The sequence below is a fragment of the Saccopteryx leptura genome, chromosome 4 (genome assembly GCF_036850995.1).
Source record: "Saccopteryx leptura isolate mSacLep1 chromosome 4, mSacLep1_pri_phased_curated, whole genome shotgun sequence".
NCBI lineage: Eukaryota > Metazoa > Chordata > Mammalia > Chiroptera > Emballonuridae > Saccopteryx > Saccopteryx leptura.
In genome coordinates, this window is record NC_089506.1 from 133,615,110 (window position 1) to 133,687,198 (window position 72,089).

The following is a 72,089-nucleotide window of genomic DNA, read 5'->3' on the forward strand; positions in this document are numbered from 1 at the left end:
GAATTATTATGGGATTAGTTTGTAAACGGGTGAGTGGAAATTAACGTGAGAAGGACTAAAGGTAAGGATGTACCTATGTGACCCTGTTAGAGTAGGGGAAGGGAAAGGGAAGGTACGAGTGCAATAAAGCTTGTCTGTTTGAGAGAAAAACTGAAAAGGAAGACAAATGGGACCATTCCTGGATGAAAGAGGACAGGGTAGTGAGTGAGTGAGGATGCCAGTGTGTGTTCATCTGAGTGTGCAGGTACAGATTGTCCTCCCACTGACATATCAGTTTAGTCCCCCAAGTCACTAACAGTTGCTCCAGGGTGACCCTGGTGGAAAGTTATTCTGAGTTCCTTGCCCTGTCCTTGAGGCCCCTTTTTATGTTTTTCTCTGCAGAAGCTTTAGTACTAGTCCTTCTGTCCAGTATCCTTTCCTGTGAGTGGAAGGGGACGGTGACATCAGTAGACACTGGGCTGAGCAGCTCAGTGGCATCGCTTGTTTAAGCTCAGATCCCACCTGTATGTGTTTCTTACCATCTCCATTAGAACGGGGATGCTTGGATGGAGAGTAGTCCTGTGTTAAATATTCTGAGAATAGAAAGTTGTCTCCTTCTATCTCACTAGATGCTTGGATCTCCACAATTTATTCAGTTATGGGGAATAGAGTAAAAAGAAACTGATAAAATGAGACATTTTCTGGGTCAGTGCCAATTAAAAAATATATATATATATTATATATATTTATATATAAATATATAGATAATAAAATTTATATATAAAAATATATAATAAAATATATATATAAATTTTATATATATAAAATATATATATATATATAATGTCACCAACCATATATATATTATATGTCAGTTGTCAATACCCCGCATGACAATTGCTGTCATAACTGTTAAGGTGACATTCTCATATGAAATTTTATATGAAAGTTACTCTACTCCAAAATATAAATTAATACATAAAATTTTATGTTTGATGGAAGTCGGTGGGATTACTCATCTCTTATTTCCTATTTCAGGAGGGCAATAGAGATATAAGAACTTTAGAATTCCGCCTGAAAGGTAGTTGGCCAGTACTCAAAAGTTTGGTCTAGAACAGGATATCTTGTTCACTACCTCAAGTTCTGTGTGTAAGACCTACCATGCTGAGCCTTTCTTAAGTCCTTTGTCCTTTCACATCTTCCTAGTAATGTAACATGTCCTTTTTTGTCTCAGTATCATAATATTCTATGTATCTCTCAGAAAACTCTCATCCCCTTAGCCCCTGTCCATTATTTCCCCTGATCTCCTTGGCCATTTTCAGTCCTGTAAGTGGTTACACCAGAGTTAGTGCTTTCACTGCTGATCACAAGAAAGAAGATGCAGAAGCCTTCCTAGTTTTTTTTTTTTTTTTTGTCTTGGGCAGCCTTGTACTAACTGAAGGGCAGAATCACTCAGCTCAACTCTGTGTTCTGTTTTGATCGCATGCACCTCCCTTCTCATCCTATTTAGTAGTTACTCCTTACCAGCATCTATCATGGTATCTTGAGCAGAAATAGGAATTGTGTCATCTGAAATGCGAGAAACCACCCAAATATCCTCTCTAAGAAAAGTGGCCAATGCCTTGTAACTGAGCTGCAGATCATCTTCTTGCAAATTCAACTCTGCTGAGATATTAAATAACAATAGTATGGAAACAATCCATGGTTGTTATTTGTTAAATTATCAGTGCATAAGACAAACAATAACAGTCTGCTGTGTGACATGTTGAGTGAACCCACATGGCTAGCATATTCATGAATAAAGTATATGGTTCCCAGAGAACTTTTAAATGTACAGGGGTATTTATTGTGTCAATGAATATCACTGGTGCCTGGGATTACATTAAAATGCTTCTTTGTAAATGGAAAATAGACTAATATTTTTTTTCTACCTAAAGATATAACTATATCATTTTCTCAGCTATCCTCAGAGGTAGTTCTTACCACATGATTGCATTTCTAAAATGGAAAGTGAATGAAAATGACGTGAGTCACTTCTAGCATCACTATAAAACCTCCATGGAACCGCTGTGTAATCTAGACATTTAAGGTTGAAGGGAATACAAGAATCTCTGGGATTTAAATTGATTAACCATTCTGATGTAATGCTTGCATTTCTAGGAAATAAAATCTCAAACAGAAGAAGAAATGGAATATGTGCGATATCTCTTTTGTAGTAATGAAAGCCACACCATGTACGAGCATGGGCAGTGACAGTTCATCTGTATGTGATATATCACAAATTTGTGTGTGATACAATTTGAGTAGTTTACCTTGTACTACTATGCGGAATGAGCATGTACATTATTTATATGTTCTCATAGAGTTCTGTGTCTGTTCTAGGAAATAACTAGTGAGCACTTTCATGGTAGGAAGAGTGATGGTGAATGAGTGTGTGCATGTGTGTTATGTGGTGTGACAGCACAAGGGAACAGTGCAGGAGTGAAACCTGTTAGCATAGTGAGATGGTAAGACTTAGCGTGGAGAGGATGGTGTGTATCTCTCTGAATGAACATCTGTATGAAGGTCTGAGGCTCTGAGGCTCTGTTACTGAAGGGACATATGGATTAGATAAACATTCAAGGAAAGGTCAGTTCCCTCACGGCTTGTGAGATTTCTACAGTAGCCTCAGGAAGCAATGTAAAATAGGGTTTCTGACTGACAAATGCAAAATATTCTTGCAGTATTTGTGTAAATGGGTGACTGTGAAAACGTTTGGAGAAAATGAATGTAAGGGTTTACGTTTGTGATGCTACTAGAGTAGAGGAAAGTTACGGGAAGTGTGTGGAGCAATAAAGGTTTGTGTAACTGAGGAGATAAGTGAAAAGAAAGAGAAATGGGGCCAATCCTGGTTGAAAGAGGACAGGAGAGTGAGTGTGAGGATGTGACTGTCTGTTCATCAGAGCATGCACATTCGATTGTACTCCCACTGACATATCAGTGCAGTCGCCAAAGTCACTAACAGTTGCTCCAGGGTTACCCTGGTGGAAAGTTATTCTGAGTTCCTTGCCCTGTCCTTGCGGCCCCTCCCTATGTGTTCCTCTGCAGAAGCTTTAGTACTAGTCCTTCTCTCCAGTAGCCCTTCCCTGTGAGTGGAAGGGGAACACTGACATCAGAGGACACTGGCCTGGGCAGCTCAGCAGCATCATTTGTTTAAGCTCAGATCTCACCTGTGTGTGTTTCTTACCATCTTCATTAGGACTGGGACGTTTGGATGGAGAGTAGTCCTTTGTTAAATATTCTGAGAGTAAAATGTTGCCTCCTTCTGTCTCACTAGATGCTTGGATCTCCACCACTGATTCAGTCAATAGGAATGAAGTAAAAAAAATGTTAAATTGAGACATTTTCTGGGTCTGTACCAAAAATAAATTTACATATTGATGATGATATAATACATGAGTCTTCAGTACCTGGCATGACTCTTGCTATCATAGAAGTTAAGGTGACTGTTCCATATGACATTTTATATGAAACTCCCTCTACTCCAAAATACAAATTAACAGTTATAAAAATATTCTGTTTGATGGAATCAGTAGGGTTACTCATCTGACATTTAATATTTCGGGACGTCCATAGATATATCGGAACCTTAGAATCACACCTGAAAGGGAGATTGCTGCCAATACAAGTTGGGTCTATGACAGGATATGTTCTGCAATACCTCTAGTTGTGTGCGTAGGACCTACCATGCTGCGCCTTTCTTAAATCCTTTGTCCTTTCACATATTCCCGGTAATGTAACTTGTCCTTGTTTGACTCAGTACCATAGTCTTCCATGTTTCTCTCATACAACTCTCATCCCCTTAGTCCCTGTCCATTATTTCCACACACATAACACTGTTCTGCTCTGATCTCCCTTGGCCTTTCCCAGTCCTGTAAGTGGTTACCCCAGAGTTAGTGTTTTCACTGCTGATCACAAGAAAGAAGATGCTGAAGAATTCAGAGCATCTTTTTCTTGGGCAGCCTTGTGCTGAGTTCTGGGCTGAACTATGCAGCTCATATCTGTGCTCTGTCTAGGTGCCACCTCCTCTTGCATGCTATTCAGTAGTTCCAACTTACCAGCACCTATCAGGTCATCCTGAGCAGAAAGGAAAATTGTGTCATCTGAAGGAGGAGAGACCTCCCAAACATTCTTGGTTTGAAGCGTTGCCACTGCCTTGTACTGGTGCTTCAGGAAATTATTTTGTAAATTCAAGCCTGCAGAGAAATTAAATAGCAATAATTAGGGAGTGGTCCCTGATTGTTATTTGTGTATTTATCGGCTCATGGGACAAACAGTAGCAGTCTGCTCTGTAACAAGTTCTGTGAACTCATATGTGTCTTGTCTTCAAGGTTAGTAAGTATGTTTTCTAGGGAAATTTTAAATGCAGAAGGGTATTTATTGTGTTGGTGAAAACCATTGGTGCTTGGGTTTGCATTATGATGCTTCTTTGTAAATGTAATATAGACTGATGTTTTCTCTCTACCGAAAGATACAACTATACACTTTTCTACAGCTTTCCTTATAAGTATTTCTAAACAAGTGATGGTTTTTCTACAATGGCAAGTGAATGGAAACCATGTTAGTGACTTCTAGCATAGCCATATAAAATCAAGGAGCCCCCTTTGTGTTCTAGACATTTCTGGTTGAAGGGGATACAGGAATCTCTGGGATTTTAATTAATGAAACATTTTGATATAACTTCCATTTCGAGGAAATCAAATCTCAAACAGAAGTAGAAATGGAATATGTGCATTTCCTCTTTAGTAGTAATGAAAGCCATGCCATGTAGGAGCATGTGGAGTGACAGTACTTCTGTATGTGGTACTTCACAAGTCTGTCTTGATATATATTATTTAAGTGGTTTACGTAGTATATCTGTGGGAATGAGCATGCAGCATTGTATGTATGTTCTGGTGAAGCAATATGTACATTCTAAAATGACTCGTGAGCTCTATCATGGCAGTAAGAGGTGATGGTGAATGAGTGTGTGCATGTGTGTTATGTGGTGTGAGAGCACATGGGAACAGTGCAGGAGTGAGACCAGTAATTATAGTGAGATGGTAAGACTTAGCTTGGAGAGGACAGTGTGTAGTTCTCTGAATGAACATCTGTATGAAAGCCTGAGGCTCTGTTGCTGAAGGGACATGTGGATTAGATATATAACCAATAGTAGGTCAGTTCCATCATGGCTTGTGAGGTTTTCAGAGAAGCCTCAGAAAGCGATATATATCACGGTTTCTGACTGAAGAAATGTGAAATATTTTTGGAATTATTGTTTACATGGGTGACTGTGAAAATCTTTAGAGGGAATGAATGTAAGTGTTTACCTTTGTGATGCTACTAGAGTAGGGGAAAGTTATGGGAAGGGTGTGGAGGAATGAAGGCTTGTGTGATTGAGAGGATAAGTGGAAAGAAAGCGAAATTCGGCCATTCCTGGTTGAAAAAGGACAGGGTAGTGAGTGTGTGAGGATGTCAGTGTGTGTTCATCTGAGCGTGCAGGTTCGTACTGTCCTCCCACTGACATGTCAGTTTAGTCCCCCAAGTCACTAACAGTTGCTCCAGGGTTTCCCTGGTGGAAAGTTATTCTGAGTTCCCTGCCCCTTCCTTGAGGCACCTCCTTATGTGTTCCTCTGCAGAAGCTTTCGTACTAACTAGTCCTTCTGTCCAGTATCCTTTCCTGAGAGAGGAAGGGGACAGTGACATCCGTAGACACTGGGCTGAGCAGCTCAGCAGCCTCGCTTGTTTAAGCTCAGATCCCACCTGTGTGTGTTTCTTACCATCTTCATTAGGATGGGGACGCTTGGATGGAGAGTAGTCCTGTGTTAAATATTCTGAGAGTAAACTCTTGCCTCCTTCTCTCTCACCAGATGCTTCGATCTCCACCACTGATTCATTCATAGGAAATGGAGTAAAAAAAAAAGTTAAGTTGGACATTTTCCGAGTCTGTACCAAAAAGAAATAAACATATTGATGGTGATATTATACATGAGTCTTCAGTACCGCACATGAATCTTGCTATCATAGAAGTTAAGGTGTCTTTCCCGTATGACATTTTATATGAAAGTCTCTCTACTCCAAAATACATATTAACACATATTAAAATATTGTGTTTGATGGGATTCAGTGTGATTACTCATCTAACATATAATATTTTGGGAGGTCTATAGAAATATCAGAACCTTAGAATCACACCTGAAAGGTAGTTTGCTGCAACTACAAGTTGGGTGTACGACTGGATATGTTGTACACACCTAAGTCTATGCGTAGGACCTACCATGCTGCGCCTCTCATAAGTCCTGTCTCTTTTCACATAATCCTGGTAAAGAAACTAGTCCTTGTTTGACTCAGTACCATAGTCTCCCACGTTTCTCTCATAAAACTCTCATCCCCTCAGTCCCCGTCCATTATTTTCACACACATAACACTGTTCTTTTGTGTTCTCCTTGTCCGTTTCCAGTCCTGTAAGTGGTTACCCCATAGTTAGTGCTTTCAGTGCTGATCACAAGAAAGAAGATGCAGAAGCTTTCAGAGCATCTTTTTTCTTGGGCAGCCTTGTGCTGAGTTCTGGGCTGAACTATGCAGCTCATATCTGTGCTCTGTCTAGGCGCCACGTCCTCTTGCATGCTATTCAGTAGTTCCTCCTTACCAGCACCTATCAGGTCATCCGGAGTAGCAATGAATATTGTGTCATCTGAAGGAGGCGAGACCTCCCGAACATGCTCGGATTGAAGCGCTGCCAGGGCCTTGTAATGCTGCTTCAGGGAATCATCTTGTAAATTCAAGTCTGCAGAGAAATTAAGTAGCAATAATAAGGGAATGGTGCTTGATTGTTATTTGTGTATTTATCGGTCCATGGGACAAACAGTAGCACTCTGCTCTGTGACAAGTTGACTGAACCCACATGGGTCGATCTTCATGGATAGTGAATATGTTTTCTAGGGAACTTTTAAATGCAGAAGGGTATTTATTGTGTCAGTGAGTACCATTGGTGCTTGGGTTTGCATTATGATGCTTCTTTGTAAATGGAATATAGACTGATGTTTTCTTTCTACCAAATGATATAACAACACACTTTTCTTCAGCTTTCCTTACAGGAATTTCTAACCAAGTGATTGTGTTTCTACAATGTAACTAAAATGGAAACCATATTAGTCACTTCTAGCATTGCCATATAAAGTCCAAGGAGCCCCATTTGTGCTCTAGACATTTCTGGTTGAATGGGATATAGGAATCTGTGAGATTTTTTTGTGTGTATTTTTCTGAAGTTGGAAACGGGGAGGCAGTCAGACAGGCTCCCGCATGCACCCGACCAGACTGGGGTCACCCAGCATGCCCAGAAGGGGGCGAGGCTCTGCCCAAGTGGGGCGTTGCTCTGTTGAGACCAGAGCCATTCTAGCGCCTGAGGCAGAGGCCATGGAGGTATATGCAGCGCCTGGGCCAACTTTGCTCCAATGGAGCCTTGGCTGCGGGAGGGGAAGAGAGAGACAGAGAGGAAGGGGAGGGGGAGGGTTGGAGAAGCAGATGGGCGCCTCTCCTGTGTGCCCTGGCCGGGTATTGAACCCGGGACTCCTGCCCGTCAGGCCGACGCTCTACCCCTGAGCCAAGCGGCCGGGTGCCTGGGATTTTAATTAATGAAACATTTTGATGTAATGCTTGCGTTTCGATGAAATAAAATTCAAACAGGAGAATAAATGGAATATGTGCGTTTTCTCTTTAGTAATAATGAACGGCATGTCATGTAGGAGCATGTGGAGTGACAGTACTTCTGTATGTGCTTTTTCACCAGTGTGTCTGTGATATATGTGATTGGACTGGTTTCTGTGGTAGAACTCTGCAGGAATGAGCATGTAGCATTGTATGCATGTTCTGCGAGAGCAGTGTGTATATATTAAAAAATAACTCGTGAGCTCTTTGGTGGTCATAAGAGGTGATGGTGAATGAGTGTGTGCATGTGTGTTATGTGGTGTGACAGCACATGGGAACAGTGCAGGAGTGAGACCGGTTAGCATAGTGAGAAGGTAAGACTTAACGTAGAGAGGACGGTGTGTATCTCTCGGAATGAACAGCTGTATGAAGGTCTGAGGCTCTGTTGCTGAACGGACTTATAGATTACATATACAACCAATAGTAGGTCAGTTCCATCATGGCTTGTGAGGTTTTTAGGGAAGGCTCAGAAAGCGATGTAAATCAGGGTTTCTGACTGAAGAAATGTGAAATATTTTTGGAATTATTGTTTACATGGGTGACTGTGAAAATCTTTAGAGGGAATGAATGTAAGTGTTTACCTTTGTGATGCTACTAGAGTAGGGGAAAGTTACGGGAAGGGTGTGGAGGAATAAAGGCTTGTGTTTGACAGGATAAGTGAAAAGAAAGTGAAATTTGGTCATTGATGGTTAAAAAAGGACAGGGTAGTGAGTGTGTGAGGATGTCAGTGTGTGTTCATCTGAGCGTGCAGGTTCATATTGTCCTTCCACTGACATATCAGTTTAGTCCCCCAAGTCACTAACAGTTGCTCCAGGGTGACCCTGGTAGAAAGTTATTCTGAGTACCTTGCTCCTTCCTTGAAGCCCCTCCTTATGTGTTCCTCCTCAGAAGCATTAGTAGTAGTCCTTCTGTCTTGTATCCTTTCCTGAGAGTGGAAGGGGACACTGACATCAGTAGACACTGGGCTGAGCAGCTCAGCAGCCTCACTTGTTTAAGCTCAGATCCCACCTGTGTGTGTTTCTTACCATCTTCATTAGGACGGGAACACTTGGATGGAGAGTAGTCCTGTGTTAAATATTCTGAGAGTAAACTCTTGCCTCCTTCTCTCTCACTAGATTCTTCGATCTCCACCACTGATTCATTCATAGGAAATGGAGTAAAAAAAATAATTAAGTTGGACATTTTCCGAGTCTGTACCAAAAAGAAATAAACATATTGATGGTGATATTATACATGAGTCTTCAATACCGCGCATGACTCTTGCTGTCATAGAAGTTAAGGTGACTTTCCCATAAGACATTTTATATGAAAGTCTCTCTACTCCAAAATATATATTAACACATATAAAAATATTGTGTTTGATGGAATTCAGTGTGATTACTCATCTAACATATAATATTTTGGGAGGTCCATTGAGATATCAGAACCTTAGAATCACACCTGAAAGGTAGTTTGCTGCAACTACAAGTTGGGTGTACGACTGGATATGTTGTACACACCTAAGTCTATGTCTAGGACCTACCATGCTGCGCCTCTCATAAGTCCTGTCTCTTTTCACATATTCCTGGTAAAGTAACTTGTCCTTGTTTGACTCAGTACCATAGTCTCCCATGTTTCTCTCATACAACTCTCATCCCCTTAGTCCCTGTCCATTATTTTCACACACATAACACTGTTCTTTTCTGTTCTTCTTGTCCGTTTCCAGTCCTGTAAGTGGTTACCCCAGAGTTAGTGCTTTCAGTGCTGATCACAAGAAAGAAGATGCAGAAGCATTCAGAGCATCTTTTTTCTTGGGCAGCCTTGTGCCGAGTTCTGGGCTGAACTATGGAGCTCATATCTGTGCTCAGTCTAGGCTCCACCTGCTCTTGCATGCTATTCAGTAGTTCCTCCTTACCAGCACCTATCTGGTCATCCTGAGCAGAAAGCAAAATTGTGTCATCTGAAGGAGGAGAGACCTCCTGAACATGCTCGGTTTGAAGCGTTGCCACTGCCTTGTAATGGTGCTTCAGGGAATCATCTTGTAAATTCAAGTCTGCAGAGAAATTAAGTAGCAATAATAAGGGAGTGGTCCCTGAATGTTATTTGTGTATTTATTGGTCCATGGGACAAACAGTAGCAGTCTGCTCTGTGACAAGTTGAGTGAAACTTCATGGGTCGATCTTCATGGTTAGTGAATATGTTTTCTAGGGACTTTTAAATTCAGAAGGGTATATATTGTGTCAGTGAGTACCATTGGTGCTTGGGTTTTGCTTATGATGCTTCTCTGTAAATGGGATAGAGACTGGTGTTTTCTCTCTTCCGAATCATCGAATGATATAACTACACACTTTCCTTCAGCTCTGCTCACAGGAGTTTCTAACACAGTGATTGTTTTTCTACAATGTAAGTAAAATGGAAAGCATATTACTTCTTCTAGCATAGAAAGACCTAGGAGCCCCCTTTGTGCTCTAGACATTTCCGGTGGAATGGGATACAGGAATCTCTGGGATTATTATTATTATTATTATTATGTTTTGAAGTTGGAAACGGGGAGGCAGTCAGACAGGCTCCCGCATGTGCCCGACCCGACCGGGGTCACTCAGCATGCCCAGCAGGGGGCGAGGCTCTGCCCAAGTGGGGCATTGCTCTGTTGAGACCAGAGCCATTCTAGCGCCTGAGGCAGAGGCCATGGAGCCATAGTCAGCGCCCGGGCCAACTTTGCTCCAATGGAGCCTTGGCTGCGGGAGGGGAAGAGAGAGACAGAGAGGAAGGGGACGGGGAGGGTTGGAGAAGCAGATGGGCGCCTCTCCTGTGTGCCCTGGCCGGGTATTGAACCCGGGACTCCTGCACGTCAGGCCGACGCTCTACCACTGAGCCAAGCGGCCAGGTGCCTGGGATTTTAATTAATGAAACATTTGGATGTACTGCTTGCGTTTCGATGAAATAAAATTCAAAGGGGAGAATAAATGGAATATGTGCGTTTTCTCTTTAGTAATAATGAACGCCATGTCATATAGGAGCATGTGAAGTGACAGTACTTCTGTATGTGCTTTTTCACCAGTGTGTCTGTGATATATGTGATTGGACTGGTTTCTGTGGTAGAACTCTGCAGGAATGAGCATGTAGCATTGTATGTATGTTCTGCGAGAGCAGAGTGTATATATTAAAAAATAACTCGTGAGCTCTTTGGTGGTCATAAGAGGTGATGGTGAATGAGTGTGTGCATGTGTGTTATATGGTGTGACAGCACATGGGAACAGTGCAGGAGTGAGACCGGTTAGCATAGTGAGAAGGTAAGACTTAGTGTAGAGAGGACGGTGTGTATCTCTCGGAATGAACACCTGTATGAAGGTCTGAGGCTCTGTTGCTGAACGGACTTATAGATTACATATACAACCAATAGTAGGTCAGTTCCATCATGGCTTGTGAGGTTTTTAGAGACGCCTCAGAAAGCGATGTAAATCAGGGTTTCTGACTGAAGAAATGTGAAATATTTTTGCAATTACTGTTTACATGGGTGACTGTGAAAATCTTTAGAGGGAATGAATGTGAGTGTTTACCTTTGTGATGCTACTAGAATAGGGGAAAGTTACCGGAAGGGTGTGGAGGAATGAAGGCTTGTGTGATTGAGAGGATAAGTGGAAAGAAAGCGAAATTCGGCCATTCCTGGTTGAAAAAGGACAGGGTAGTGAATGTGTGAGGATGTCAGTGTGTGTTCATCTGAGCGTGCAGGTTCGTACTGTCCTCCCACTGACATGTCAGTTTAGTCCCCCAAGTCACTAACAGTTGCTCCAGGGTTTCCCTGGTGGAAAGTTATTCTGAGTTCCCTGCCCCTTCCTTGAGGCCACTCCTTATGTGTTCCTCTGCAGAAGCTTTCGTACTAACTAGTCCTTCTGTCCAGTATCCTTTCCTGAGAGAGGAAGCAGACAGTGACATCAGTAGACACTGGGTTGAGCAGCTCAGCAGCCTCGCTTGTTTGAGCTCAGATCCCACCTTGTGTGTTTCTTACCATCTTCATTAGGATGGGGACGCTTGGATGGAGAGTAGTCCTGTGTTAAATATTCTGAGAGTAAACTCTTGCCTCCTTCTCTCTCACTAGATGCTTCGATCTCCACCACTCATTCAGTCATAGGAAATGGAGTAAAAAAAAAGTTAACTTGGACATTTTCCAGGTCAGAACCAAAAAAAAATATGCATATTGATGGTGATATTATACATGAGTCTTCAGTACCATGCACAAGTCTTGCTGTCATAGAAGTTAAGGTGACTTTCCCATATGACATTTTATATGAAAGCCTCTTTACTCCAAAATACATATTAACACATATTAAAATATTGTGTTTGATGGAATTCAGTGTGATTACTCATCTAACATATAATATTTTGGGAGGTCCATTGAGATATCAGAACCTTAGAATCACACCTGAAAGGTAGTTTGCTGCAACTACAAGTTGGGTGTACGACTGGATATGTTGTACACATCTAAGTCTATGTCTAGGACCTACCATGCTGCGCCTCTCATAAGTCCTGTCTCTTTTCACATATTCCTGATAAAGTAACTTGTCCTTGTTTGACTCAGTACCATAGTCTCCCATGTTTCTCTCATACAACTCTCATCCCCTTAGTCCCTGTCCATTATTTTCACACACATAACACTGTTCTTTTCTGTTCTCCTTGTCCGTTTCCAGTCCTGTAAGTGGTTACCCCAGAGTTAGTGCTTTCAGTGCTGATCACAAGAAAGAAGATGCAGAAGCATTCAGAACATCTTTTTTCTTGGGCAGCCTTGTGCCGAGTTCTGGGCTGAACTATGGAGCTCATATCTGTGCTCAGTCTAGGCTCCACCTGCTCTTGCATGCTATTCAGTAGTTCCTCCTTACCATCACCTATCTGGTCATCCTGAGCAGAAAGCAAAATTGTGTCATCTGAAGGAGGAGAGACCTCCTGAACATGCTCGGTTTGAAGCGTTGCCACTGCCATCTAATGGTGCTTCAAGGAATCATCTTGTAAATTCAAGTCTGCAGAGAAATTAAGTAGCAATAATAAGGGAGTGGTCCCTGAATGTTACTTGTATATTTATCGGTCCATGGGACAAACAGTAGCAGTCTGCTCTGTGACAAGTTGAGTGAAACTTCATGGGTCGATCTTCATGGTTAGTGAATATGTTTTCTAGGGACTTTTAAATTCAGAAGGGTATATATTGTGTCAGTGAGTACCATTGGTGCTTGGGTTTTGCTTATGATGCTTCTGTGTAAATGGGATAGAGACTGGTGTTTTCTCTCTTCCGAATCATCGAATGATATAACTACACACTTTCCTTCAGCTCTGCTCACAGGAGTTTCTAACACAGTGATTGTTTTTCTACAATGTAAGTAAAATGGAAAGCATATTACTTCTTCTAGCATAGAAAGACCTAGGAGCCCCCTTTGTGCTCTAGACATTTCCGGTGGAATGGGATACAGGAATCTCTGGGATTATTATTATTATTATTATTATTATTATTTCCTGAAGTTGGAAACGGGGAGGCAGTCAGACAGGCTCCCGCATGTGCCCGACCCGACCGGGGTCACTCAGCATGCCCAGCAGGGGGCGAGGCTCTGCCCAAGTGGGGCATTGCTCTGTGGAGACCAGAGCCATTCTAGCGCCTGAGGCAGAGGCCATGGAGCCATAGTCAGCGCCCGGGCCAACTTTGCTCCAATGGAGCCTTGGCTGCGGGAGGGGAAGAGAGAGACAGAGAGGAAGGGGACGGGGAGGGTTGGAGAAGCAGATGGGCGCCTCTCCTGTGTGCCCTGGCCGGGTATTGAACCCGGGACTCCTGCACGTCAGGCCGACGCTCTACCACTGAGCCAAGCGGCCAGGTGCCTGGGATTTTAATTAATGAAACATTTGGATGTACTGCTTGCGTTTCGATGAAATAAAATTCAAAGGGGAGAATAAATGGAATATGTGCGTTTTCTCTTTAGTAATAATGAACGCCATGTCATATAGGAGCATGTGAAGTGACAGTACTTGTGTATGTGCTTTTTCACCAGTGTGTCTGTGATATATGTGATTGGACTGGTTTCTGTGGTAGAACTCTGCAGGAATGAGCATGTAGCATTGTATGTATGTTCTGCGAGAGCAGTGTGTATATATTAAAAAATAACTCGTGAGCTCTTTGGTGGTCATAAGAGGTGATGGTGAATGAGTGTGTGCCTGTGTGTTATGTGGTGTGACAGCACATGCGAACAGTGCAGGAGTGAGACCGGTTAGCATAGTGAGAAGGTAAGACTTAGTGTAGAGAGGACGGTGTGTATCTCTCGGAATGAACAGCTGTATGAAGGTCTGCGGCTCTGTTGCTGAACGGACTTATAGATTACATATACAACCAATAGTAGGTGAGTTCCATCATGGCTTGTGAGGTTTTTAGAGACGCCACAGAAAGCGATGTAAATCAGGGTTTCTGACTGAAGAAATGTGAAATATATTTGCAATTATTGTTTACATGGGTGACTGGGAAAATCTTTAGAGGGAATGAATGTGAGTGTTTACCTTTGTGATGCTACTAGAGTAGGGGCAAGTTACCGGAAGGGTGTGGAGGAATGAAGGCTTGCGTGATTGAGAGGATAAGTGGAAAGAAAGCGAAATTCGGCCATTCCTGGTTGAAAAAGGACAGGGTAGTGAGTGTGTGAGGATGTCAGTGTGTGTTCATCTGAGCGTGCAGGTTCGTACTGTCCTCCCACTGACATGTCAGTTTAATCCCCCAAGTCACTAACAGTTGCTCCAGGGTTTCCCTGGTGGAAAGTTATTCTGAGTTCCCTGCCCCTTCCTTGAGGCCACTCCTTATGTGTTCCTCTGCAGAAGCTTTCGTACTAACTAGTCCTTCTGTCCAGTATCCTTTCCTGAGAGAGGAAGCAGACAGTGACATCCGTAGACACTGGGCTGAGCAGCTCAGCAGCCTCGCTTATTTAAGCTCAGATCCCACCTGTGTGTGTTTCTTACCGTCTTCATTAGGACGGGGACGCTTGGATGGAGAGTAGTCCTGTGTTAAATATTCTGAGAGTGAAATGTTGCCTTCTTCAATCTCACTAGATGCTTGGATCTCCACCTCTGATTCAGTTATTGGGAATGGAGCAAAAAAAAAATAAAAAATAAAAAAAAAGTGAAGTTGAGACATTTTTTGGGTCTGTACCAAAAAGAAGTTTACATATTGATGTTGATATTGTACATTAGTCGTCAGTACCCCGCATGACTCTTGCTGTCATAGAAGTTAAAGTTAAGCTCTGATCCCCCGTGTATGTTTCTTACCATCTTCATTAGGATGGGGATGCTTTGATGGAGAGTAGTCCTGTGTTAAATCTTCTGAGAATAAATAGTTTTCTTCTGACTCACTAGATGCTTGAATCTCTATAACTGTTTAGTTATGGGGAATTGAGTAAAAAAGAATAGTAAGATAAGACATTTTCTCCATCTGTGCCAGTAAAATCTACATATATATTGATTTGGACATTATTTGTCAGTCAGCAGAAGCAAGCGTGACTCTTTGTTTTAGAAATTAAGGTGACTTTCTCATTTGAAATTCCATATGAAAATTTCTTTATTCAAATATATAAGTTGACACTTATTAAGATTTTTTGTTTTATGGGAGTCAGTGAGATTATTTATCTCAGATGATAATTTGGGAGATCAAATGAGATTATCAGAACCTTAAGATCATGCCTGAAATGTAGTTCACTGGCACTAACAGTTGGGTCTATGACAGGATATTTTGTATACACTTCAAGTGTTGTACTTCAGGACCCTACCAGACTGTGCGTTTTTAAGTCATTATTACTTTCACATCTTCCTGGAAATGTAACTTGTCCTTGTTTGATTCAGTACTATAATCTTCTATGCTTCTCTAATAAAACTGTCATCCCCTTAGTCCTTTCTATTATTTCCACACAGATAACACTGTTCTCTGATCTACTTGGGCCTTCTCGATTCCTGTGTTTTCCCCTTGAAATTATTGCTTCCACTGCTGATCACATGGAAGAAGATACAGAAACATTCTGAGCTTTTTTGTGTGCTGGGGCGCCTTTCACCAGCTAATGGACATAATCAGTCAGCTCATCTTTGCTCTCTGTCTAGATCCGATGTCCCTTTTTATTCTATTCAGTCAGTAGTTCCTCCTTACCAGCACCTATCAGGTCATCTGGAGTAGAAATGGAAATTATGTCATATGAAGGAAGAAAGACCTTGCAAATACCCTCGTTTTGAAACGCGGTAACTGCCTTGTTATGGTGCTGCAGTGAATCTTCTTGTAAATTTAACTCTACTGAGAAATTAAATAACAATAATATGGGAGTCGTCCATGGTTGTTATTTGTGGATTTATCTACCCACGGACAACAAATAGTAGTTTTGACATGTTGTATGAACACCCAAGGCCTTCATATTTATAGATAGTGTTTATTGGTTTTATGGAACTTTTTAATACACGCAGATATTTATTGTGTCAGTGAATATTTTTCATGAATGGGTTTGCATTTACATTTTTTTTCTTAAATGAAACAGAGACTGCTGTCTCATTTCTTTCTATGTAAATAACTATATTTTATTTCTTTTGTATCATATGATAATTTTTACCATATGATTGTGTTTCTAGAGTGGAAGTAGAATGGAAATGATGTGAGTCACTTCTAGCATTGCCATAGAAATTTTCTATTTGATCCTTCTTTCTCTTGTGTTTTGTAGTTGACAGTAATTCTAATACATGAAACATTTTATGTCATCTAGGATTTCTAGGAAAGTAAATTTCAAATAGAAGAAATGTAGAATATGTGTGTGACATCTTACGTGGCATGAGGAGTGTAAGTCCATCTCTATGTGATACTTCAGAAGTCTGTGTGTCATACACATTATTTGAGTTGTTTACATGCTACAACTCTGTTACAATAAGGATGTAGCATTATGTGTATGTTCTAGTGGAGTTGTGTGTATGCTCTAGTCAGAGTGGGATTAAGGTCGGTTGAGGCCCTGGGTGCAGAAGAAAATATCAGACCCTTTAAAAAAAGAGAGACAGGGAAAATAAAATACATGTTAACCATATTTTTAAATAAATAAAAATGTTACGTGCTATTAAAGTTAGAATTGCACATATGAAACCAAACTTGTTGTCATTAGAAAAAAGTGTAAAGTTGGGGTTTTGCGGGGCCCTTCTTAAGTCGGTGCCCAGAGCATACGCTTAGTGAGCCCACTGTTAAATCCGCCTCTGGCTCTAGGACATGACTGGTAAGGTTTTTTATCTTGGTAATGGAGGATGATGATGAGTGTGTGCATTATTTTTAGTGGCGTGACATCACATGTGAGCAGTGGAGGTATGGGACCTGTTCACAGAGTGCAGTGGTAAGACTTCGAGTGCAGAGGATGGTATGTATCTCTCAGAATGAGCAACTCTATGAATGTTGACACTTTGTGACTGAAGGGGTAAATGGATTTGTCAGATAATGGATGAAACTTATTTCCATCAGGGCATGGGATTTTTTTTTTTACTGTGCTCTATAATAAGGGGTCATGTTATCTGTTGAGAGTTTGTGAATTATTCATGGAATTAGTTGTGAATGGTTGCTTCTGAAAGTAGCATTTAAAGAAACATAGTAAAGGGTGTACCTATGTGATGCTACAAGGGAAGTAAAAAGATAGATGAAGAATAAAGGCTGTGTACTTGGTGGAAAAACTGAAAAAAGGGAGGACAAATGTGTGAGCTCTGTGAGTTTGTGCTCCTCTAAGAGGGCACGTTCTGATTCCACTCCCACTCACATATCAGCTCCCTCTCAGCTGTCCCAGTGATGCTATGTTGTAGATCTGTGCTGAGGTACCTTGCCTTGTCCTTGAAGTCACAAACCCTATGTGTGTCTCTGCAGAAGCCTTTGTATTGGTCTGTCATCCCTGTAACCCTTGTCCTGTGTCTGAGGGGACAGTGAGATCAGTAGTGACTGGGCTGAGCAGCTCAGCTGCACCTCTTCTCCAAGCTCAGATCCCACCTGTGTGTGTTCCTTACCGTCCACATCAGGACGGGGATGCTTGGATGCAGAGTGGTGCCCTGATAAATCTTCTGAGGATGAAGAGTTTTCTTGCTCTGTCTCACTGTATTTGTGGATATTATATGTGATGCATCTTTACCACACATGATATTTGCTCTCATAGAATTGAAGGTGACTTTTCCGTTTAAAATTCTAATTACTCCAAAATATAAATAAACACCTAATAAAATTTTGTGTTTGATGGATGTCAGTGGGATTAGGAATTTTTTTTTGTGATATTCCTAAAGATCTGTACAGATTAATAAAAACTAGAACCTTGCCTAAAAGACAGTATGCAGGAACTAAAAATTGGATATCATCTCAACATCTCCATAAAAAACTATAGTTTGGGTTTATGTGGTGATAGTTTTATGATGATTTCTGTACATATATCTACCTATTTATATTGATGTCTATATTGATGTTGATATATATGTATTGAGAGACATTTAAAGATAAAGTTTTATTGTTATAGAAATTAACTATTCATTATTATGATGTTACTGCCCACATTTCAATGTTAACCACAGTCACTGGTCATTTTTTGAAATGTTTAAGATAAAATCATCATCTGTCATAAATGTGTTTCTTGTATATATTATTCAGATTTGTAGCAAAGTCATATGTTGAATGCAATATGCTTGGTGTTAAAGTCAATAAAATTTTGGTTAACACAGGGTCAAGGCTTAATATGTGATTGGTTTGGTGCTTGTGAATCTTAATATTGATAAGTTTTATGTGACTGAGGATAGTATGTATATTTTTGTCTGTGTGTTAGTTGAGCATATATATGTATGATGTATTTCCTGTAACTATGTATTTGTGTTTGCTTTATATATATTATGTGGTTTAGATATGGAATGTATTATTGAGCATTTTATTTTTGTGACCAGTGAAATTAGTTTATTTGCAAATATGAGGGAATAATTAAAGAATGTGAGGATGTTAAAATCAAGAATTATATTACAAAGATAATGGGCTTTGAAAAAATTACACCGTGTGAAGAGCCAACATAAATGAGAGTGCAGAGAAGAGTGTGTGATGTTATATGTGCAGTAGCACATGATTGCATAGGAAATAAAAGTATGGAATATTGAGTCCTGAAGAGTAATATAAAGAATGGAAACTAAAGTCTAGTAATCAAACTGTAAGCATTCCTCAAACAGAAAAGGGTTCATATTGCAAATCAATATATTAGAATATTAAATCATCTCCATTCCTCATAACTTCAGAGTGAAAGCTACCCAAAGATTAGAAAAGTATAATAATAAAGAAATTATAGTTATGCAATTGTATGCATACACCAAGCATATACAAATTAAATCTACATGGATCTTGGCTACATTACACAAATATAATGATGAGTGACAGGAACCAGACACAAAGTATATATTGTGGCCATATATTTCTATAACTTTTAAAACAGGGAGGACAGATCTAGACCTTAGAAGTCAGAAATTATAACTCTTTGTTAGGAGAAAAATATGTCGTGGAAATTCAGATACATGTGGGTGAATATAAGGAAATGAATGATGAGTATAGTGAATGCCGATGGGTGTGATGAGGGATGAAGACGAATGGGAACACTTTGCTGTGAAAATATGGGGATGTGATGGGGTCCTTGAGTGAGCATCTCTGTGCTCTCCCTCCATTTCACTTGTGGAGGATCATACCACTTTTTTTTGTGTGTGTGTGTGACAGAGACAGAGAGAGGGACACATAGGGACAGACAGATTGAAAGTGAGAGAGATGAGAAGCATCAATTCTTTGTTGCAGCACCTTAGTTGTTCATTGATTGCTTTCTTATATGTGCCTTGACGGGGGTGGGGGGCTACAGCAATCTGAGTGACCCCTTGCTCAAACTAGCAACCTTGGGCTCAAGCTGGTCAGCCTTGCTCAAATCAGATGAGCCCTCGCTTAGTCAGGCAGGATCATACCACTCTTGACCTATTTTAACTTGTCAGTACTTTCACACCCTTTGGATAATATCATATGCCCTTGTCTGGCAAATACTAACATATTTTTCCATGGTTTTCTGATACAACTCTCATCCCTAGTTCCTCTTCCATTATTTCCACACACTTAATACTGTTTTCTTCTAAATTTCTTGGGCCTTCTCCAGTCCTGTAAATGTTTTCCTCTTGGAATTTATTGCTTCCACATCTAATCACATGAAAAAAGATGCAGAAGCGTCTGAGGTTCTTTCTGTCCTGGGCAGCCTTGTACCGACCGACAGACAGAATTACTCAGCTCATTGCTGGGGCCTTTCTATATCCCAACCTCCTTTGCAGCCTACTCAGGAGTTTCTCCTTACCAGCACCGTTTACGTGGTCTTTAGAAGAGATGCAGGATAAGTTGTCCGATGATGCCTCCTTTGTTTCCTTGTCTTTAGTTAGGGCCACTGCCGTATGCCCATGCTGCAAATCATCTTCTTGTAAAGATACTGAGAATTTACATAATAATTATAAAGATGTTTTCTATGTTTCTTATTTTTGTAATTATCTGCGCATTAAACAATAGAGTTTACTATGTGACATGTTCAGTGAATACACTTGGCCTCCATCTTTGTGGATAGTGAAATAGGGTTTCTATGAAACTTCTAAATATACAGTAATATATATCATGTCAGTATATATCAAGAATGACTGGGTTTGCTCAAAGTAGATAAATGGAACAGAGACTGTTGTCTTCTTTTTACCTGAACATAGAACTATAATTTATTATCAGCTTCCCTTGCAGGTAGTTCTGACAGTGTGATCATATTTCTACATTGAAAAATGAATGGAAATGCCATTTTCCCCTTTCAGTCATATCCATACCAACCTCATATGTGCCCCTCAAAGATCCTCTCTTTCCTAGATGATTGAGATATTTATAGCTCAGTATCTATTCCAAAGTTGCACTTAATGATAATAAAGTTTCATTTCCTTCAACTCAGGCCCATGAATTTTCTCATGGAAGAGATTTGCCTGACTCTGGTTTTCATGTATTTGTTGATTTGTTAAGTAAATAATAAATGGATTCATTTGTGTATTTGTCACTCCAGCCTAATCTACTTAATGAAATAGAGGCATAATATGTATTTGAGATGCAAATAATTGGACCTGGTGCATAATTAGTGGACAATTATACTAGATAATAATTTTTATCTTTCCCTGTCTTATTTATGCACTATATGTGTGCATATAGGAATAGGCATGAAAGTATGTTTACATATCTCATAGTTTATACTCAATAACATCTATAAACAGGCACAATTTTTTTAAAGTAAAACGAGGAGAGCCTTCTTCAAAGTCCACTGGAGGATGCAGAAATCCCAAACAAGTTGGAAAAGTCAATTTTCTTTAGTATGTGAGCCACCACTTGGAACTATGGGGTTGGCTCCATTCTATTCCCCTCCCACCACTGAGCAATGGCTCTTCCTCATAGCAGTTACTTGTTTACTTTTAATCTCCATAGTAACCAAACTGAGTTTTCTGTTTAAGGGGTATTTTGTGTTTGTGTGTGTTTGTGTATGTGCATTCCATTTTTTTCTTGTATTTCACATAGGGGCCTCACGTTTACATATTCATGGTCTAAAACAAAACAATTCATTTTTACTCCTGATTAAAAAAATTTCTTATGTCAGTATACTCATTCCTATACAATCTAAGTGTTCAAAGTTCTTTTTCTTTCTTATAATTTTCTTCTCACCTCTACTCTATGAGCCAGGCTTTCTTCTTAACAGGAGAAAGTACTATTGGAAAACTAGTAATAACATTATTTTTTTTCTTTAATTTTTGAGAGAGAAAGAGACAGGGAGAGGCACAGATAGGGACAGACAGGAAGGGAGAGAGATGGGAAGCATCAGTTCTTTATTATGGCACCTTACTTGTTCATTGATTGCTTTCTCTTATGTGCCTTGACCAGGGGGCTCCAGCCGAGCCAGTGACTCCTTGCTCAAGCCAGTGACCATGGCTGCCCATGCTCAAGTCAGAGACCTTGGGCTTCAAAGCCAGTGGCCTTTTGGCTCATGCCAGTGACCATGGAGTCATGTCTATAATCCCATGCTCAAGCCAGCAACACCACCCTCAAGCTGGTGAGCCTGCACTCAAGCTGGCGACCTCGGGGTTTTGAACCCAGGTTCTCTATGTCTCAGGGTGATGCTTTATCCACTGCGCCACTGCCTTGTCAGGTGTAACAACATCATTCTTAACCAATGCCTTTAGGCAGAAATCAAATAAAGGCAAATACATTTTCTAATAAATATCATACTAATCAACCATTATGTCAATGACAGAAGAACCCAGAGTGACATGGTACAGGTAGCACAAGCCCTAAGCCACAGTGACAAGGACCCAGCTATCTGAGTTTTCTCCATTATCAGAGTAGCTGGGCTCTCAAAAAATAAAAAATAAAAGACCAGCATGCACACATATTCCTCTCTCCCTCCTCTCTCACTCCCTTTCTCCCTCCATTTTTCCCCTCTTTATCTCCTTTGCTCCCTCTCTCTCCCCCTCTGTCATAACAACTAGGAATTCTCTCTCTTTAGAAAGCAGTCCCTGGCTACCCCATGCCCAGAGAGTGTGCTTAACGCCTACCTCTTGACACTTTCGTATATTTGATGGAATATCTGCTGTCCCAATGTTTCTTTTTTCGTTTAGGCTTCATGGTTCAACTCATTAAAGAGTCTTTCAAAGCAGGTACCTTTCTCTTGCTAACTCTACTTTCAGAGTGTCAGTTGATGGTGACAATGAACTAAAATACAAGTACAGTCAATATAAACAAATTAAAATCAATAACAAGTCACTTGAGAGAGCTGTCTCCTCACCAAAACACTGTTCTGACCAGTGCTTAGCACAGACCAGGACTGTTATTGCTAAGGCATCAGCAGTGTTCCGTGACCTCGATATGACATCACTAGGCCATCAACAGTATTCTATGGCCTTGGCATGATGTTGTGCACTCCAGGGAGCCAGCTAATATTCACAGGACTACAGAACCACTGTCATTCCCACTGACTAGAGTGACTCCTTTGATCCAATGGGAATTCTATCATGAACTTGAATTTTAAAAAATATTTTTCTTGATATCAAAACTAGAGGGTAGATGACTTGGATTCAACCAAGGAAATTATTTTATGTGTCTAGGGTAACCATACTACTAAATTACCTAAATGGTGAGACTAAAGCCTTACCTGAACAAAACTAGGCTAAGAACCATGTCTTAAGGAAAATAGTAAATGTTAATTTATATCTTATTGGTAGTAGTATGTAGCTTAGTACAAACATAACTTATATATGAGGTGTATATTGGTGTATATATATGGATTTGAAAACATCTTTTAATTCCATAGAACTCTAACATTTACTGAATATACTCTATTTAGAAATAGTCTCATGTAGCCTTAACTGGATCCTCAGTTGGTTAGTGCATCATTCCCAAAACACAGAGGTTGTAGGTTTGATCTCCAGTTAAGGCACTTATGGGAACAAGTCCATGTTCCTGTTTCTTTCTCTTTTTATACATTTTTCTCACTAAAATAAATAAATAAAAATTAAAAAAATTATAGTATATTCTAGTAGTCGGCAAGCTCATTAGTCAACAGAGCCAAATATCAACAGTACAACAGCTGAAATTTGTTTTGAGAGCCAAATTTTTTAAACTTAAACTATGTAGGTAGGTTGTTGGTCAAATAAGTTTGTAAATACGACATATATGTTTGCTCGCTTATAGTTTGCATTGCATGTGGGGGACAGGCTGTAAGCAGGCAGGGTCGTTATAGCCTAAGGCTAAGTTTTTTTTGTTTGTTTTTTGTATTTTTCTAAAGCTGGAAATGGGGAGAGACAGTCAGACAGACTCCCGCATGCGGCATGCACCTGACCGGGATCCACCTGGCACGCCCACCAGGGGCGACGCTCTGCCCACCAGGGGGCGTTGCTCTGCCTCTCCGGGGCATTGCTCTGCCGCAACCAGAGCCACTCTAGCGCCTGGGGCAGAGGCCAAGGAGCCATCCCCAGCGCCTGGGCCATCTTTGCTCCAATGGAGCCTTGGCTGCGGGAGGGGAAGAGAGAGACAGAGAGGAAGGAGGGGGGTGGGGGGTGGAGAAGCAAATGGGCGCTTCTCCTATGTGCCCTGGCCGGGAATCGAACCTGGGTCCCCTGCACGCCAGGCCGACGCTCTACCGCTGAGCCAACTGGCCAGGGCCCTAAGGCTAAGTTTTAAGACTAAGCCTTTCCCCACACCCTTGACCTGTGCATGATGTGAGGTGGTACACTCTCATGAGGAATTCCATTATGCCTCAGATAAGTGACTTTGTATCAGAGACTTCCTTATTTGTATATTGGCTGGAGGAGAGTAGAGAAAGGCCATGTGGAGGAGAGGAGAAGCAGAAAAGATGGCAGAATGCTGAAGGAGAAGCCAGTTTGTGCAGAGAGAAGGAGATGGGGAACAGAAGTGAATGAGACTGGTGAGGTACAAACCTCTGATTCTAGGAAACTCGGATAAGTCAGTGGCTTTGGGAGCCCTGAATGGAAAAGGAAGTGTTTTCCCACTGTGTGCATTTTTTTGCCTGCCAGGTGCAACGTAGGATTGAAGCTAATGGCCCACCAGTTCTTGGCTCCATTGTTTCATTACCATCTGTCCGAATCAAATGTGAACCTGCATTGGGCCAGGCGACTGTGATGGTGGCCGTGGCTACTGCTTTACATAGTTACATTGTTATTAACTTAATTAGGGTACTCTTAAACTGGCCTTTGCTAAAAATGTCCTCAATCTGATTGAGCCGCATGTGGCTTGCAAGCCGCAGTTTGCCAAACACTTATATAGTCTCATACATTTACAACAAGCATTGTCTCATTTGTTACTCTTACCCCTTCTCCAGAGGCTGAGGAAAAGAGGAAGCTGCTGGTCCTTGTCATGTATCCTGTTCTTATCAATCTGAAAGGTCTCAATTGCCAGGCTTCTGTTCTAGGGCCCCATCCCCTTCTTCTAGAAAAAGCTGGGTTCTGTACAGGGTTTGGACTCTGTAGAGTTGGCTCCATTCTACATCCCTCCCCCACTGAATATGCCTCCTCCCTCAGGGGTGATGTGTATTTACTTCTGAACCTTAGTAGCTACCTGACAACCGGGCCCTGATAGCCTCTTTCATCTTCTTTACCCTTAGCAGGATGTGCCTCTGGCTGTGACCCCACTTACCTGGGCTCAATTGCTTATAGCCACTAAATGGTGGGCATGTATCAAGGAATTTTAGCTTTCTAGCTATCAGGAAAAGGTAAAAACAAAAATTAGTCACAACTTTACATATAGTAAACTGGTAAAAATTAGCTCAAACTATACAAATAATTGTAAGGATGTGAGAGAAAAAAGGAATCTTCTTGACCTAAAATGAAATATTGACCTATGTAGTTGAACCATAATTGTTTTTGAACAACTAGTAACATTTTGTAAATTAAGCATATAACCTCTAACCTTATTATCTCATTCCATAAAGGTATCTGTACAAGAATAATACTTATAGCATTATTTATACCAGTAGGAAGTTGGAATTACAGTTTAGTTTCCAACTCAAGGGGAATGGATAAGCAAAGTATGTTGTGCACATATTATAGAATTAACTACCAAATATAGATGTCAAGTCCATTAAAATATATTCCTATAGGGAAGAGTATCAGAAGAAACTGGTGAACAGAAATAAAACAAAAATATGTTAATAGAACAATCACAAATTGTTCCTTAACAAGGTAAGTGACTAAGAAGAAATATTAACTCAGTAGTCAATAATTTTTAAATATTAACAAAATAGAATAATCTCTCCCAAAAGTAAAATGGCTCAGATTAGGCCTAGATCTGAGAGAAAAAATTGTTCTAAAGATCCCTTAATGTATTAGTATTTTATTGCTGCTATAACTAATTACCACAAACTCTGTGGCTTAAAATAAGGATTGTCTTATAATTCTGTAGGTTGAAAGTTCAGTGTGGGTCTTAAAACTCCAAACCAATGTTGTCAGCAGGATTGGTTCCTGCAACTGTAGGAGAGAATCTATTCTCTTACTCTGTCAAGGTGCAAGAGGCTGCCTGCATTTGCCTGCATTCCTTGGCTCTTGCTCTCTTCATCTTCAAAGCACATCACTGCAACATCTGCTGCCATTATTACATCTCCACTCTCAGTCTCCTGTCTTACTGTTATACGGAATCTTATGTTTGCATTGACCCAACACAGGTAATCCAAATAATCTTCCCATTTCAAAATCCTTAATCTCATCTGAGAAGGTTCCTTTGCTACTTAAGGTAATATGTTCATAGGTTCTGGGAATAGAACTTTGACGTATTTTTTGAGGGGTGCTAGTGTTGGGCAAATAAGTTTTAACAAATGTTTTTTAAGTTTGCTCACTTATGTTCTGCATTGGCCTAGGCAGCACCATGTGTATGTAGTCTGTGAAAAGTTGTTGTGCTTGCCCTCCAGCCGGCGGGAAGGTGGCAGATTGCAAATTGTGAATTACCTTCCTGCTTGGGAGGGGCCATAGTTTTGCTAATGTTTGCTGGAGAAGGGACTTTTTTCCCAGCCTGTTTTGCAAGGAGAGCAGGAGTATAGAGGTGGAACAGGAGCTGAGGGGCTTTGGGAGCTCCACTGAGGCTGGTGGGGGCCTTTGATTCCAGGAGGAACCGGAGAACATTTTCCAGATAGTAGAACTGGAGATTGTGTCGGGGCTTTGGGAGCTCTGAATGAGAAGGAAGCTGTATTCCCTGCCTGTTTACTTGTCCACTCACTGGTACAAGCCTTTAATAAATGGAGTGCCCACCATTTTTTGGCTCCCCTATTTCTTTACTGTCTGCCCGAATCCAATGAGAACCTGCATCTGCATGGCTATGATGGCGGTGGCCACTGGCCATACACCAGGAAAAGTGAATTTTTCAGCTACCCACTGAGAGAAATACAATGAGGGGATTTGTGGTGCTTGTTTTGGTGCACTGAGAGGTCCAAAAAAAATGGAAATTAAACTGACATTTTAAGGGTACATTATCCTAGATGCAAAAAAAAAAAAAAAAATGACTCAGTTAAAGTAAACATTGACTTTTGTCAGGGAAAAATATTGCCCTAGGACATGAGTTCCTGCTATGACTGGCTTTTAGTTGAAAAGTTTCATTTCAGACCATCCTTTGTGGTTTCTTTAGGTCTCTGAGTTTGTAAGGCTGCCATATAGGCCTCCCCTGAACTTCTCAGGTTCAGTTTGTGGCCCCTTTTGTCATCTACTACACCAGTTTTTTTGTCATTTTTGATAGAACAAGATAGTATAGTATTGCAAAATTTGATATGAAATAGTTAGAAGTCTCTGTCTGAAAATTTGTTTAGATTTTTTTTTTTTAATCAGAAAGATGAATTATCACCCTGGACAAATAGCTGCGTTGGAGTCAGGACACATAGAAACAGATTGATGCTATGTTCTCTCTCTCTGTTGGTCAAATAAGTTTGTAAATATGATATATGTTTGCTCGCTTATACTTTGCATTGGGTGTGGGTGACAGGCTGTAAGCAAGCAGGATCCTTACAGCCTAAGTCTTAGTTTTAAAACTAAGCTTTTCCCCACACCCATAACTGTTGCCTGGTGGGGGGTGGTTCACTCTCATGAGGAATCCCATTATGCCTCAGATAAGTGGCTTTGTATCAGAGACCTCTTTGTTTGTATATTGGATTAAAGGTTTTGATTTCTACACTATAAAATGGGGCAGAGGAGCCCATGCTGGAGAAGAGCAGAGAAAGGCCATGTGGAAGAGAAGAGAAGCAGCCAAGATGGCAGAGTGCTGAAGAAGAAGCCAGTTTGTGCAGAGTTTGTGCAGGGAGAAGGAGATGGGGAATAAGGCTGGTGAGGTACAAACCTTTGATCCTAGGAAAACTTGGATAAATCAGTGGCTTTGGGAGCCCTAAATGGAAAGGGAAGTGTTTTCCCACTGTGTGTATTTCTTGCCTGCGGGTGCAAGCTAGGATTAAAGCTAATGGCCCACCAGTTCTTGGCTCTGTTGTTTCATTGCTGTCTGTCCGAATCAAATGCAAACCTACATTAGCCAGGCAGCTGTGATGGTGGCCGTGGCTACTGGCTTTACAACTTCTTCTAAGTTTGATCAGATGGAAAGAGAATTTCCATTCAGGAATCTCTTTTTTATGAGCGTTGGGCAAATGAGTTTGTAAAATATGGTTTCTGAGTTTGCTTACTTTTATTGTTAAAAATGGCACTGCCCAGGTGAATGGTGCTGCCAGGTGAAATTACTAATTACCTTCCTGCTTGGGAAAAGCCATTGTTATGTTAATGTTTGGTGGAGGAGGAGTTTTGCACCAAAAAGTTTTAAGAAGAAGGAGGAGGAAGAAGAGAGAAGCCATTTTTGGAAAGTGAGAGCAGAGAGAAGGAAGAGTGCTAAAGGAGAAGGAAGCCAAGATGACAGAGTGCTGAAGGAGAAGCCAGTGGTGCAGAGAGGAGAAGGGAGAAGGTGTGCAGATGGGGAACCAGAGGTGACTAAGACTATTGGGGGCCTTTGATTCTAGGAAAACCCGGATGTGTCAGTAGCTTTGTGAGCTCTGAGTGGGAGGGAAGTGTCTTCACTCTGTGTGTGTTTTACTCACTGGCCGGATGCGAGGCTAGAATAAAGAATGGCCCAAACTTTTTTGGCTCCACTGTTTCTTTACCATCTGCCTGAATCTAATGGGAACCTGCATGTGAATGGTTGTGATGGCTGCAACTACAGGCTTTCAATGAGGAAGAAACACAGTTTCCTGGTTTTATGGGTTTTTTAAAAGTATTTTGTTATCGCCCTGGCCGGTTGGTTCAGTGGTAGATCGTCGGCCTGGTGTGCAGAAGTCCCGGGTTCGATTCCTGGCTGGGGCACACAGGAGAGGCACCCATCTGCTTCTCCACCCCTCCCCCTCTCCTTCCTCTCTGTCTCTCTCTTCCCCTCCCGCAGCCGAGGCTCCATTGGAGCAAAGATGGCCCGGGCGCTGGGGATGGCTCCTTGGCCTCTGCCCCAGGCGCTAGAGTGGCTCTGGTCACAACAGAATGACGCCCCAGAGGGGCAGAGCATTGGCCCCTGGTGGGCAGAGCGTCGCCTCCTGGTGGGCATGCCAGGTGGATCCCGGTCGGGTGCATGTGGGAGTCTGTCTGACTGTCTCTCCCCATTTCCAGCTTCAGAAAAATACAAAAAAAAAAAAGTATTTTGTTATCATATAAGATAATGTATATTCATTGTAAAATTAGAAAAACTCAATTACATTAAATAAAATTAAAAAACATTTATTTTTCCTCAAATGTTAAATGTAATAAAAGCTGTCTAAAAGGAGTGATCAGGCCTGACCTGTGGTGGTGCAGTGGATAAAGCGTTGACCTGGAAATGCTGAAGTCACTGGTTCGAAACCCTGGGCTTGCCTGGTCAAGGCACATATGGGAGTTGATGCTTCCAGCTTCTCCCCCCCCCCCCTGTCTCTTCTCTCTCTCTCTCTCTCTCTCTGTCTCTCCCTCTCCTCTCTAAAAATGAATAAATAAATTAAAAAAGGAGTGATCAGACTGTAAGGTAGCCACACTAAAATGAGAGTTTTAGACTCATTTGGGTTTCTAAGTATAATGGTAGCTGGGGAGGTGTACCAGAGAAGAGTAATCAGGGGATTGGGGAGTCCTAAAAGCATCAGGGCCCACTAAAGGGACTACTGATGCTTTACTCTAAGTAAAAAGAGATTGGCAGGGAGGATGGTTTCTTGTCCTCAAAGTTTTGAAAGGTCAGCAAGCAGAAAACAAAGTAGACTTGTACCAGGTAATAAAGGATCAACATAACAAGAAAATAACCCTTCAGCCCTGTGTGAAAATGAGTTTCCTAACAATTGATGCTGCCCCAGTTATGAGTTGGGCTGCCCTCTGAAAAATAGAGCTCTCCACGCAGAATATACACTTAATAAAGGACTAGCTGGCTACAGTCAAATCATTGCAATAGGGTTTGCAGTGTTACATGAGAGGTAGGTTTAGAGGCTTTTCATTTTGGAGTATATTTCTGTCTTTTCTGCTTGGCTTTGCTCTTTTTTTCTCTCTCTCTCTTTCATTTCAAATATCTGAAGTCAGGTAGATAAGCTCATAATAAAGACATGAGAAGTAAGTAGTTGGCTTATGGTAGGTGACCAAGAGAATTTTCAGCACTTTATAAAGGCAACCACAACCCTCTCAAGATGAGAACCCTGGGTATACTCTTCCCAAGAACAGTAAATTCAAGAGACACAGATTTAGGACTTCCTTTTGCTTTGGTTAAGAGCATTCATGTCTCTCTTATATCCAGGGCCTAGCACTGTTATGCTCATCTTAAAGCAAACACATTTATTGAATTTGTATCATATGAGAAACCTAATTTTCCCCAGGAAAATTCAAAAGAAACTCTTCAATGAATACAAACATTTCTGAAATGCTATTTATACCTCATACTGCCTGGGTATTAAAAAATAATCAAAGCCTATGATATCCTGTTATTCTCCTAGGCACTGATTACCTCCTCCTCCTTCATTTTCTAATTTCAGTTGAAGAGTTTCAAAAAGAAAAAGAGCAGAACAGTATGAGGAGACAGATGGCTCAGCTTATGATAAAATTCATTTGACTTTTACCACACATGGAGATGGAAGGCTTGATTAATAGTTGGTCAGCCACTGAGACAATATGAAAAGAAAAGCTTTTTGGCAAAATGTTTTTTAAATGAATATAAATATCTTAAATTTTTTTTGATTTAAATGTTCCTGCAAGTGACCATATTCCATCAGTGCTCTTAAATATGCCTGTTTGAATTAGCTCACCAACATGAAAATATTGCTAGCATTAACTTTAGAACATGAGCCAATATAAACCTATTTTAACCACATATTCTGATTAGTCAAAAGTAAAAATGCAATAGAAAATTTAGTGTCTTTCTCTAAGTGAGACTATAATCTATTACAATGACCAAAGAGAAAAAGGATCAAAGGAAGTCTGCCTATACAGACTAGTCTTAGAATAATAGTATTTGTGATTTGGAAAAAGACTGAAACTTCTTCTAGCCAATTACATTTTTTATAGATGAAATTAATGAGGCTCACAAGAATGAAATTATTTTGTTGAGACCACACAGTTTTCCAGTAAAACTTATGCTAAACCTTTAAGATTATGGTCTTTTGATTCAATATGCACTATCCTTTTCACTGTGATTTACTTTGTGCATAGTCAGTATCATATATAAATATTATTAGGACTATTATTATATTATGTATTTCATAATTCTTATTAAATTTATTGGGGTGACATTGTTTAATAAAATTATGTAGGTTTCAGGTGTACAGTTCTATAATACATCTTCTATGTATTATTGTATTGTGTGTTAACCACCCAAAGTCAAGTCTCCTTCCATCACCATTCATTCCTCTTTTACTATCTTCTATCTCTCCCAAACCCTGTTTCCTGCTGGTAATCACCATGCTGTTGTCTCTGAGTTTGTTTGTTTTGTTTTGGGGTTTTTTGCTTAATTTTATCACATTTTTCACCCAGCCTCTTCACTTCCCTCCCCAATAACAACTGTCAGTCTGTTTTCTGTATCTTTGACTCTGAGAACATAGGCAGTAAAATCTTGGACATTTCCCATAGCAATTTTTTTAATATATGGCCTCAGTCAAGGGAAACGAAAATATAAAATAAACAATGAGACCACAAAAAACTAAAAGTTGTTGCACAACAAAGGAAACCATCAACAAAATGGAAAGACAACCCACTGAATGAGAGAACATATTCCCCAGTGATATATCTGATAAATGGTTAATATCCAAAATTTATAAATAATTTACTCAACTCAACACCAAAAAAAAAAGCAAACAATCTAATTTAAAAATGGGCAAAATACCTGACTAGACATCTCTTTCAAGAGAATATACAGATGACCAATAGACATATAAGATGCACAGTGTCACTAATTATCAAAGAAATAAAAATGAAACCACAATGAGGTATCACTTTACACTTGTCAGAATGACTATTATCAATGAATTAACAAACAAGTGTTGGAAAGGATGTTGAAAAAAGGTAACCCTCGTACACTACTAGTGGAAATACAGGTTGGTACAGCCACTGAGAAAAGCAATATAGAATTTCCTCAAAAAATTAAAAATGAAACTGCCTTATAACCCAGTGATTCCACCTCTGGGAATATATCAGATGAAACCTGAAACTTTGCTTCAAAAGACTATATGAGCCCATGTTGATTGTAGCATTATTTATAATAGCCAAGATTTGGAAGTAGCCCAAGTACCTATCAGTAGATGAGTGGATAAAAAGCAGTGGTACATTTACACAATGGAATACTACTTGGCTGTAAAAAGGAAGGAACTCTTACCCTTTGCGATAGCATGGATGGAAATGAAAATAAACTAGTCAGAAAAAAACAAATACCATCTGATTTCACTTATATTTGTTTTTTTTAATTAATTTTAATGGGATGACATTAATAAATCAGGGTACATATGTTCAGAGAAAACATCTCCAGATTATTTTGACATTTGATTATGTTGTATACCTCTCACCTAAAGTCAAATTGTCTTCTGTTACCTTCTATTTGGTTTTCTTTGTGCCCCTCAGCACCCCCCACCCTCCACTCTCCCCCCCCCAGTAACCATCACATTCTTGTCCATGTCTCTGAGTCTCGTTTTTATGTCCCACCTATGTATGGAATCATATAGTTCTTAGTTTTTTCTGATTTACTTATTTCACTCAGTATAATGTTATCAAGGTTTATCCATGTTGTTGTAAATGATCCGATGTCATCATTTCTTATGACTGAGTAGTATTCCATAGTATATATGTACCAAAGCTTTTTAATCCACTCATCTACTGACGGACACATGGGCTGTTTCCAGATCTTCGCTACTGTGAACAATGCTGCCATAAACATGGAGGTGCATTTCTCCTTTTGGAACCGTGCTATGGTGTTCTTGGGATATATTCCTAAAAGTGGGATAGCTGGGTCAAAAGGCAGTTCCATTTTTAATTTTTTGAGGAATCTCCATACTGTTTTCCACAGTGGCTGCACCAGTCTGCATTCCCACCAACAGTGCAGGAAGGTTCCCTTTTCTCCATATCCTCACCAGCACTTATTCTGTTTTGTTTTGTTGATGAGCGCCTTTCTGACTGGTGTGAAGTGATATCTCATTGCGGATTTAATTTGCATTTCTCTAATGATTAGTGTTGAACATTTCTTCATATGCCTATTGGCCATCTGTATGTCCTCTTTGGAGAAGTGTCTATTCATTTCTTTTGCCCATTTTTTGATTGGATTGTTTGTCATCCTGGTGTTGAGTTTTACAAGTTCTTTATAAATTTTGGTTATTAACTCCTTATCAGACGTATTGTCGAATATGTTCTCCCATCGTGCAGTTTGTCTTTTTATTCTGTTCTTATTGTCTTTAGCTGTGCAAAAGCTTTTTAGTTTGATATAGTCCCATTTTTTTATACTGTCTTTTATTTCACTTGCCTGTGGAGATAAATCGGCAAATATATTGCTGTGAGAGATATCAGAAACCTTACTGCCTATTTTTTCTTCTAAGATGCTTATGGTTTTATGGCATACATTTAAGTCTTTTATCCATTTTGAGTTTATTTTTGTGAATGGTGTAAGTTGGTGGTCTAGTTTCATTTTTTTACAGGTAGCTGTCCAATTTATTAAAGAGGCTGTCTTTACTTCATTGTATGCTCTTATCTCCTTTGTCAATTATCAGTTGTCCATAAAGCTGTGGGTTTATTTCTGGGTTCTCTGTTCTGTTCCATTGATCTATATGCCTGTTCTTATGCCAGTACCAGGCTATTTTGAATACAATGGCCTTGTAGTATAACTTGATATTGAGAAGTGTGTTACTTCCCACTTTATTCTTCTTTTCAAGATTGCTAAGGCTATTCGTGTTCTTTTTTTGGTTCCATATAAATTTTTGGAATATGTGTTCTATATCTTTGAAGTATGTCATTGGTATTTTAATCGATATTGCATTGAATTTATAAATTGCTTTGGGTAATATAGACATTTTAATGATGTTTATTCTTCCTAACCATGAGCATGGTATATGCTTCCACTTGTTTATATCTTCCTTGATTTCTTTTATCAATGTTTTATAATTTATAAAGTAAAAGTATTTAATTTTCTTGGTTAAATTTACTCCTAGGTACTTATTTTTTGGTTGCAATAGTGAAGGGGATTGTTTCCTTAATTTCTCTTTCTGACAGTTCATTGTTGGTGTATAAAAATGCCTCTGATTTCAGAGTATTAATTATATATCCTGCTACCTTGCTGAATTCATTTATCAGGTCCAGTAGCTTTTTGACGGAAACTTTAGGGTTTTCTATATACAATATCATATCATCTGCAAATAGTGATAGTTTTACTTCTTCTTTTCCAAATTGGATGCTTTTTATTTCTTCATCTTGTCTGATTGCTGTGGCTAGGACTTCCTGGACTATGTTGAATAAGAGTGGTGAAAAGGGGCACCCCTGCCTTCTTCCTGATCTTAAGAAGATTGCTTTTAATTTTTGTACATTGAGTGAGATGTTGGTTGTGGGTTTGTCATAGATGGCTTTTATCGTGTTGAGGTATGTTCCCTGTATTCCCACTTTGCTGAAAGTTTTGATCATGACTGGGTGCTGGATTTTAGCAAATGCTTTTTCTGCATCTATTGAAATTATCATGTGATTTTTCTCTTTCCTTTTGTTTATGTGATGAATCATATTGATTGATTTGTGAATATTGTACCAGCCTTGCTTCCCCAGAATGAATCCCACTTGATAATGGTGTATGATATTTTTCATATATTGCTGGATCTGGTTTGCTAATATTTTGTTGAGGATTTTAGCATCTATATTCATCAGAGATATTGGCCTGTAATTTTTTTTATTTGTCTTGTCTTTGCCTGGTTTTGGAATCAGAATTATACTCGCCTCATAAAAGGAGCTTGGAAGTCTTCCTTCATCTTGAATTTTTTGAAAAAGCTTGAGAAGGATAGGAGTTAGTACTTCTTTGAATATTTGGTAGAATTCACCTGTGAAGCCATCGGGTCCAGGACTTTTGTTTGTTGGGAGTTTTTTGATAACTGTTTTGATCTCATTTGTTGTAATTGGTCTGGTTAGGTTTTCTGATTCTTCCAGTTTGATTTTTGGAAGATTTTACATGTCAAGAAATTTGTTCATTTTTTCTAAGTTGTCTAGTTTTATGTCATACAGTTCTTCATAGTACTTTCTTATAATATTTTGTATTTCTGTTGTGTCAGTTGTCATTTCTCCACTCTCATTTCTAATTATACGTATTTGAGTCCTCTCTCTTTTTTTCTTGGTGAGTTTAGTTAAAGGTTCCTTTATCTTGTTTACCATTTTAAAGAACCAGCTCCTGATTTCATTGATTCTCTGTATTGTTTCTTTAGCCTCTATGTTATTTATTTCCTCTCTGACCTTTATTATTTTCTTTCTTCTACAACATCTGCACTTTATTTGTTGTTCTTTTTCTAGTTCTTTTAGATGCAGAATTAAGTTGTTTATTTGAGCTTTTTCTTGCTTCTTAAAGTATTCCTGTAGTACCAGGAACTTCCCTCTCAGTACTGCTTTTGCTCCCATAAATTTTGAACTGTTGTATGCTCATTATCATTCGTTTCTACAGTTTTTTTTATTTCTTCTTTGATATCATTGTTAATTTATTCATTATTTAACAATCTGCTAATATGTTTCCATGTTTTTGAGAATTTTTGAGTTTTTCTGTTGTGGTTGATTTCTAGTTTCATGCCATTGTGATCAGAGAAAATGCTTAATATTACTTCAATCTTCTTAAATTTGTTCAGACAACTTTTGTGCCCTAACAGGTGGTCTAATCTAGAGAATGTATCATGAGCACTTGAAAAGAATGTATATTCTGCTGCTTTAGGGTGAAAGGTTCTGAAGATATCTATTAAATCCAGTTGTTCTAGTGTGTCCTTTAAGTCTGCTGTTTCTTTGTTAATTTTCTTTCTTGAGGATCTATCTAGTGATGTTAGTGGGATATTGAAATCCCCTACTATTATAGTTGATTTCACTCTTTTTATCCATCAAAATCTGCTTTATATATTTAGGTGCTCCTATATTAGGTGCATAGATATATATAATAGTTATATCTTCCTGTTGGATTGCTCCCTTTATCATTATGTAGTGACCTTCTTTATCTTTTACTATAGCCTTTGTTTCAAAGTCCATTTTGTCTGATATAAGTATTGCTACCCCAACTTTTTTTTATTTCCATTTGCATGAAATATTTTTTTCTATCCTTTGACTTTCAGTCTATGTGCATCTTTTGTTTTAAGGTGTTTCTCTTGGAGACAGCATATTTATGGGTCCTGTTTTCTTATTCATGCAGCTACCCTATGTCTTTTGATTGGATTGTTTAATCCATTTACATTTAAGGTTATTATTGATACATAGTTTTTTATAATCATTTTATTCTTTAAAACTGTATTTCTCTTTTGATATATATTTTTTCCCACTTTGATCATTTTACAACAGTCCCCTTAACATTTCCTGCAGCATTGGTTTGGTTGTAATGAATTCCTTGAGTTTTTTTTTTTGGTTTGTTTGGGAAGCTTTTTATTTCTCCTTCAATTTTAAATGATGGCCTTGCTGAATAAAGTAGTCTTGGTTGTAGGCTCTTATTCTGCATTACTTTAAATATTTCTTGCCATTCCCTTCTGGCCTCAAGTGTTTCTATTAAGAAGTCATATGTCATCCTTATGGGGTCTCCTTTGTAGATGATAGCCTTTTTTTCTCTAGCAGCTTTTAATATTTTCTCTTTATCATTTAGCTTTAGTATTTTAATTATCATGTGTCTTGGTGTAGATTTCTTTGGGTTTCTCTTTAATGGAGTTCTCTGTGCTTTTTGAACTTGTAAGAGTTTTTCCTGCATTAGTTTAGTGATGTTTTCAGCTATAATCTGATTGAACAAAGTCTCTATTCCTTGTTCTTTCTCTTCTTCTTCTTGTTGTCACAGAGCTCTCTAAGAGTTTCCTTAGAGTTTTTGAATCTCTTTTTTTTTTCCTGCTTTCATGCCTTCATTCAGCTTTTTCTCCAATCGCTGATTCAGTCCTCAGCTTCATCCATCCTGTTTTTAATTTCTTCCATTGTGGTCTTCATTTCTGATATTGTATTTGTCATCTCCAACTGATTCTTTTTTAATATTTTAATATCCTTTTTATACTGCTATTTCTTTATTTAGGTGTTTGTATTGACCATTCATTGTTGTTCTAAGATCCCTAAGCATCCTAACATCATTATTCTAAACTCTGCATCCAGAAGTTTGGTTATTTTCATATCAATTCATTTTCCGGATTTTTCTCTTGTGGTTTCATTTGGATTGCACTTCTCTGTCTTCTCATTATGTCTGTGTGTTTGAGTGTATTGTGTGTAGAGCTGGATGAGTCTAGGTTGGTGTTGTCTGCCTCTAGTTTTCAGTTGTGTTATTTCTAGGTCTTCTTGGGTTGGCATCAGCTGTTATTTGTAATCCACTGTGTGATTTGGCTTTTCTAGTAGAGCTGCTTTGAAGTCTTGATTTGTTTGTTTTCTTCTCAGTTTTCTTAACACTTGATAGTCTTGTTTACTGATCTCAGCAGGGGGCTTATTTGAAACTGTATCCAGGAATGTGGTGGGTGTAACCTGAGACTCTGAAGACCTGATCTGCCAGTTACTCTCTCCAGGCAGGCATGGGGTGTTTTCTCAGCTTCAGTAGGGGGAGGTGTATCTCAGATCTCCATGAAGACCTGAGTTACTACCCCTCCTCTCCACTTCTTGTTTTCAGCTGTGTCTTGTTGTACTGCTTGGATCTGGAGATATGTCTGCAGATGAGTGACCCGGAACTACTTTATTCTTGTATTGTGTGGAAGGATCAACCCCTCCTCCAGCTACAGCTGACTCCAGCACTGGATGAGTCAGCTTCTCAGGTCATCTCATGCATTCCTCTGCCCCTCACCATCTGTCTCTCTCTCTCCCCTTTCCTTTTGGAAGACAAGCCAGACCTTTCAACACACCTCGTTCCCAGGTCCCCAGGCAAGTAGCTGTGAGTAATATTTTCTGCTCCTTTCCATCCCCCCTTTGTGTCTTGTAAACAGGGAAGATCTACTGCTCCTCGGCGCTCCCTACCAGGCTTAGTGTGACTTCTTCTTTGCTCCTTGGTTTTTGAGAGCTGTTCTTGTAGTCCAGAGTTGGTTTTTCATGCTGATTGTTCCTAAATTAATTTGTAATCCAGTTTGGTGGTGTGAGCCTGGAGTCTGTGCATCTGCCTACTCCACTGCCATCTTCAGATCCCTGATTTCACTTATATTTGTAATCTAATATGCAAAATAAACAAATAATTTATTTTATTTTTAACATTGAAGGAGACACTGAAGAATAAGCTACATGTGCCTGTACTGTAGATATATGCAAATTGGAAAAAATATATCCCAAGTTAATTTTTGTAAATTATATTACTTAAATGCCATTTAAAAGAACACATCTCTTTGTAAAAGTCTAGGAGTATGTTATAATATATGCTAATTTTAACTAGATTTACTTCTAAGTATTGGTCTTGAGGGGAAGAGAAATTTCAAGTTAGGACTCATTTATGACCATTGACCAAATTGTTGGTGCCCTTGAGTTTTGTGTTCTCAATTGTAATATTCTTGGGAAAAATGAGCCAATGAAGCAATGACTGTAAAGCTCCTTTGAGATAAACTCTTCCAGGGAAATATATTACAATAAAAAAATTACAGCCATTTTAGCTTAAACTTGAAAATAAATGCTCAAATGCTATTAAAACTGTTGTGGCTATTAAACAATGATATGTGGATAATTTTTTAGGGAGCCTTCTTTTGCTTTATTATTATTTGATCATACTGTAGTAATTAGACAGTTCTACTCATGGTGTTACTTTCATTTCTTTGAGAATATGGCTGCACACACACACACACAAAATGTCTCTGTCGATAGCTATACAATATTAAGTAATACCTTCGACATATGTACACCACAAATCAATACATGTGTCATTTTCTTTTCCCGGTACATTTTGTATAACTTGTAACTGAGCTTCAAGTACATGGTGCTTCAAGTCTTGTCTTCTGTATTATATCAATTGAATGAAGAAAAGTCTGATATAATTAACTTCTCAGTGTTGACTACTTCTGTCCCCATTTTAAAAGTGTTATTATATTTTAAATAGAAAGTTATTTTTTAAATTGAATAAACAAAATAATTACATTTTTAGTTGTCTATTTAAAAGACATTTTTCATAGTTTTATTCTACATGAGAGATAGTTGATCAGCTATTTGTAGTCTCTAGACTGTGATTTTAAAGATGCTCAGTATATATTTTTCTGAATGTATATTGAGTAGTTGTATTAATCTAAAGTAAGCATATTCCATAACTCATTAAATGGTATACTTTAGATTTTATTTCATTGCATGTAAAGTTGTATTTGCATACAATTATTGTACTCTAGTTGATGAACTCTATGCATGCTGAAGTATTTAATGCAAAGTGTACATTTGTACAACTTAATTTCTGCAAGTTATTTTGTAGTGCATCAAAATATAGATGTAAATATAGATAGTGGCATATTTGGATAGACATGTGATAAAGCAAATATAGAAAATATTAATTGTAGAATCTTTGAGGTCAGTATATGGGTACTCACTGCTGATTCTTTCAATATTTCTGCATATTTGAAATTTTTCATAAAAATTATTGGAAAAACTTATATATGTCCAAATTTTAGATACTATTTGAAATGTTCCTTCAAATATCTCCAATCTCAGAGACAAGTTTACAGTTCCAATACAAATAATCAGCTCAAATTTTATTAGAAATAATTTTCCACAAACCTATTTTTTAATTTTTATATTTTGTGCGAGAGAGATAAAGACAGACAGATAGGAAGAGAGAGAAATGAGAAAGATCAATTTGAAGTTGTGGCACTTTTAGTTGTTCATTGATTGCTTCTCACACATGCCTTGACCAGAGGGGCTACAGCTGAGCCACTGACGCCTTGTTCAATACAGCGAACTTTGGGCTAAAGCTAGTGAATGTGCGATCATGTCTAGTATCCTACACTTAAGCTGGTGACCCCTTGCTCAATTCAAGTGAGCCTGCACTTAAGACAGCAACACTGGGATTTCAAGCCTGAGTCCTCAGCATCCCAAGTTGACTCTCTATCTACTGTGCCATTACCAGTAAGGCACTACAAAACCAATTTTTAAATTTAATAATTATGGTCCCAGAAATGAATAACACTGGGGAACAAAATCTTTGTTGCATCCACAAAAGCACTTGATCTTACCTAATTCAAGTGTGCTGATCTCAAATCTGACATTAGTTTTTCAATGTATGCTACAGCTTTTTTACAATTCAAGATTTTAGGTTTTTCATCTTATTGTAAAATTTTCAACATTTAGTTTAACATAATGAAGTAGAATGTCTTCTTGGGCATCATCTTTGTGAAAATATAATAATTTATATAATGCAGTAAATACACCAATACACTAAAAGATACGATCACATCAGAATTTGTCTACATTTTCAAAATAGAACATATTAAAACACTTATTTTAATCATAAAATTTGCACAAAACTTATTTAAATTCTATTCAGGCAAAAATTTGCTTTTGTAGCTCTTGCGTTTGTGTACTTGTTGAGGACAATCTCGTTTGATGATCCAGCACTAGTCTGATCATCTCTAACAGCTCCAAGATTTTCAGGAAACTAATCAAGGTGACTGTTCAGGAAGTGAATCGTAACACTCATATTATATCCAATGTCATGGAAAGCCAACAGAATCCTTTGAACCAGAAGTTCATAGTTTTCTGCTTTTTTGTTGCCAAGGATGTTCTTTGTAACTGCCACAAAAGACTGCCATGCTGCTTTCTCCTCCTTATTCATCTTCCTGGAAAATTCTTCATCACGTATGAGGGTTTGAATTTGAGGTCCATCGAATATACCTGCTTTTATCTTCTCAAAAGACAGGCAGGAAAAGCAGAAATAATATGTTGAAAGCATTCACTTTCTCTATTCAAAGCCTGAAAAAACTGCTTCATTAAGCCAAGTTGATGTGAAGTGGGGGAAAAATGATCCTGTCTCGGTTAACTACAGGTTTATTCACAATATTTTGCATCTCTACTTCCAGAGATTCACGTTTTGACCACTCCTTCTGGGTTTAGTGTTTCTCCTGAGCTCAGCTGTCCCACAAATACAGAAAGCAAGGATACTTCATGAAACCTCTCTGTTGTCCTAGAAGGAAATTTACCATTTTAAAATCCACACAAATGATCCAGTTATGCTCCTCATACTTCAGAAAGTTGAGGACAATTTTTATGTCATTTTTACTAAGTCATTGAATTCGGGTTGGCTAAACTGCTGAGAGGTTAATGACAGCTTGTCATCAGAAGAAGACCATTCAGATTCTACAACCATTTCCTCATGCATCTTATCAAAATACACTTGATCATCATGTTCACTTTCTTCATCCTTAGAAGAAATAAAACCATTGAAAACTGTAACCAGGAGTGTGGGATAGGTCGTATTGCTGAAGGAATATTAGGATATGCGATCATATGCTGCTTTTTCTTGCCGATGCCCTTTGTATGGATCAGACAGAAATAACAGTCACTGCTGTGGTCCTTAGGTTCACACCAAACCATGGGAATACCAAAAGGCATTCCTTTGTGTTTTCCTTTTGTCCAGTCATGAAGCATTTCCTCACAATTATGACACACAATATGAAGAGCCCAATTCTTATCTTGATCACCAAGGGGAACTTGAAAATAGGCAATATGTGCATGTGTCACAAATGATGAAATATTGCGCTTTTGACATTGAAGTGTGTAACAGCCACATATATAGCAGAAAGTGTCAGGACTATTCTTACATTTACGTCTACTCAAAGAAGTCATGATTCAATCTTAAAACAAAATAAGAGGGTGTTTTTATCAGATAATAATTTTTTTTACATTTAGAAACAACTACAATTATGTAAAAATGATGTTTGTGAAACATTAATTGCCTTGTGGTTATGTTCAATCCAAGAGTCATTGCCCTTTAACTCCAATTTAAAAACCAATGCATGCCATTAACTGTAACAAAAAGAAATTAAAATTGCATAAAAACTAGAGCATGCACCAAAAAATGGATTTCAGATTTGGAATGAGCAATACAGAAATACATAGAAACATTTCTAAAACCTCATACAACAGAAAATGAAAAAAAATTGTTCCCCAGTGTAATAGAGTACTTTAGATAGGGTATATTCAATATTCACCCACATTTAAATGTTAGTTTCAAAGGACAAGTTTTAGACACTGAGCAAGTCTACTCAGCAGTTTGTCTTGTCCCATTAGCTAGAGATGCAGCGTATATGCAGCTTACACTGACAGCCTTCAAGGAAGCTAGGATTACTAACTTTTGAACATCAAGTCTGCTGCAGTGTGGAATGCTGGCAGTTTAATTGTGAATTGGTTCAAACTCTAGAACAGATCTGATGTCCAGTTGCCTTCCACCTAAGTGAAAACATTTGTCAGATCACTAAACTCTTATAATGGAATGTTAACCCAAACAACTCTAGCTTATGTGACTGTGCCCTCAGTTACCACCTCAGCTACACAAATATTTAACATGCGCTTTCTGTGCTAAGCCTTGTGCTGGGTCCTAAGCACAAAGATGAGTAAAACACAAAGGAATATCAGGTTTTTTATGAGACTTCATAAAAAATAGTGGTCACACAGAGTATCTTAACAAAGATTTTTAAAGAAAGTAACTCTATGGGACAGACATCTATTCTATTGGATTCTCATATTAATTTAATTACCAAGTTAGACCATTAGATAACCACATAGCTATATGTATTGAATTTGAATAGTAAGCTTTCAGGTTTTATCAAGGAAAATAAAGACTAAAAAAGCACTTCCACCTTGTCTCTATAACTGATTTCAAAAGCATAGTATATATGTGTTTCTTATAAGGTTGGTATAATCAATTAATAGCCCTTGCCGGATGGCCCAGTGGATAGAGCATGGTCCTGGTGCACTGAGGTCATGGGTTCAATCCTCAGTCAAAGCAGGTATGAGAAGTAATCAATGAATGCAAAACTAAATGGAGCAAATAAGTAGAACAATGAGTTGATGCTTCTCTCTCTCTCTGTCTCTCTCCTATCAGTGGAAAAACTAAAAAAAAAAATCATCTAAATTTGTAATTAAATATTAACAAAATTATGACAGTAGAAAATTTGATATGCCACTTCTTTCAAAAACTGGAAGTCATACAATCTGTTTTTGCCCAGACTTCCAAGAAGTTTAAAGTAAAATTATGTTTAATGACTATAACTATATTGTTTTTCTATTTCCATGTTAACAATCACAATATATAGGATTTAAAAAATATCTGAGCTTAAGAAATGATGACATCGGATCCTTTACAATAACATGGATGGACCTTGATAACATTATACGGAGTGAAATAAGTAAATCAGAAAAAAAACTAAGAACTACATGAATCCATACATAGAAGGGACATAAAAATGAGACTCAGAGACATGAATAAGAATGTGATGGCAACAGGGGTGAGGGGTGGGGGGTGGGGGGAGGGGGGGATGGGGTGAAGAAGGAGAGAGGGGTTGGGGGAGGGGAGGGGCACAAAGAAAACCAGATAGAAGGTGACAGAGACAATTTAACTTTGGGGGAGGGGTATACAGCACAATCAAATGTCAAAATAATCTAGAGATGTTTTCTCTGAACATATGTACCCTGATTTATCAATGTCACTGCATTAAATTTAATAAATAAATTAAAAAAAAAAACCTGAGCTGCCAAAACCATTTTTGGAAAAGAATGATTATAAAAATCATAAAATATTTATTATTTGCATCAAATACCTGTTTTCTGCCAAACATATGATAAAGATTTTAGATTAATTTATTGGGTTGCATTTCAATTTTTTGCTTGTATAAGAATGTCACCTTATACTTTCTTACCACAGAGTAGTTCATGTTTGGTTAAAATCCAATGTAACATACACAAAAAAATAAATTAAAATTTTAAAAATAAATAATTTAATTGAAATCATTTTATAGAGCAGGAAATCATGTGTATAAGCATTCTAAAGTTAAAAAAGATCACTTTATATATCTATTGATAGGTGATGTGATGGCATTTCTTTTATCTTTGCTGTATATTTTTAAAAATTTGACAATTTAGCTTTATTGCTTCCTATATAGTTCAGGAAATAAGATTTAAAAAGAACTGCAAGTGTGTGTGTGTGTGTGTGTGTGTGTGTGTGTGTGTGTGAGAGAGAGAGAGAGAGAGAGAGAGAGAGAGAGAGAGATAAACAGAGAAATTTAACAGCATCCATATTATCCATCTTCAGGGTATTGTGTAGTCTCTCATCTGTGAGCCAAGATAGGGGCTAGAGAAGAGAGGGAGGGGGAAAGAGAAGAAAAGAAAAAAATGAGAGGGAGGGAGAGGTTGAGGAAGAGAGAAAGAAAGAAAGAAAGAAGAAAGAAAGAAAAATAAAGGAAGGAAGGAAGGAAGGAAGGAAGGAAGGAAAAAAGGAAGGAAGGAAAGAGGGAAGGAAGGAGGGAAGGAAGGAAGAAAGATTTTATGAGGGTTTATTTTTTAATACTTAAAAAACTTTTTTTATAAGTAAGAGAGAGAGGGATGGAGGAACAGACAGACAGGAAGGGAGAGAAATGAGAAGCATCAACTCATAGTTGTGGCACCTTCGTTGTTCATTGATTGTTTTCTCATATGTGCCTTGACTAGGGACCACCAGTGACCCCTTGCTCAAGCCAGCAACCTTGGGCTCAAGTCAGCAACCTTGGGCTTCAAGCCAGCGACCTTTGAGCTCAAACCAGTGACCAAGGGGTCATGTCTATGATCCCATGCTCAAGCCAGCGACCCTACCCTCAAGTTGGTGAGCCTGCACTCAAGCTGGATGAGCCAGCAACCTACAGAGTTTCAAACCTGTATCTTCAGCATTCCAGGCCAGTGTTCTGTCTACTGTGCCACTGCCTTATCAGGATATTTTTAATACTTTTAACTTTTATTTCAAATTTATCCATCTCTCATTCCAAAAGATGCTGAGACGATTAATAAAATAATGATAACTGTGACACTCCAGAGTTCTCAATAATTTTAACATTACTTTAAAATATTATTGGCCAAATAGCAATAATAATAATTACTAAAAAATCTCCTCATTCATTAGTAACTGGAAAGAAGTTGCTCCCTCCAGGCAGGTTTATAAAGCTTATAGAATTAATTTCATTATGGTATTGAAATGTCCTCATTTCTCCCAAAGGTTTTTTTTATTAAATATTTAACCATTGAGGGCAGCCCTGAAGAATGTTATGTCTCAAGGAAGGAAGGCCAATATAATGTTTTGTTAAGTCTATACAAGTAATACATCAATATTATCAGTCAGTATAAATTACTTAATTCCATCTATGCTTATTACTCTGGACAATATAAACAGAATTCACTTATTTTATTTTATATTTAATTAGCTTCAGAAATGTAATAACCGTAAAATCACTAGCTCTATGTCCACAAGGGCCATACGATTTGTATCAAGACAACATTAGTAAATAACTTTTGGCTTTGCTATTGTTACAGAGTTATCTCAGTTCATCACTCTTTCCTATGGAAGATAATTTTTACTATTTGAAGGTCCACCTTCATTCCAAATTATTATTTTAGTGTATTCAGAAAGCACATATTAAGTAGTAATTACTGTCAAATATTATGCTCAAAAACATTTAAATTATTTGATGACTGCTTGGTTAGAGAACGTATTATTATATTTAATTAAATAGGAAGATACACAGGCAGGGAGAGTATCTTTGGGCAATAGTAAAGCCAATTTAAATCTTTCAGAGCCTATGCTTAATCTTAACAGTGATTTATTTTCCTTCTCTTAAGTAAATCAGTGGTTGTTACTATGGACAGCAGCAAATATATCTTCTAATGCATGGACTGTGTGCTAATCCCCACTGATATATATCCCATGCATTAGCTCATTTTATTCTTACAACAATCTATTAGATAGTACTGTTATTATCTCCATTTTACAGATTAGGAAATTGAGGCACAGAGTAATTAAGTAATGCACCAGTGTCATGGCCATTAAGGGGTAGAGCTAAGATTACAACCCAGATAATCTCCTAACATTCATACTTATAAATACCTCCCTAAGAGTTTGTAGAGAAACTCCTATGATTGACGTAACTATTACCATGTCTCACAAAAGCGATTTCATTAATAGCTTAGTGGTAATACATTTTAAACACAGAAGCAGAGATTGCATTCTCTTGAGGTACAACTGAATTTAAGATGCCTGTCATTTTAAAAGAAAAATAATTTGACCACTTAATGCTTCCCATTTTATAATTTATTTCATTTATTCTTGTCTACTGCTAACATTCCTATATAATATATTTACAGTTTTTCTTAGTACTAAATAACTAGCTGTGCAGTTTTTAGAAATGTGCACAGAGATATTTGAAGAAATCTCATGTTCCAATAAATTTAATTAATTAAATTTGTACTATGTATAAAGCACAATATTCAGTATTTTTGTGAATCAAGAACAAAACACAATCTTGGCTTCTGATCATCTTATAATCTAGAGGTGGGAAAAGATGCAGGAAAAAGGAACTCTGAGATAAACATGAATTATTAAATCATATTATAGAAGTAATTGCTCACAATAATGAATAAAAATCAGCCCATGAGCAAGGAATTCAGTTTAAATGTATGTCATATAAATTATAAATTTTAACTAATGAATAAACCAAACATTTTGGTGCTTCACAGAATAGTTTCTAATGAACCACAACAATCAGATATAGCACTGAGTGGAGAGTGAAGCTAAACACTGAGAATTTTCAGTCATATCTACCAATTAGGTGGGATTTACGTAGACATTGGGTACAAAGGCAGACCTCAGAAATCCACTTATCATGGCAGAATTTCAGAAAAGGGCCATCAGGAGCCAGATAATTTTGCAGGAATATTTAAAGCATTGGATGATGAACTAAAGGTTAGAGAAAGGAGATATAACCTGCCTGTATGGAATTGTCCCTGGTAACAGAGGCAGGACTCCAGAAGGAGCTGCCTGCGGCACCCATCAGTCTCTGCTCTGCTGCAACCCTTAGGTTCGGAGTATGTGATAGAAATGTGCTAGAATACTTTAAAGGCTTAAGGTATAGGAAAATTAAGTTTTAAAAGGCAGCAAAGGGGCTAAAGGGTGTTTAATTGTATTATTTTTGAAAATAAAAAGATCCGAACATACCTGTCCATATAATCACAAAGATGAAAAATCATACTATGACAACCATGTCAAACAAGTAAAAAGAACAATAGAAAAGAATGCAATGTAAATGGAAAGAAAAAGGAGAAATGATATTGGAAGAAAATTTAACTCAAGAAGAACTAAAACGAACTCTATAGTATTTCTGAATAACTTTCCTTGAAGAATATTGTTAGAACACGAATTAAACAAGCCAATAGGTAAACAAACAACAGACTGATGAAAGAAACTGAAACCCAGATTGGTTTCATTGTAGGCCTTGGGTTAAAAAGGATATCAGGTAGGATAAGAGTAAATACTATTGAAAATCAAATTACTAACATAGTGAAAGGCTTTAGTTAATCACATTATAAGCAGAGAAAAATTTTGAGATTTTTAATTATGAGGGAAGATGATAGATATTGAAACAGTGGAAGATGACCCTAAATGAGGATAATTATGACCCTCTGAGAAAAAGAAAATTCATTGTAATGAAGTAGCAGTCAGTTTTCCTAGAATAAAGGAAGGACTTAATATACATTTCAAAGGAGTACACTTAATTACAGGGAGAGTGATACCCCAGTGGATTCTGAAACATAGCTTGATTAAGTTATTGAACTTCAAAGATTTAAAAAGTTAATTTTTTTGATACATGAACTCACAAAAGCAAGTTACCTTTAGACTGGCATCCACAATAATATTCATTCCCATAAAACAATAAAGCAATGTGTATAAAGTGCTGAAGGAAAGATAAGCCTAGAATACCATGCTCAGCCAAATTGTCAGTCACCTACATAAAAACAACAAACATTTTCATATCTGAAAACTCAGCCAATTGCTGTCATTGTCTTCTTAGTTGTTTTGCTAATGGCTGCCCATCAGACCAAAATGACATACTGTGAGAAAAAGTGGTTGTCATTCTCACATACAAGGGAACAGGGAACACAGGATTAGACACCAGGAGTGTTCAGCATATTTTAGCACAACAGGTTTTGTTTTGTTTTTATTATTATTATTTTTTAAGAGAGAGTGAGAGAGGCAGGGAGAGAGAGAGACAGGAACATCAGTCTGGTGCTGCATGTGCCCTGAATGGTGATCAAACTAGCAACCTCCAAGCTCTGGGACAGAGCTCCACCAACCGTCCTATCCGGCCAGGGCTTGCACAATAGATTTTAGAACATGTTTTCTTGACCAGCAGAATCAGAATCATCTGGAAACTCATTACAAACGCAAAACCTTAGTCACCACCTGACTCAGATGCACTGAGTAAGAAACTCCAGGGGTGAGGCTCAGAAATCCTGGTTTTTAATACATCTTCTGGGTAATTCTGATGTTCACGAAGTTTGAGAACTCAGTGCCAGTGAATTCCTTGTATAAATAGGTGCTAATGGAGATCAAAGGTTGAGGGCAGTCTAGACAGTTCAGAATCAGGATTTCAGCAGGCTAGAGGGCCAATACAACATAGATGGACTCTGGGGCCAAGGTTATGTGCTTAGTTCTCCATTTATTCCTTCAAGCATTGATTGACTTGCTCTCCCATCTCTGAAAAATTAAATGGATTGAATGGAATTGGCCATCTTAAAAACAGTTTGCCATGACCAGTTAAGACCAATGGCTTAACGAAAAGCAACTGAAAAAACAAATGGCATATGAATTTGGAAAACAGGTAACATGAGGGTATAGAAAGAATGGCAGAAAATGGCAAACAGGCACAGAATCTCATCGGGATTTCTATATGCTCAATGGCTGCTGCCTTGAAAGGAGCTAATGTTCTCAAAGAAGACCTCGTTACAGGTGTTTGTGACGTAGGCAGCTGGTCTCCATAGTGAGGAGTGCCTTCACCTAGGAGACATACAAGACAGATATACATGTGTGAAAAAGAAAAACTGTTACAGTTTTTGTTTCTATATAAGTTTATCCTTCCCAAATATATTATTTGTGTATATGAGTTGTAGCCTATAAATTAGTACATGACATAATAAGTTAATATGCGTAGGAAGAAGCCTATGGGCTCTAAATGTATGTAGGCCTCTTGAAGACATTTCTTGATGCTGACTGAGATCTAGCGAACAGTGAAATCAATAAAAACATTGGGTTATTGAAATTATTGAAATGCATGTAACTGGGAGAATTATGGTTGTAAACAGAAGTATTATTTATAACCTTGAGAAAGAAAATCTTTACCATACAGCCAGCATAATTGGAATGTGGGAAGAATCATAGTTACCATATTGCACAGCTCCAAGGAGAGTCATTCCTAGAAAATGGAGTGCGAGTGGTGTTCCCTCTGGTTAGACCCAGTGGGAGTGTGAGGAAGGGCTGGGGGAGGAGGGTGGAAGAACAGAGTCCTGGTGAGGTTTCTTGTCAGGTAGTCAGTAGAGACTGTTTATAAATGAAACATGAAGTTGAAAGTGCATAAAGACTTTACACTCAATAATTTTTGTATTTTTGACTCAAAAATGAATTTTTATGTACTACTATCGCTTTGGTAGAAAAAAATTGAAATTTATTTATATATTTTTAATTTTTATTCCATTTCCTTTCTTCTATTGAATTTGAGCAAAAATAAACTAATATTATATTTAATAACATGTATTATAAAATCCCACATTTAGATAGTTTATCGGTGAGTAATTTCTTGTGTTCTTTCTAATTTGACTGGAAGTTTTAATAATAATCATTTACAAAAAAGTAATTATTTTTAAAAAGCAAATAATGTGCTCTTTAGTATTGTGACCTGTCACTCACATGGAACCGTGTCTTCACTTTCAGAGTAAAGACAATTTAGTTTTATTTTGCCAGTCAATGAATACTTTGTTATAAAGCCGTGAAGTTATTCTTGTGCTTGGTTATAAACATTAAGTCTTTTTCTCAACCTTCACTCCATTTTAAGCTTACAGAACTTTACATAATAAAAATCAAATGAGAAGTTAAAACACTCCGTGGAGCTCTCTTTCTAATGGACCTCATTGAAGGGAGAGGTTTTATGTTATGCTTTCACGTTAATACTTCTCTGTCAGACCAGTGAAGAAGTAACACTCCCCTACACACACACTTTTTTAAATTAAATTTAATGCAGTGACATTGATAAATCAGGGTACATATGTTCAGAGAAAACATTTCCAGATTATTTTGACATTTGATTATGCTGTATACCTCTCACCCAAAGTCAAATTGTCTTCCATCACCTTCTATCTGGTTTTCTTTGTGCCCCTCCCCTCCCACACCCCCTCTCTCCTTCCTTGCCCCCTCCCCCTCCCCCTCCCTCCCTACCCCTTTTACCATTAAATTTTTGTTCATGTCTCTGAGTCTCATTTTTATGTCCCATCTATGTATGGATTCATATAGTTCTTAGTTTTTTGAGCTTTACTTATTTCACTCCGTATAATATTATCAAGATCGATCCATGTTATTGTAAATGATCTGATGTCATCATTTCTTATGGCTGAGTAGTATTCCATAGTATATATGTACCAAAGCTTTTCAATCCACTCATCCTCTGACGGACACTTGGGCTGTTTCCACATCTTCGCTATTGTAAACAATGCTGCCAAAACATGGGGGTGCATTTCTCTTTTTGGAGCAGTTCTATGGTGTTGTTGGGGTATATTCTTAAAAGTGGGATAGCTGGGTCAAATGGCAGTTCAATTTTTAATTTTTTGAGGAATCTCCATACTGTTTTCCACAGTGGCTGCACCAGTCTGCATTCCCACCAGCAGTGCAGGAGGGTTCCCTTTTCTCTACATCCTCACCAGCACATATTCTGTGTTGCTTTGTTGATGAGTGCCATTCTGACTGGTGTGAGGTGATATCTCATTGTGGTTTTAATTTGCATTTCTCTAATGATTAGTGATGTTGAGCATTTCTTCATATGCCTATTGGCCATCTGTATGTCCTCTTTGGAGAAGTGTCTATTCATTTCTTTTGATCATTTTTTGATTGGATTGTTTGTCTTCCTGGTGTTGAGATTTACAAGTTCTTTATAAATTTTGGTTATTAACCCCTTATCAGACATATTGTCAAATATGTTCTCCATTTGTGTAGTTTGTCTTTTTATTCTGTTCTTATTGTCTTTAGCTGTGCAAAAGCTTTTTAGTTTGATATGGTCTCATTTGTTTATCCTGTCTTTTATTTCACTTCCCTGTGAAGATAAATCAGCAAATATATTGCTCCAAGAGATGTCAGAGAACTTTTAACTAGACTCACCAAGAAAAAGAGAGAGAGGACTCAAATAAATAAAATTAGAAATGAGAGTGGAAAAATGACAATTGACACAACAGAAATACAAAATATTGTAAGAAAATACTATGAAAACTGTATGCCAAAAACCTAGATAACATAGATGAAATGGACAAATTCCTTGAAACATACAATCTTCCAAAAACCAATCTGGAAGAATCAGAAAACCTAAACAGACCGATTACACCAAATGAGATTGAAATAGTTATCAAAAAACTCCCAACAGGCCCTGGCAGGTTGGATCAGTGGTAGAGTGTTGGCCTGGCATGCAGGAGTCCTGGGTTCGATTCCCAGCCAGGGCACACAGGAGAAGTACCCATCTGCTTCTCCACCCCTCTCCCTCTCTTTCTTCTCTGTCTCTCTCTTCCCCTTCAGCAGCCAAGGCTCCACTGGAGCAAAGTTTTCCCGTGTGCTGAGGATGGCTCTGAGGCCTCTGCCTCAGGTGCTAGAATGGCTCTGATTGAGGCAGAGCGATGCCCCAAGATGGGCAGAGCATCGCCCCCCGGTGGGCATGCTGGGTGGATCCCAGTTGGGCGCATGCGGGAGTCTGTCTGACTGCCTCCCCATTTCCAGCTTCAGAAAAATACAAAAAACAAACAAAAACAAACAAACAAACAAACAAAAAAACTCCCAACAAAGAAAAGTCCTGGACCTGATGGCTTCACAACTGAATTCTACCAAATATTCAAAGAAGAACTAACTCCTATCTTTCTCAAGCTATTTCAAAAAATTCAAGATGAAGGAAGACTTCCAAGCTCCTTTTATAAGGTGAGCATAATTCTGATTCCAAAACCAGGCAAAGACAACACAAAGAAACAAAATTATAGGCCAATATCTCTGATGAATATAGATGCTAAAATTCTCAACAAAATATTAGCAAACCAGATCCAACAATATATAGAAAAAATCATACACCATGATCAAGTGGGATTTATGCTGGGGAGGCAAGGCTGGTAAAATATTTGTAAATCAATCAATGTGATTCATCACATAAACAAAAAGAAGGAGAAAAACCACATGATAATTTCAACAGATGCAGAAAAAGCATTTGATAAAATCCAGCACCCATTCATGATCAAAACTCTCAGCAAAGTGGGAATACAGAGAACATACCTCAGCATGATAAAAGCCATCTATGACAAACCCACAGCCAACATCATACTCAATGGGCAAAAATTAAAAGCAATCCCGTTAAGATCAGGAACAAGGCAGGGGTTCCCCCTTTCACCACTCTCATTTAACATAGTCCTGGAAGTCCTAGCCACAGTAATCAGACAAGAAGAAGAAATAAAAGGCATTCAAGTTGGAAAAGAAGAAGTAAAATTATCATTATTTGCAGATGATATGATATTGTATATAGAAAACCCTAAAGTCTCAGTCAAAAAACTACTGGACCTGATAAATGAATTCAGCAAAGTGGCAGGATATAAAATTAATACTCAGAAATCAGAGACATTTTTATATGCCAACAATGAACAGTCAGAAAGAGAAATTAAGGAAACAATCCCCTTCACTATTACAACCAAAAAAATAAAGTACCTAGGAGTAAATTTAACCAAGAAAATTAAAGACTTGTACTCAGAAAATTATAAAGCATTGATAAAAGAGATCAAGGAAGATACAAACAAGTGGAAGCATATACCGTGCTCATGGTTAGGAAGAATAAACATCATTAAAATGTCTATATTACCCAAAGCAATTTATAAATTCAATGCAATACCAATTAAAATACCAATGACATACTTCATAGTTATAGATCACATATTCCAAAAATTTATATGGAACCAAAAAAGAACACGAATAGCCTCAGCAATCTTAAAAAAGAAGAATAAAGTGGGATGTATCACACTTCCTGATATCAAGTTATACTACAAGGCCATTGTACTCAAAACAGCCTGGTACTGGCATAAGAACAGGTATATAGATCAATGGAACAGAACAGAGAACCCAGAAATAAACCCACAGCTCTATGGACAACTGATATTTGACAAAGGAGGTAAGGAAATATAATGGAGTAAAGACAGCCTCTTTAACAAATGGTGTTGAGAAAATTGGACAGCTATCTGCAAAAAAATGAAACTAGACCACCAGCTTACACCATTCACAAAAATAAACTCAAAATGGATAAAAGACTTAAATATAAGCCGTGAAACTGTAAGCATCTTAGAAGAAAACATAGGCAGTAAGCTCTCCTACATACACACATTCTTGACTGCTAATATATTTGGAAAACATTTTATAATAGAAATATATGAGTAAAAGTAGTTTGAATATTTATGGGGGGAAAGTGAACACTAGGTTTTAATTTCTCAATTCTTAGTAAATGCCATGCCCCCTTGAGGAAAAAGACTCTAACTGTCTTAATGTATACATAGTATATAAACTAGCTTGGTTAAAGGTAAGTGCACTGATGTGATGACAGACGGGCCACACTGGAATGGTTTTCTAGGGGAAAAAGGCCACCTCAGAGCATCAAAGAACATGGGAACTTTCCTCGTGCAGTCTGGTGTGCCAGGCAAGCACTTTTATTAGAATTTTGTAACAAAGTATATTTTCCACCAATTCAGAAAGTAATAAAATATTTATTGTGGAAATTTATAGGCAGAAAGCCCACAAAAAGAAGAAAGAAAATAATCGATATGATTATTTTATCTTCTGCATTAAGGAAATTAGGTATCAATTAAGTATAAGATGAACAAGAATTAGAGACATGAGGGAATTGGAAGGTATTAAACACTTAATATGAGACATAATGATTAGTTACTTGATCTATTTTAATCTTTACATAAGATTGTCCAATCTTTATTTTTTTAAAGATTTTTTTTTATTTATTCATTAGAGAGATAGAGAGAGGGAGAGAGAGAGAGAGAAGAGGGAGGAGCAGGAAGCATCAACTCCCATATGTGCCTTGACCAGGCAAGCCCAAGGTTTTTTGAACTGGCAACCTCAGCGTTTCCAGGTTGTGCTTTACCCACTGCGCCACCACAGATCAGGCCTATCTTCTTTTTTAAGATGAGTAAACTGAGCCTTACAGACAGATGACACGACTTGTCTAGGATCTCAGGGCTAGTCAGGAGTAGAGTTGAGAATATAACTCTGACTTGGCATTTTCTTTTTTTTAAATAATTTTATTTTTTTAATGCGGTGACATCAATAAATCAGGATACATATATTCAAAGATAACAAATCCAGGTTATCTTGTTGTTCAATGATGTTGCATAATCAACACCCAAAGTCAGGTTGTCCTCTGTCACCTTCTATCTAGTTTTCTTTGTGCCCCTCCCCCTCCCCCTTTCCCTCTCCCTTTCCCCCCTCCCCCCGTAACCACCACACTCTTATCAATGTCTCTTAGTTTCACTTTTATGTCCCATCTATGTATGGAATAATGCAGGTCCTGTTTTTTTCTGATTTGCTTATTTCACTTCGTATCATGTTATCAAGATCCCAAAATTTTGCTGTAAATGATCCGATGTCATCATTTCTTATGGCTGAGTAGTATTCCATAGTGTATATGTGCCACATCCTCTTTATCCAGTCATCTATTGACGGGCTTTTTGGTTGTTTCCATGTCCTGGCCACTGTGAACAATGCTGTAATAAACATGGGGCTGCATGTGTCTTTACGTATCAATGTTTCTGAGTTTTGGGGTATATACCCAGTAGAGGGATTGTTGGGTCATAAGGTAATTTTATTTTCAGTTTTTTGAGGAACCACCATACTTTCTTCCATAATGGTTGTACTGCTTTACATTCCCACCAACAGTGTATGAGGGTTCCTTTTTCTCCACAGCCTCTTCAACATTTGCTATTACCTGTCTTGTTAATAATAGCTAATCTAACAGGTGTGAGGTGGTATCTCATTGCAGTTTTGATTTGCATTTCTCTAATAACTAAAGATGAGCATCTTTTCATATATCTGTTGGCCATTTGTATTTCTTCCTGGGAGAAGTGTGTGTTCATGTCCTCTTCCCATTTTTTTATTGGATTGTTTGTTTGTTTGTTGTTGAGTTTTATGAGTTCTTTGTATATTTTGGATATTAGGCCCTTATCTGAACTGTTGTTTGAAAATATCATTTTCCATTTAGTTGGCTTTCTGTTTATTTTGTTATCAGTTTCTCTTGCTGAGAAAAAAACTTCTTAGTCTGATGTAGTCCCATCCATTAATTTTTACCTTCACTTCTCTTGCCTTTGCAGTCAAATTAAAAAAATGCTCTTTAAAACCCAGGTCCATGAGTTGAGTACTTTTGTCTTCTTCTACGTACTTAATTGTTTCAGGTCTTATGTTTAGATCTTTGATCCATTTTGAATTAATTTTAGTACAGAGGGACAAACTGTAGTCCAGTTTCATTCTTTTGCATGTGGCTTTCCAGTTTTCCCAGCACCATTTATTGAAGAGGCTTTCTTTTCTCCATTGTGTGTTGTTGGTCTCTTTATCAAAAATTATTTGACTATATATATGTGGTTTTATTTCTGGACTTTCTGTTCTGTTCCATTGGTCTGAGTGTCTATTTTTCTGCCAATACCATGCTGTTTTGATTGTCATGTCCCTATAATATAGTTTGAAGTCAGGTATTGTAATGCCCCCAGCTTCATTCTTTTTCTTTAGGATTGTTTGGCTACTCAGGGTTTTTTATACTTCCATATAAATCTGATGATTTTTTGCTCTATTTCTTTAAAAAATGTCATTGAAATTTTGATGGGAATTGCATTAAATTTGTATATTGCTTTGGGTAATATGGCCATCTTGATTATATTTATTATTCCTAACCAAGAACAAGGTATATTCTTCCATCTTATTATATCTTTTTCGATTTCCCTTAATAATGGTTTATACTTTTTATTATATAAGTCCTTTACATTCTTTGTTATGTTTATTCCTAAGTATTTTTTTTTTGTTGTTGCAATCGTGAAGGGGATTATTCTTTTGAGTTCATTCTCAATTGTTTCATTGTTGGCATATAGAAAGGCTATGGACTTTTGTATGTTAATTTTGTATCCTGCGACCTTACTGTATTGGCTTATTGTTTCTAGTAGTCTTTTTGTGGATTCTTTGGAGTTTTCGATGTATAGGATCATATCATCTGCAAAAAGTGATACCTTTACTTCTTCTTTTCCGTTATGGATGACTTTTATTTCTTTGTCTTGTCTGATTGCTCTGGATAGAACCTCTAGTACCACAGTAAATAAGAGTGGAGAGAGTGGACAACTCTGTCTTGTTCCTGATTTAAGGGGGAAAGCCTTCAGTTTAGTGCCATTTACTATGATGTTAGCTGATGGTTTATCATATATGGCTTTTATCATGTTGAGATATTTTCCTTCTATACCCATTTTGTTGAGAGTCTTAAACAAAAAATTGTGTTGTATTTTATCCAAAGTCTTTTCTGCGTCTATTGATAAGATCATGTGGTTTTTGTTCTTTGTTTTGTTGATATGGTGTATTACGTTAACCGTTTTACGTATGTTGAACCATCCTTGAGATTCTAGGATGAATCCCACTTGATCATGATGTATTATTTTTTTTAATATGTTGTTGTATTCAATTTGCTAGTATTTTGTTTAGTATTTTAGCATCTGTATTCATTAGAGATATTGGTCTGTAGTTTTCTTTTTTTGTGCCATCCTTGCCTGGTTTTGGTATGAGAGTTATGTTGGCCTCATAAAATGTGTTTGGAAGTATTGCTTCTTCTTCAATTTTTTGGAAGACTTTCAGTAGAATTGGAACCAAGTCTTCTTTGAATGTTTGATAAAATTCTCTAGTATAGCCGTTAGGGCTTGGACTTTTATTTTTGGGGAGGTTTTTAATGTTTTTTTCTATTTCTTCTCTACTGATAGGTCTGTTTAGGCTTTCTGCTTCTTCTTGACTCAGTCTAGGAAGGTTGTATTTTTCTAGAAATTTATCTATTTCTTCTAGGTTGTTGAATTTAGTGGCATAAAGTTTTTCGTAGTATTCTACAATAATTCTTTGTATATCTACGGTGTCTGTGGTGATTTCTCCTCTTTCATTTTGGATTTTGTTTATATGAGTTCTTTCTCTTTTTTCCTTGGTAAGTCTTGCCAAGTGTTTGTCAATTTTGTTAATCTTTACAAAGAACCAGCTCCTTGTTCTATTAATTTTTTCTATAGTTTTTCTGTTCTCTATTTTATTTATTTCTGCTCTGATTTTTATTATCTCCTTTCTTCGGCTGGTTTTGGGTTGTCTTTGTTCGTCTTTTTCTAGTTCCTTAAGGTGTGAAGTTATGTGGTTCACTTGGGCTCTCTCTTGATTGTTCATATATGCCTGAAGTGGTAAGAACTTCCCTCTTATCACTGCTTTTGCTGCATCCCATAGATTCTGATATGTCGTATTGTCATTTTCATTAGTCTGTATATATCTTTTGATCTCTGCACTTATTTCTTCTTTGACCCATTCATTTTTTAGAAGTATGTTGTTTAGTTTCCACATTTTTGTGGGATTTTTTTCCTCTTTTTTGCAGTTGAATTCTAGTTTCAAGGCTTTATGATCAGAAAATATGCTTGGTACAACTTCAATTTTTCTGAATTTGCTGATGTTGTTTTTGTGGCCCAACATATGGTCAATTCTTGAGAATGATCCATGTACACTGGAGAAAAATGTATACTCAGTCACTTTCAAATGAAATGTCCTGTAGATGTCTATCATATCCAGGTGCTCTAGTGTTTTGTTTAAGGCCACTATGTCTTTGTTGATTCTCTGTTTGGATGACTGATCTAGAGCTGTCAGCGGTGTATTGAGGTCTCCAAGTATGATTGAATTTTTGTCAGTTTTTGTTTTAAGGTCAATAAGTAGCTGTCTTATATATTTTGGTGCTCCTTGGTTTGGTGCATATATATTAAGAACTGTTATGTCTTCTTGATTCAGTGTCCCCTTAGCCATTATGAAATGGCCATTTTTGTCTCTGAGTACTTTTGCTGTCTTGTAGTCAGCATTTTCAGATATGAGTATTGCTACGCCTGCTTTTTTTGGATGTTATTTGCTTGGAGTATTGTTTTCCAGCCTTTCACTTTGAATTTGTTTTTATCCTTGTTGCTTAGATGAGTTTCTTGTAGGCAGCATACAGTAGGATTTTCTTTTTTAATCCATTCTGCTACTCTGTGCCTTTTTATTGCTGAGTTTAATCCGTTTACATTTAGTGTAATTATTGACACTTGTGAGTTCCCTATTGCCATTTTATAGATTACCTTTGTTAGTTTTGTGTCTTGTTTGATTCTTCTCTCTTGTGTTTCTATTTTTTGTTTTTATTTGGTTGTATTCCATACATCTTTCCTCTGTTGCTATCTTTTTTTTATCTCATGTGCTTCTGTGGTGTTTTTTTCAATGGTGGTTACCTTTAAGTAATAAAAAGTGTTCCTACCATGTACATTGTAGCTCACTATTTTTTTTTGTTTTTTTTGTTTTATTTATTCATTTTTAGAGAGGAGAGAGAGAGGGAGAGAGAGAGAGCCAGAGAGAGAGAGAGAGAGAGGAGAGAGAGGCAGAGAGAGAGAGGGGGGAGGAGCTGGGAGCATCAAATCCCATATGTACCTTGACCAGGCAAGCCCAGGGTTTCAAACCGGCGACCTCAGCATTTCTAGGTTGATGCTTTATCCACTGCGCCACCACAGGCCAGGCCTGTAGCTCACTATTTTGTGAGTACTTTTGTACTCCATCATCCTTTGCTACTGTTAATCTCCATTTTCTTCCCCCTTTTTTTGTTGTCACAGTTTAAATTTGGTTTTATTGTGTTCTTCTTGGAGCTTTTACTTGTGGCTTTGTTTTTTTTTTGTTCTTTGTATCTGATTGGAGAACCCCCTTTAATAATTCTTGAGTGGGGGTTTCCTGATGATAAATTCCCTCATCTTTTCTGTATCTGTGAATGTTTTTATTTCTCCTTCATATTTGAAGGATAGCTTTGATGGGTATAGTATTCATGGCTGAAAGTTCCTCTCTTTCAGGACTTTAAATATTGGGGTCCACTCTCTTCTAGCTTTTAGAGTTTCTGCTGAGAAATCGGATGATAATCTAATGGGCCTTCCTTTATATCTTGTATTCTTCTTTTCCCTGGCTGCCTTGAGAATTTTTTCTTTGTCGTTGGTTTGTGCCAATTTCATTATGATGTGCCTTGGAGTAGGTTTGTTGGGGTTAAGAAAACTCAGAGTTCTTTTTGGTTCTTGAATTTAAGGCTTTAGTTCTTTCCACAGGCTTGGGAAGTTCTCATCTATTATTTGTTTGAGTATGTTCTCCATTCCATTTTCTCTCTCTTCTCCCTCTGATATACCTATTATTCTTATGTTATTCTTTTTGATGGAGTCAGATAATTCTTGTAGGGCTATCTCATTTTTTTTAAATTTTTGAGTCTCTTTCTTCTTCTCTCTGTTGTTCCTGAAGTTGCTTGTTTTCTATTTCACTAACCCTCTCTTCTATCTGGCCTGTTCTATTAGCTAAGCTTGTTACCTCGTTTTTCAGCTCATGAATTGAGTTTTTCATCTCTGTTTGATTTATTTTTATAGTTTCAATTTCCTTGGAAATATATTCTTTGTGTTCATTGAGTTGTTTTCCGATCCCCCTAAATTTCCTTTTTTTTGTATATCTCGGAGGATTTTTAGGATTTCTATCTTGAATTCTCTGTCATTTAGCTCCAAGGTTTCCAATATATTAAATTTTTTCTCCATTGATTTTTCCTCATCTATCTGTGTTACCTCTCTTTCTTTTGTGTCTATGATATTCAATTTTATCTTCCTTAATGACATCTGAGGGTGGTTTTGTTGATAGTATTAATGAGATTTAGTAAAGAATAAAAAGTTAAAAAAATAAAAAAATAAAAAAAAGTTTTTTTACAATTAATAATGAAATAAAGAAAAATAAAATAAAATAAAAAATTTTTTAAGAAAAGGAAATTATTCCCCCCCTCCCTTTTTCCTCTCCTCTCCTCTCCCCTCTTTCTTGAGAAAATCTTGTGGTGAACTGTGAATTATAATGTATTCAATAGAACAAGCAATGCCTGTAATGGAGGTCCTGAATTGGGGAGAAGTAATAAAGGGGCAAGAAAAAGGGGGGTTATGGACCCACAAAAAGCAAATAAGGAAAAAATTTGGGTCAAGAATAAAATGATTTGCTTTTAGGTGTTGTTTGACTAAAAATTATGGTGAGAGGAATAAGAGGGAAATGGGAAAATGGGGGGACAAATTAAAAAATTACTATTGTGCTTAGTGGAACAAGAACTAGATAAAATGGAGAGCCAGGGATGGGAGCACTGCTAGTAAGTTAAAAAGGTGATGTAAAAAACCCCCAAAATGCCACAAACATAAGTTTGAGTCCCAGATAAGATCATTTGTTTGTTATTGAGGTTTGAATGAGATGTGATGTAAAGGAGAAAGGAAGAAACTAATATAAAGGAAGAATAGAAAGAGAAAAAAAAGAGGGAACCACTAAAAGAAGAAAAAAGAAAAAAGAGGAGAGAGAGAGAGAGAGTTAAGGGTTTTGGAGTACAACCCTCATAGAGAGAAAGGAAGAGGAAAGAAAAGATAATGGGAGATGTAACACTTATGGGTAGTGTAGTTCAAGGAGAGGAGAGAGTAAGACTGGCAGAGAGTTAAACTACCAAATTGGAGGAGGAAAAAAATATATCAAGAATGAAGATAAGAGAAACAAATGAACAAATATAATAAAATGGGATAGGTTATAAAGTCTGTGGATTATTCTTGATTTTGAGAGGTTATCTTCTTGCTTTTTATTTTCTCTTCCTCAACCTGGTCAGTGACTCTGTACCCCAGGTTCTGCCCCTTTGACATGCTCAGGTAGAGGTTTGCAGTTGATAAGTCTCTATGGTGATGTCATGTATTATGCTTTAGTCTCATTGGCAGTCGAGTCTCCTTAGCATTTATAGGCTCCAACAGTGAGAGAGTCCGTGTTCCTGGAGCCTTTCTCCTAGTCTTTCCTTCCTCAATTAGTAGCCTGATAATCCAGCTATGGGGTTGCTGCTGCCTCTGCCTGGATAGTAAGAGGCTCAAAGAGCTGGCAACTCCCCACTCTATTCCCACTCAGCACAGGGCTCTGGGTAAGGCTCAGTCAGGCAGAGCTACTAGAATAATCAGGCGGGGCTTCTGCTCACTCAAAGACCTCTGGCTCTGCCACTATATCTGGCAATACGGGCGGGCACCCACTCCCGCGGCGCTTGGAGGAAACTCTCACTCACTATCTGTGCACGCAGATCAGGATATCAGGCCAGCAGTCTCACACTCTGAGTGAAACCCCTAGCCGCACGAAAAATTTCCATCGTTGAAATTGGCTCTCGCTCCATCCCCATGCGCGGCCCTTTCAAGGCACTGGGATGGCCCGAGATTCTGCTTTTGGCCCACACAAAGACCTCTGACTTGCTCCTCTGTGGGATAACATGGGTGCGCACTGCCGAGGCACTCGGAGGAATCTTCGCTCACTATCTGCGTGCTCAGACCAGGATATCAGGCTGGCCGCCTCACCCTCTGAGTGAAACCCCCACCTGCACGGAAAAGTTCCCGCGTTGGAATTAGTTCTCACTCTCTCCCTGTGCGTGGCTTTCCCAGGGCACTGGGGCGGTCCAGAGATTCCACTTTTGGCCCACACAAAGGCCTCTGACTCTGCCTCTCTGTGGGATAATACGTGCGCCCACTCCCAGATCTTTGGAAGGAATCTCTCACCCACTATTTGCGCTCGCTAACCCAGAGATTGGGGAAAATGGCTGCCACACTTGTCTTTCTTTCTCTGGGTTTGTCACGAGTGTTAGCTTATATTGCCCGGGTTGCCACAGGAACAGTTTTTCCTCGGCTTGACTCTTTTTGCCACAGCCTGGTTCAGCCGTTTGTGCCATTCACCCCCTTTGCTCGCCTTAGTTCCTATATTCTCAGTTCCCAGTGAAAGCCGCCCTGTTTAGGTTAGTGAGGAAGGCGGAGCATTTCTTACTCCCTATTTCCTTCAGGGTTTGATTATATATTTAGCCAATTTTTCGCTCCACCATACCTTCGGGTGTATTGTGAAACATCTGGAGGCTCCATGGATAGGTTTTTCTGTTTCTGGCTGAAGATCTTGTTGAGTTTTGGGGGAGATTTATTGGTATCACTTCCTACCCCACCATTACTCTGACGTTATCCTTTCTGGCATTTTCTAAAGCCCACCTTGAAATCTCCATACTGGCGGTCCTCAACCCAAGCTGTACATTATATTCTCATGAGAAAGTTTTTAAAAGTCTTGCTGTTCATGGCATGCACACAAAGATTACAATGTAATTGTTCTGTAGTGTGGCTTAGGTGTTATTCATTTTTAACAAATCTTTCCAGGATATCTAATATATAGTTAGATAAGAAGAAGTCTTACTTGGCCAGGTGGTGGTGCACTGGGTGGAACATAAGCCTGGGACACAGAGGAACCAAGTTCAAAACTGCGAGGTCCCTGGTTAGTGTGCAGGTTCATCCAGCTTGAACGCAGACTCTCCAGCTTGAGTGCAGGAGCTCTGGCTTGAGTGTGGGATTGTGGACATTAACCCCTGGTCGATGGCTTGAGCGCAGAGGTTGCTGGCTTGAAGTCCAAGGTCGCTGTCCTGAGCAAGGGGTCACTTGCTCTGCTGTACCCCTCCCTCCCATCAAGCCACATGTGAGGAAGCAATCTATGAACATCAGAGGTGCCACAACAAAGAATTAATGCTTCTTGTCTCTCTCCCTTCCTGTCTGTCCCTTTCTCTGTCTCTCTCTCTCACTAAAATAAAATAAATAAAATAAGAAAGCAGTCCTTGTGCTTAGCTGACTTGCTCTTTGATGAAAAGTCCAGTAGCTCACCAGACCCCAGCTCTTTGCCAGGGGTCCAGATTATAAGTAGTGTGCCCTTGGTTAGTATTTTCAGTTACCAATAAAGATACTAGATGTTTTCATCCCTCATGTCAAACATTAATTTCCCTGACAAATTTTAGTACAAATAATAAGGTCAAAAGAAAACCTATTAATCTTTAGCTGTTGGATTTCCTGACAGTACTGCTCTAAAGATGACCCAGCGTCAGAACAGACCGTTGACCTTGGCACTACAAGACATAGTTTGAGGTAGAAAGATGGTGCTGAGACAACAGTTTTTTATTTGAATTTTACTGAGATTTTTATGAAGTTCCAGGTTTAGGCAGTCATATGAAAAAAGACTGCTAGATCAATTCAGCTGGAAAGGTTTTCACTGAAATGAGAATCAGAGGGAATAAAATGAAGGGATGTATTTGCTGGAGCATGGAACAGCTGGTGGGTTGAGTTTTGCCATAAGAGCAGAACCTGCGGTTAATAAGCTCTGCCCTCACCAACAGATGTCATTGCAGGCAAGAACTAACTGATGAGGCTATCATGCTGTGTGCAATGGAATGAGAGCAAGGAGCAAAAATTTACTAATTCAAAAACATCAATGTTAATGTGTTTTTTTTCTTATGCACACACTCATGTGTGTGTGTATATAAGTAAGTATGCATGTAATTATACCAAGTTTTACTGGTTATCTTTTATTTGCCACTTCTCCCAACATTCTACTGTTTTCCCTTGAGGTATTGCAGAAGAGCCTAACTTTGGTATAAAAGAATGCTAGCAGGTAAAGGATGCTAGGTTTCTAGCTAACTTGGACCTACTATGGGATCTATGTTTTGGGTTTTTATCTTCTATATTGATAATTATCAGTGATATAAATTTTTATAGGTGAAAAAATTTATACTATCTCAAAAACATTAGCACTGTAACATGTTTTCACCCATGATGTTGTAATTTCATGACTTTTGACCTTTCTGTTACATACTAAACAATACAACATTGTACAATACTATACTGAAGGTCTGACATTTGAGGAATGCATGCATGTTTATCATAACATTCATACAACACCGTCCCTTATGGATGATTACTATATACATTCATATATGTTTTATTGAATAAGACCTATTTGAGGGAAAGAGCAGAGCCTTAGCCATCTTTCAACTGGCCAGAGTCTTGTAGGGTGTTGCAAATTTAAGAGTTAGTGTTTGGGAGGTTTTCTCAACCACATATAGCAGTAGAGTATAGAGAAAACCAATCTTAATTGACTTCAAAGCAAAGGAAGCAAATACACATGACTCAGCAGAGCAGAGGAGGTGTTACTGTGTGGCTCTCACTTCATGCACTCCTGAATTGAATTTCTTCTGGGAATAGGTAACCCACAACAAATTCAACCAGTTCTCTCTTTGGAAATGATAGTACATGTCAGGTGAGGATGAAATAGATAATTTCAGGACATTTAGAAAAATATATTTGCATTGCATGTAAAATTTTCCATAGAGAGGAAGCTCATCCTGCATGAAAGTCTACTTTTAAAACTTTCAGAAATCTGAGTTGGTGTGGTCAAAATGTAATATACAGATGATGTATTATAGAATTGTGCACCTGAGACCTATACAATTTTATTAACCCATGTCACATCAATAAATTCAATAAAAATTAAAATAACAAAAATGACAAAAACAAGTAATATAAAACTTCCAGAAAGTCAAAGTCCTGAATGCACGATTTGGGCAAAGAAAGGCTGAGAAAACAAGAGAGGGAAGAGGGAAAAGTGCCAGCTTGACATGAAAATTCACCCCTAAATGGGGAGAGGTCTGCTTTTGAGACTTGTAAGCAGTGAGGTGGCTTTTGCTTGTTCTGGGAATCCTGTGTGGAAAAGGGACTGAAACAGAAAAGAGAGTGAGCCAAGAATGAGACTTAAACAAAAGTAAGAAAAGGAAATGAAGATGAGACTGGTCTGACATCACGGAACAAAACCTTGTGCACCAATATCTGTACTAGTTGGTGCCTGACAACTGTGAGAGAACAGGAAGTATCCCAGGGCTGAGGAGTGGGAGGGCTGCTGCTGCAGAGGCATACGTGGCAGGGAAATGTCAGCCCAGAAAAGGGGCCATTGTCCTGCTTCCTGCCAGTCCCCAATCTATTCCAGGAGAACTTACGCCTGGTAAAATCACAAAGGTCTGTGGATATGAACTATATCTAGAAAATTTTATTTCTTCATCTCTCAAAATATGAACTAATTATTTCTGAAAGAATGAATTTCTTGAAATTCAAACCCTTTGGTTTCATAGCAGCAATAAAATGTTGAAAAGTACTTCTCAAAGACTCCAGATCTGATTGGAAACCAGTTACAAACAAACAAATCTTTGGTCTCTCTCTCCCTTATCTACCATTTTTCAGCAAAAGCAACAATATAAACTATCTGTTGCAAGTTGTGAAGTGCCTAAAGAAAACAGTCCCGCATTAGAGTTATCAAACACTTGAAACATCTACTAAAAAGTAATATTTGTTCCTTTTGGTAAGCAGAAGACAAATGACCTTGTATCAAAATAATCTCTTTCTAGAATTATATGCCATTGTCATGGCTTTTCAGCATTTGCCATATTCCCCCTTTAATCTATATACAGACTGCAAATATTTACTTACGGTGTTTCCACTATAAAGACTTCTGTCTTAGGGACAAATGCTGATAAACTATTTCAGCAGTTCCTCCTTCTTCAAAGAATTGTATGTCAACATAGAGCTCTATGTTTTATAGGATATATTCTAGCTCACTCCATGCTCCCTGGAGCTTTAGCACAAAAGAATGCCCTTTTTTTAAAAAAAAATTTTTTTTTTCTGAAGTTGGAAATGGGGATACAGTCAGACTCCTGCATGAGCTGACTGGGATCCACCCGGCCCGCCTACGGCGGGGGTGGGGTGGGGGAGGGATGCTCTGCCCATCTGGGGTGTTGCTCTGTTGCAACCAGAGCCATTCTAGCGCCTGAAGCAGAGGCCACAGAGCCATTCTCAGTGCCAGGGCCAACTTTGCTGCAATGGAGCCTTGGCTGTGGGAGGGGAAGAGAGAGACAGAGAGGAAGGAGAAGGGGAGGGGTGGAGAAGCAGATGGGTGCTTCTCCTGTGTGCCTGGCCAGAAATCGAACATAGGACCCCTGCACGCCAGGCCAATGCTCTACCACTGAGCCAACTGGCCAGGGCCTAGGAATGCCCTTGTTGATTAAGCTACCCAAAAGAAAATTATCTGGAGCAACCATGACAGATTGAGCAATTCAGTCTCATAATATTCATCATTAGAACACTGGAGCCCTGTGTAAACAGTTTCAACTTTCTCGGGAAGCAGCATGGCAGATTGGGAAATCCTGTCCAAGGGGTCCTATACTACAATCTGCCCCTTCATTTGGAGTTAACCCTCAAGGACCCCTACCAGGACAACTTTGGCAAATGGATGTTATTCATATACCTTCATTTGGCAAACAGTCCTATGTCCACATTACAGTGGATACCTATTCTGGATTTATAGTAACCTCTGTCAGAACAGGAGAGGCTGCTAAGCATGTTATAGCTCATTGTCTGTATGCATTTTTCTATTATTGGATTTCCTAAACTGGTTAAACTGACAATGCTCCTGCATATGGAGCAAAAGCATTTACTGTATTTTGTCAAACCTTTCAAATTATGTGTATTTTTTACAATCTTTAAAGTCAAGGTATTATTAAAGTGTACCCAGCAAATATTTTAAGGTCAATTTAAAAAAATTAAAATGGGGGAGTCATATCCTGGAACTCCTACAGGTCTACCATATCATGCTTTTTACATTTAAAATGTTAAATTTCTTTTGAATGCTGATGAACAAATTTTTTCTCCTGCAAATTACTACCTTCTTTATTTGATCCAGCTAATATCACTGTTTTTTATTTTTCCAAATAGCTCCAGATATATGAAAAATATTTATATAGGTGGATGGGGATCCTCAAACCCTTCAGTGAGATCTTCTCAGCATGGCTTTTAAGATACCAAGAGGCAGAAAAAGCCCAAGAGAGATCAGGGGAACTACCAGCATTTAGGATACACCCTTAAAGGCTCTAATGCCCCAAAGGGGTCTCATAGGATGCCATCTGGGTCCTGCTTCAATCGTGGAAAGGAAGATCATTGAACTAAAGCCTGCCAGACTTACATGCCTCTGCTGTGAGGAAACAGGGACACTGGAAGGTAGGCTTCCCCTTGCTCCTCTAAAGGAGGGTTCAGTCTCTTCCAGTCCTGCTCCAGCCACCTATGACCTAATCTTTCCCAGAATGCTGGGGTTTGCCACTGAAGGCTGAAGGGGCCCAGGGCCATTGGCCCCATCTACAAAACTGTGGACAAGCCTAGGGTATTTCTTCCAAGAAGCAGGTAAACTGATCTCATTTGCACAAGGGCCACTTAACTATGTTTTGCCTGAATAGTCAGGTTTTTTATTCTTCCCTGGAAGATCTCTGTTGTGGGTGTTGATAGTCCTATTTTCTGCTGCTTTGTTTAACATATAGTGTTTCCTTTATTCCTCCTACCTCAATGCCCCACTCATATTTCAGGCTGGGACCTACTCCTAATTTAGAGCTCTCTTTCCCCCTTTTGCCAACTTCTATTATGAATCTACCTTTGCCACCCAGCTTAGTGTATCCCAAGGTTCTCTTTACCAAGCCACAGTTGCAGAGCTCCAGGGAAAAGCAACCTGGTCTCATCTCTCCAGGCAGAGGAGAACAGAAGCTCCATCTCCACACATGCTGCAGATGGCTTTTCCAGTCTACCTGAATCATTACCAGCTAGAAGCAGTGGTCATAGGGACTTGGACATGAGCTGCAAAGTATAGAATTGTGACAATAATTCCAGTGCCATGCAGACTTTTCCTGGAGGTGGACTTGTCCTGGACAAGAAGCTCCTAGTGACAGCTTCTAACAGACTGAACTGTGGTTGGGTTGCATTTTTCAGGGATTTGGCATGGTGTTGGGGCCAACTTGGACTTGGTGAACATGTTAAGGACACTACTCTTTTATGGATTCTTGCTGTATTGGCCAAGAGTTTTCTTAAAGGCTTTAATCACTGTAATAAAAAAAATAGAAGACTAGATAAAGAAGATGTGGCACATATACACTATGGTATACTATTCAGCCATAAGAAATGATGACATCAGATCACTTACAACAAAATGATGGGATCTTGATAACATTATATGGAGTGAAATAAGTAAAGCAGAAAAAAACAAGAACTGCAGGATTCCATACATTGGTGGGACATAAAAATAAGACTAAGAGACATGGACAAGAGAGTAGTGGTATGGAGGGTGGGGGGAGGGAAGGAGGAAGAGGGGGAGGGGGAAGGGGAGGGGCACAAAGAAAACTAGATAGAAGGTGACAGAGGACAATCTGACTTTGGATGATGGGTATGCAACAGAATTGAATAACAAGATAACCTAGACATGTTTTCTTTGAATATATGTATCCTGATTTATTGATGTCACCCTATTAAAATTAATAAAAATTTATTTATAAAAAAATAATAATAATCTGTTTAGGGGCTGAGTGGTACAAGCTAGAGTGCCCTTGCCCTTAGGAGACTTTTGTCCATCACAACAGGGATATTCAACTTTGTTTTCACAAATTTTCTAAGAAAAAAACATACAAATAATGTTCATTTGCCTCAGAACGCCTACTTTGACAGAAAACACTCTACAGATGATTCTGAAATAATGCTACTCTGGCAATTATTGGGAGTGACATTAAAGGGGCATTACTAGGCTAATTCAATCTCTACTTGTATCTGGTATTCAGTGAAGATAACTCATCATTGTGTTATAAAGTCAGGTGGTTTAATAGTACTCACAGGGCATTGGGGCATAGTGACATTTTCTTACCACATACAGCACACATTTGTAACTTCAGAGATATGCTGAAAAATACTTTCCAGAGCTTTAGTGTCTGAATGTGCAAACATACAAGGGTACACACAGTTGACTAAAGTAATGATAATCCCAAAGTCACAGATAAAATTCAATTCATCTATTATTGCTGTTTAGTGTGGTCAAATTATTTTCAAGCTGTCACACTATTTTTGAGAAAGAAGAACAGTAGGGAATTCACACAGAAATAGGAGATGGTGGTGACAGTCAAAATACTGGAGATGAGAAAGTGGATAAACTAAAAAGGAGTAATTGATTTACAATACATTTATTTGTGTAAAACTGGGAGGAATAACATCATATTTCAATGGGTGAGTTAAGAGATTACTGAACTATATAAATCTCATATATTTGGATCCCGGGAAGCTCACTATAAGCAAGAAGAGGTCAAAGGCCTTAAAGAAATAACTGATAACTGAAATGCCATAGCATCATGTAATTAAACAATGATTATCAGTCATGCAATAAACATAAATATGCCCTTAATAAAGTTATGCAGTTGTATCCTGCCCCTTTTCTTTTAATTCCTTCTGAATTAGGGCCTGGTAGTACTGATGCACATAATAGACCACTATATAATTTTGCCGGCTTTAGAGAACCATCAGTGACATAGATATTAAAGTGTAAGTAGAAAAGAACAAGCAAACCAAACAAAAACTATAAATGTTGGAGTTTCTAGACCTGGGATTGAGTTGCTGCTTTACTCCTTCCTGACTGTGTAAGCTGGGGAGAGTTGCTTGTGTTCTCTCTAATGTGGAGATGAGAATATTTAACTCTGAGTAGTTACAAGAAATGAATAAAACTATACATATGTATGTATGTACGTGTTTGCTATATAAGCTCTTTATAAATTTTTTATAATATTAACTAAAGTATCTGTTGGTCAAATAAGTTTGTAAATATGATATATATGTTTGCTCACTTATAGTTTGCATTGTGTGTGGTAGAAAGGTTGTAAGCAGGCAGGGTCATTATAGCCTAAGGCAGGAGAACCTTTTTGGTTGAGAGAGCCATGAATGCCACATATTTTAAAATGTAATTCTGTAAGAGCCATACAACAACCTGTGTACCTTATGCATTATCCAATAAAAATTTGGTGTTGTCCTGGAAGACAGCTGTGATTGGCTCCAGCCACCTGGAACCATGAACATGAGTGATAGGAAATGAGTGGATTGTAATACATGAGAATGTTTTATATTTTTAATGTTATTATTTTTTTTATTAAAGATTTGTCTGTGAGCCAGATGCAGCCATCAAAAGAGCCACATCTGGCTCGTGAGCCATAGGTTCCCGACCCCTGGCCTTAGACTTAGTTTTAAGCCTCAGATAAGTGATTTGTATCAGAGATTTCCTGGTTTGTATATTGGATATAAGGTTTTGATTTCTACACTATAAAAGGGGGCAGAGGAGCCCATGCTGGAGGAGAGCAGAGAAAGGCCACGTGGAGGAGAGGAGAAGCTGCCAAGATGGCGGAGTGCTGAAGGAGAAGCCAGTTTGTGCAGAGAGAAGGAAATGGGGACCAGAGAGAGGTGAATAAGGCTGGTGATGTAGAAATCTTTGATTCTAGGAAACTTGGATAAGTCAGTAGTTTTGTGAGCACTGAATGAGTGGGTTTTGGAGCCCAGTGTGTGTTTTTACTTGCCTGCTGGGTGCAAGCTAGGATTAAAGGTAATGGCCCACCAGTTCTTGGCTTCGTGTTTTCATTACCATCTGTCTGAATCAAATGCGAACCTGCATGGGCCAGGCGACTGTGATGGTGGCCGTGGCTACTAGCTTTACAGTATCCTTTATTTACTTTTAAAATGAGTTATTAGAATATAACCAAGTAAACGACTTGGAGATTTGGCTGCCTGCCATGACAGGAAAAGCCAACATTCTGATACAGGTGCTGGTGAAAAGGAAAGAAGTTTTTTCAAGTCCTGGCCACCTGAGAAGATGGGGCAACTCCCATCCTCAAAAACCCATCTCAACAGCTCAGATACCTTAGCCAGGGGATTGGAGGAATTGGGAGGGGGACAACTCTTAGAGGGAGGGTGGATGTGCAGTTTCTTTCAAGAAAGGGACTATATCTTTTCTTTCAAGAAAGGGACTTTATTTTTATGGCTGGCTAGACTTCCGTGGTCTTCTTGGCCTTGTAACCAAAACTGAAGTTAACAAGTAACTCATAAACTAGAGTTATTGTTCTTTTACACATTCCTGTAGTCAAGTTGTCCTCTTGGTCTTGTCCGGTAATTGAAACTGCAACCCTCAGTGTGCTGGGAGTGAGGGGAGGGGACTGAAGTGGAGTCATGTAGTTTATGCTTACATCCATTTTTTCTCACATTGATGTCATTCCTTAATGTGCATCAGCCAGAGGGCAACAAGCCATTTAACTGTAATGAGAAAGAACATAGCCAGAGAGGAAAACATAGGGATAATTAGATATATACTTCTCTTTTGTTACAGAACACATAAATTTGATTCTTAAGTTGATTTGATTATTAAGTTGATTATTACTAATATTTATTAAGATTAACATGGGTGGCCTTAATAAATGATTTTATATAAATTATTTTATAAGCTTATTTTGTTAGTATATTTTTATTTTAATTCTATTCTATGGTCAGTCAGACTAATATAAGTAGTATAGTATTTCCTTTCTGTATTATATGGAGCAAATTTAAATTCTCTAACACGGAGTATTGATCTGTTTTAGTTTTGTTTTTATTTCAGAGATCTTGTAAGAATTTAGCTCTTCCTCTTATCCACATTGTATTGAATGACTTTTATAGCTGATTTTTAATGAGAGTCAGTGATACAAAGACTGGTTTGAACACCACTGACTTATTGTATACCTAGAATGTGTTGGTTATGAAAAGTCGTAGGAGACACAAATATGTTCACAACTCAGTTCATTTATCTAGGAAGCATAATAGAAAGAAAGACATAATAAACAAAATAATAATAATAATAATAGTAACACTTCTATATTAAGATAGATGCATAAAATTTTGTGAAAACTCAGAACAAAATCCAACTAATTTTTGTATTGTAGAAGAGGAAACATTAAATACACTGTAAATATTAAATAATAGGT